Source organism: Talpa europaea (genome assembly GCF_964194135.1).
Source record: "Talpa europaea genome assembly, chromosome: 7".
In the NCBI taxonomy this organism is placed as follows: Eukaryota; Metazoa; Chordata; class Mammalia; order Eulipotyphla; family Talpidae; genus Talpa; species Talpa europaea.
The window spans coordinates 89,458,360-89,530,448 of record NC_140074.1 but is presented as its reverse complement, the minus strand read 5'-3'; positions in this window follow the sequence as shown (position 1 = coordinate 89,530,448).

The window sequence follows — 72,089 nt, the reverse complement described above, 5'->3', positions numbered from 1 at the left end:
GGCTGGGAATTGAACTGGTGCTGCAGAGGCTGTGGACAACTTTGCAGGGCCACGCTCAACCCACTGCACCACTGGGGATTCCCCACAAAGTCGTTCTTTCCACCCATGTTTCTGTCCCAAGCACAAAAGATTCAGAGAAAAGTAAAAGTCTCACAGTCTAAGGGGAAGGCAGACAGCACCCCAAGTTCATCATTTACGAGATGAAGAAATAGGGAGCAGGCCAAGGCCCCACTGCATCAAGCCTGAGGTAAAGAGGAGCCAGTAGGGAAGAGTGGGGCCTCAGAAACTTTGACTTCCTGTGCACCTTCTCTGAGAAAGTTATTTCAAGATACAAACCAGTAAAATGAGGAAAGAATAAAAACAAACATAAAGGGGGGAAATAAGGAGAAAAATGGTGCAACACAACAAAAGGTCAAAGGGGAAAAGAAATCCTAGAGTTTCAGAGCTTTTCTGCACAACAGCCAGTTCAGTATGGAGCAGAAATCCATGCGTTCAAAGAAAACAAAATCCCAAGAAGATGGAAGATATTGTAAATGATGTTTGTAATATACACAACAGATAAAGAAGATTAAAAACTAGAATCAATGAAAAAGCCCTAAGACTCAAAGAGGAAAAGAGAACTAAGCAGAGGTTATGAAAGGCAAACCCCACACAGTGTGGGGGCCCAGGTCAAAAGTCTCAATGATGCTGTTAGTCCAGGAAACACAACCTAAAGCAAAAGTAAGATGCCACCATTCCCTTGCTAGGTGTGGCATGTTGTGACAGTGCTGGTCAGGGAAGGGGTGGGGAGAAATGGACTTCTTTGCACTTGACCAGGCAGTATAAATGTGTGCAAGCTTCTTGGAGGACAGTAATACCTAAGGGCATCTTCAATGACTCAGCTCTGTCTTCTCACTTTCCTGACTGTGGCCCACTCAATGCTAGATGCAAGGGACTCTGGGAAACCAGCCTGCAGGGGGTCAGCTTCCCACCCTGCACTGCAGAACTGAGGAAAGAGGGGGAATGGGTATGGTAGCAGATAAGCAAATGAGCAACTGGCTTGTTTTCACTGTGTTTTAGTTTTGCAGATAACATTTATTTTAACTGCAGTGCAGGTCTAGTGTGTGGCTACACCTCAATGCTTATCCATTTTCCTGCTGATGAACGTTTAGGCTGATTTCCAGCTTTATGCTCTTTCAAACAGAAAAAAAAATGTTGAACATTTTTTCATATGCCTGTTGGCCATTTGCATTTCCTCTTCAGAGAAGTTTCTTTTAAGCTCTTCTGCCCATTTTTTGACTGGATTATTTTCTTTGTTGTTGTTGAGTCTCATCAGCTCTTTGCAGATTTTTGTGATCAGTCCTTTATCATTAGTGTTGGGTGCAAAAATGTTCTCCCAGTTGGTGGGGTTTCTCTTTGTTTTTGTTATTGTCTCTTTTGCTGTGCAAAAGCTCTTTAGTTTGATGTAGTCCCAGCTGTTTATCTTTGCCTTCACTATCACTGCTTTGGGTGATGTGTCTGTAAAGATGTCTTTGATGTGCAAATCACGTAGTGTTTCGCCTATATTTCCTTCTATATATTTTATGGTTTCAGGTCTTATGTCTAGTTCTTTAATCCATTTTGAGTTGATTTTTGTGTATGGTGTGAGGTGGTGGTCAAGCTTCATTCTTTTGCATGTAGCGACCCAGTTTTCCCAGCACCATTTATTGAACAAACTTTCTTTGCTCCAATGCATATTCTTTGCTCCTTTGTCAAAGATTAGTTGACCATAAATCTGTGGGTTTATTTCTGGATTTTCTATTCGATTCCATTGGTCTGTATGTCTGTTCTTGTTCCAATACCATGCAGTTTTGATGATTATGGCTTTGTAGTATAGTTTGAAGTCTGGGAGTCTGATGCCTCCAGTCCCTTCTTTTTTTTTCAGGAGAGCTTTGGCTATTCGGGGTTTTTTGTGATTCCATATGAATTTCATCAATAATTGTTCTATTTCTTTGAAGAATGACATTGAAATTTTGATTGGAATAGCATTGAATCTGTATATTGCTTGGAATGATCACTTGTCATCAGGGAAATGCAAATCAAAACTACCATGAGATACCATCTTACACCAGTGAGAATGGCACATATTAAAAAAACTAGCAACAACAAATGTTGGCGAGGGTGTGGAGAAAAAGGAACTCTTCTGCACTGTTGGTGGGAGTGCAAACTGGTCCAACCACTGTGGAAAGCTGTGTGGAGATTTCTGGACCTACTAAACATAGAGCTTCCATATGATCCAGCAATTCCACTCCTAGGTATTTACCCAAAGGACACAGAAACATCAATTCCAAAGAACACCTGCACCCCTATGTTTATAGCAGCACTGTTTACAATAGCTAAGCTTTGGAAACAACCCAAATGCCCAAAAATAGATGACTGGATCAAGAAGATGTGGTACATATATACCATGGAATATTACTCAGCATTCAAAAAAGATAAACACATGCAATTTGCTGCAACATGGATGGCGCTGGAAGGGATCATGCTCAGCGAAATAAGCCAAAAAGAAAAAGAAAAATACCGGATGGTCTCACTCATAGCAGGAATCTAGAAAACTTAAATAAGGGACCAGGAAAATGAATAACTATAAGAAAGTGAAAATCAAAATCAACAAAAAACTATGAACCAGAGACACTTTTAGGGGGGCGGGGGCGGGAGGGGAGGGATTGGGGTCAGAATGGGGGGCTGCAATTGTATGGGGAATATAACAATAAAATTTATAAAAAAAAAAAAAAGAAAAAGAAACAAACTTTTGGAATCCAAAAGAAAAAAAAAATGCTTGTGAATGACTCCCTGTGTATACATGAACACTTTTTTCTAGAATAGATGCCTAGAAATGGAATTGCTAGGTCCAGAAGATGAAAAGGCAAGAAAAAGGAAAAATTGAAGGTGTTTCTCCCTCATGCTCTGCTGTGGGTGAAATCCTCTCTGCCCCGAGGCTCCAGCTTCTACCAGGCAGCCCTGTCCATGACCTCTGCTCCCACTAGGTGGCTGACTCCTGGACCCCAGGTCACCACCTTCTCCTTCTGTCCCTGCTGACTGAGGGCTGGCGGCGGCTCCTGCCAGTGCCTGATGTGTTTTGCCTTGCTCCTTTGTAGCCGCTCATTCCCAGCATTCAATGTCCACAAATATCCACCTGGCCTGGATTTTGTTTGCCTGGCTAGAGTTTGGATTTTAGTATAAATGCCAAGACTTTTATGCAGAGGCGTGTCATGGCTTATTTTCTGACCTAAATCTGTTAAGTTGGCCACTGCGTGGAGGTTGACTTGGAGGAGAGCAAGAGCAGGAACACAAAGCTTCCCTTAGGAAGCTATGGGGCAGGGCTTGCAGAAGGGCGCTGGCAGGGGAACAGAGAGAAACAGGAGCTCGTGGTGTATTTTGGTGATCAGTGTGCAGGTGAGAGAAGGAGAATGAAGCCCAGATTTCTGGCTTTGCTAACTGGATGCTGGAGCTGCCATTTACCTCGGTGGGAAGGACAAGGTGTCCACAGCCATGGGGCCCTAAGACATGAGAGTTTTCCTTTCATAAGCACCTACTCTGTGCCAGGTGCCCATTTGGAAGGAGCTATAAATTCTGCATTGGAAGTCACTTTTGTAAACTTTGCAGGGCTTTTCTTAAAAATAAACGTGACAGGGCCTCCCCTGGTGGTGCAGCGGTTGAGTGCTGGGCTGCGAAGCTGCCTGCAGCCTCTGCAGTGCCTGTTCGATCCCCAGCTGCCGGCGAGGGTCCCACATGGCGCGACAGACCTCTCCTGTCTCACCCGCTCCTCCCCTCAGCAGTGTATTTCATCAGTCTGCCTGTTCTGTTCTCCGCTCTGTCTCTGGTGAATTCTCTCACCCTCCCGCACTTCTGACCATACCCAGTGCTTGTATAAATAAATAAATCTTTTAAAAAATAAAAAAATTAAAAATAATAATAATAAACGTGACAGCCTCAGTAAGGGCATTTCTGAGGTCTAGCCTTTCCCTTCTATGTTGCTCTAAGGCAAGATTCCCAGCACCAGCTGGCTCAGCTACATCACAGCAAAAAACAGTACCAGTCACCCCATCAGATAACTACTGTGTAGCAGGCCCTAGGCCAGTTTCATGTACCTTCTATCTGATTCTTTGAAGTGGGACTCAGCAATCCTAGTTTGATTTCCAGAACCCATGGGGATCCATTCTGGCCTCCCACACTGTTGGACTTGTATTTCTGAAGGCCCACGCCGGGTGGGACTATTACATCATGTTGACAATATAAATTAGACTGATTAGGGGCTGACAACATCATTAGGAATGATATACTACTTAGTAGCTGGCATTATTGCCTGTTAAATTTATATGTGACAGACTGCTTTCTATCTCTGCCCGGTGACACTTTGGCACCAACCCAGATCATAGGAAATGCCATGGTGTGAACCGCAGGCCAGTCATTAACCACCCCTAGGAGGTCTCTCAGCCCTTCCAGCCCTGCTGACAGATTGGCCTTTGGTGAAATTGTCAGTGGGAAAAGCTTATCTTTCTCCCCTTGGGAGCCCAGGGACCTTCCCCAACTCTCAGCTCCCCCAGAGACTTCATGTAGTACGTGAAAAAGAACACTCAACCTTTGCACGAAAAGGCTTCCCTTTGAGTTTGACCAGCTTCATTTCTTCTCCCTGAGTCTTAAACTTTCTTATATGAAAAAAAAAGGCAATTAAAATTGCTTGACCTAACTGTAGCTTGAAGTTTTTTCCTATAAATTGAATGAACCAGTGAATGTGAACACATTTTGTATTAGTCGGTCCTTAACAACCGACCACAAAAGTCTCAGTATCATAGAATAGGCATTTATTTCCCTCACCTACACATAGGTTGTCTGAGTCAGGCTGGGCTGTGCTGGGCTTAGCAGTCCCACTTAAGGCTACGGGTTTGGCTACAATTGGTTCCTTGCCACCAAGCTGGCCTCTGGTCTATTCCTTGTATGTTTGTTCTTGAGTCCAAGATGAAGAGGAAGCATGTAGGTGGGAGAAGCACTATTCATGTGGATGTTATGCAGAGATACAGAGGGCAAAGCCAGTTGCACAGGCTCATTTCAAGTGCTAGCTTGGATCAGGTCTTTTAATATTCCAAAGTGAGTCGCATGGCTGAGTCCACAGCTACAGAGTAAGGAGGTAAGTTTATATGAAAGAGAAGAGGGAGGGTGGATATTTTTATTTCATTTTAAACTATACCTTCTTATCTGTAGTAATGCTTCTTGCTTTAAAATTACTATGTTGGGGGCCCCCCTGGTAGCACAGGGGGTTAGGCATCAGCACTGTGAAGCAGTCCGAACCATCCAAACAGCACAAGTTCGATCCCCAGCCCGGGTGAGGCAGACCACATGGTGAGGCAGACCTCTCCTGACTCAACTGCTGCTCCCCTCAGCAGTGTGTTTCAGTCAGTCCACCTGTTCTGCTCCCCACTCTGTCTCTGGTGAATCCTCTCACCTCCCTGCATCTCTGGCCTGTGCCTCAGCTCTTGTGTGCATAAATAAATCTTTTAAAAAAATAAAATTACTATGTTGGATATTAGTGTGTGCCAAACGTCCTTTATTTATGTTCACATTGTATAAATTTTCCTAACTTTTGTTTGCAAACTTTCTGTATTTAAGGCATATCTGTTTTAAGAAGCATGTAGTTGATTTATCTTCCATTTATACTGTTAATATTTTTTCTTTTAATTGAAATATTTAGTCCATTTACATTTAAAGTAACCAGTAATATACTTTTATTTGTATGCACCATGTCTCTGTTTCTTTCTCCTTAATTTACTTTTTCCATTTTTAAGAAGAAAAACAAAAAGCAAAAAAAAAAAAGTCTGCCACTATCCAAATAAGACCTCCTTCGCCCTCTTCTTCCAACCCTCACCCACTTCACCTCTAGTAACTTCAGTCAGTTATCAGTGTCTACTATTTTTATTTTGTTTTCTCAGATCATCCACTTTATTTCCTTATATTACCCAAAAATGTGAATCATCAAGTATTTGTCTTTATCTTTCTGGCTAACTTTGCTTCACACAGCCCCCTCACCTTCTTTCCATTTTGCTTCAAGTAATAAAATTTCACCTTTCCTTAAAGCTGAATAGTATTCTGTTGTGTGTATACCACATCTCCTCTATTCAGTTATCTCTCAGTGGGCATTTAGATTGCTTCCATATCTTAGATACTGTAAATAATGCTGCAATGAACACTGTGGTGCATAACAACTCTTCAAGTTGATGGATTCATATTCTTTGGATAGATACCAGAAATGAGATTGCTGCATTGCAGGTACTTTGAATTTTTTTTTTTTTTAAGAAAGGTCCAGCTTGCTTTCCAAAATTGCACACATCAATTTATATTCAGGGGTGAGTAATTTTTAAATCTGATCTATCACAGGCATATACCATATACATGTGAGAAAATACTGTTTCTTATCATTATTTCCTCAACTTCACGTTGGACCAAGAAGCCAAACATCCTGTTTTTTATTACTTTGACATCACAGTGAACACATTGGTTTGGCTACAGTTAAACAATCCAGCTGACTATGAATCCACTGGATTGGTTGGCTGTTTGGTTGTGACCAGTGGAATCTGTTTCCAGAGGTTCATCTATTTCAGGTCATCTGAAACTTGTTTATGCTATATAATGAGCTAGGAAATAGCCAACTCCAGTCCTTATAAAAGGTAAGATACCAGTGAAAAGCTTTACTTCTTATTCCTAATTTATTCCTGCTCAACTTCCTCACACTGAAAACTACATAAAAACTGCAAAATACATTTACATAGACCTTAGCAGATAACCAAATGCTTTCATAGATATAATCTTTTTTTTAATCTTAACAATACTTTTAATCATGTTCATCTTATAGATAAGGAATTGAGGGCCCACAAGCCTTAGGTGACATTGTGAGAAACCCTAGATTTCAATCTTAACCCTCCTGATTTCAGAGACCCCCCACTCTGTGGGCAGTTCCTGATGGACCTGTCCTGACTCTGCCTGACTCCTCAGGGCTCCCCCAATGTAATGTCAGCCCATGTGACAGCCTAGCTACCACATCCACAATGGTTTACTTTCAACCATTTATGTGAACAGAAATTACTCACTAAAATTTAGTTTGGTAAATTTCAGTCTTTGTAAGCAGTTAATTCAATGAAGACATGGCCTAGCCAGTCAGCAGTTAGTCCAGCTATTTCTGTGCGGCCAGCCCCCTAGATAACAAAGAATGCTCCAGCATGCAGAGCTGTTTTAAATTCACATTTCTTCATTATTATGTCAAGGAAAGTCATTATGTGACTGAAGAAAATGCTTCCTGTCTAGAAAAATAAAACGCAATCTTGTGTAGTAGATTAGCATTTTCTGTCGGATATTAAATGGGGAGCTTTTAAGGAGCATGATTTCTGAATTATGTGGTTTGATGATTATTTAACCACATTGGCTGGTGATAACTATTTATCTAGTCCAGAGTAGCACAGTTCAATGGGCCCTTCTTTATGTACCATGGATCCCCTCAGAGCTTTCTGCCAGAAACTGCACCCCCAGAATCCTCTGGGGCAGGAAAAGGGTAAGGGGAGATGGAAGTGAGCTTCTCTTGTCAGCACTGATGCTCACAGTACACACAGATTCACTTGCATATCTACAAGTTGGTGGTGGGTCAGAAGTTGATGTGGCTTCCTGTATTGGGGATGTGCATGTGTGTAGGGTGGAATGTACATGTGTGCCTGTTAGAGAGATAGAGAAACAGACTGTAACTGTAAAACTAAAGGATGCCTAAGGTCCCCAAACTGTTAAGGGGTGCATGTTCTAAAAAGGGTCTGGCACAAAGGCAAAGAAAGTAGACTCTTACTGTGAAAGATACTTAATTCATAAGCAGAGTGAGAAAGAAGACAAGAAAGGATATTCCTGATAAAACTCTGAAAATTACCCACCCCCTGTGCAAAAATGCCCAGTCATTTGTTCAAAGCAATGAATGAAGCCTAAAAGCTGTCCCAAGTTTTGTTTTTGTTTGTTTTGTTTTGTTTTGTTTTGTTTTGTTTTTAAAGATCCAACTATTCATGCACACAAGAACTGGGGCACAGGCCAGATGTTCGGGAGGGTAAGAGGATTCACCAGAGAGAGAGCGGGGAACAGAACAGGCTGACTGAAATACACTGCTGAGGGGAGCAGCGGGCGTGACAGGAGAGGTCTGCCACGCCTTGTGGGTATCTCCCTGGAGGGCCAGGATTGAACCCACACTGCAGAGGCTGCGGACAGCCTCACAGCACTGCGCTCAACTGCCTGCAAAACCAGGGAGGCCCAGTTGTCACAAGTATAAGGCACCTTTTGGTGGGGAACTGCAAAAAAGGGGTTAGGCAGATCCCAGAGAGCTGGGACAGAGAGACCTGAAATTCAAAATGTACCATATAATCCACCATGAGATCAAAATAAAGCCTGTCATTATTTCTGCTAAGGACCAGGAGCAATCTCCCCATGTGTCTTTCCCCTACATGTCTCTTTTCCAAGTGTCTCTCCTGCAAGTGTCTCTACCTCAAGCATCTCCCCTTCTCCTTTATTTCATTGCCAATATTAATCCCATTCATTGTGGCATGCTGGGAATTATAGCCCAAGGCTGTTGCATTAAGTGAGAGTGAGGAAAATGGTGCCTTTCACTGTGTTGTGATGCTCCTCCCCTTTTCACAGGAGATATATTTTATAACAAGACAGATAGACAGAGACGAAGACAGAAAGATACACAGGCATACAGACAGACAGGAGTAACCATCTAAATATTCAAATATTAGGTCCAGGTTGTTTAAGCCAATGGGCCATGAGCTTTCAGGCCACCTTATCTCTCAACATCTTACCCAACTCTCTATCTCCAGTGCCTAGAACTCACATATTACTGTAGCATTGAGTCTGACTGTCACACCCCAGTGAGCGGGCTGTCTTACTGTGGTAGATGTGGTAGATGACTAGATGTAGTCTCCATCTGGATTATTGTTGGCTGTATTATCAGACCAATGCTTGGCACAGAGATGGCATGCAATACATACATACTTACCAAATCTTGTCTGAATCTGCACTGAGGCATCTCTAGGGCAAAGAAATTAGGGCTTGTCCTAGAAGCCAGGACAGAGGGGGAGACTGTGTGGAAAGAGTGATGTTTCACCTGAAAAAGAAAAGACCCAAAGACCCAAGGTCAAGGTCACAATCCTTAAAACACCTCAATGGTTACCCTGGATTGACCTTTTTTCTGGCATTGAGAGCAGAAAGGTTATTGATAGTAGGCAAATTTTGAGGTGAAAAGGGAAAGAAATGCTTAAAGTATCTGTCCAAAGAAAGCATGACTTGCCCTGATAGTTGACAAGTGCCCTCCCCCCAACCCCACATGTGTGAGGAGAGACCTGACCTTGGAGGAGAACAGTAGAAAGGGAAGTGTCACACCAGACAAAAAGGTGAAGTAGGTGACCTCAATATTTCTGATGGTCTATGACTCATAGTCTATATTTGATTGATTTGATTCTGCTGGTTCAAAGAAAGCTGAATCAGTTCCCTTGGGTTAAAAAAAAAGATATTGGATTTGACCTTGAAGACCCTGAGAAGGTGGTAACTATCATTAGAGCAGTTAAGATGGAGCACCACGTGTGAATGATCACGTTACATTGCTTGATAGAGAGTAACATGTCAGGGGCACAAGGGAGATTCAGTGGCAGAGGTCAAGACTACTACAGTCTGGAGATCCCTGGAGAAGGGCAAGGAGGCCAGATCAATCAAGAAGACCTCCCGGAAGAGGCAGGGTTGAGAGGCCAGAGCACCCAGAAAGCATGATTAACTGAGCTGATGGTATGGAACTGGCAGACTGGCCTCTGACCAGCAGAAAAGGGGGGTTAAGGACAGTCTGAGAGGAGAAAAGACGTGACTAAACCAGGAGTCAAGAGAGAGTGCAGTCACTCCAGGGTAAGAGCTGAGATGGGGAAGGGAGAACATGACGTCAATCCCACGAGAAAGCAGCACCTCATTGGCTTCTTGATGAAGAACTGCCAGTGGCAGAGTTCTCACATTTTAGCAGTGATGGAGACAGCCATGGATTCTGATAGAGGTAGAAGATGGGCGGAGGTTTTAGAAGCAGACTGGCCTGCTTGACGTCCTGACTGCCACCCCGAGAGTATATTGTCCTGGTGGCACCTCAGAGCTTTAGTTTCCTTGGCTATAAAATGGGGCTTAAGAAAAAATCTCTCCTGCCCTTTAAGGACTGGCATGAAAATCAGTTGGAGTCATAGATGTCAGCATGATTTGCAAATTCTGAAGTGCTCTGCACTTTGGGGGAAGCCACTGATGGCAGACTCTCTGAAATAGAGAGTGATGGGGGCTGCCTTCAGAGGCCTGGTCTCAGTCTTAACACCAGGCTTGGATACCTCCTTCTCCAAACCTGCTCCTCCTTAGTCATTCCCCACAACTGCCATCCACCCAGCTCCTCAGGCCAACCTCCTAGACTCTTCTCTCCCTCCTTGACCATCCGACCCATCTGAATACCCCACAGACCTGCTTCCAAACATATCCCCAAATGGCCCCCTTCACCAAGTCCCCTATTGCCATTGTCCACGCCAGTGGCTAGTAATGGAACCCCCACCACACTGGTCACCTACTTCCTCTCCTTGTTTTTTTTTTTTTCAAATCCACTCCCTACAAAGTTGCCAGGGACCTTTTCAAAACATAAGTCAAGTTATGTTCATCTTCTTAAAACCCTCCAGTGGCTTCTCAGTGCTCTAGAATATAAACAAAAGTCCCAAAGAGTAGCCAGGTTGCACTGGGTCAAGGTGTGAAGAGCATTTTCAGACATGAAGTCCAAGAGCATAGAGACACTTGTACAAAGCATGGCTGGAAACGGAAAGAGGGGAGAGACAGAGCTGCAGATGGGAAGACTGTCAGGAAAGCACTTTTGTTACTTTAGAAGGATGGGCTGAAGCATGTTAAAAGCTAAAAGGAAGTGCCAGTGCCAGGGAGGGGCTGGGTGATTTATTTAGGTAACTGATGACTCCTGTTCTCAGAGGAGAAGACTAGGAGATCATTTATATTGTTCATGATGGCATTTCTGCCCCAGATAAACCTATTTTTATCGAGTCTTTTAAAAAAATAAAATAGAACCTCCTCACTTAAGCCTGTAAGACCCTCTAAGAGCTGGTGCGGCCCCCTTCCCACACATATGTGCCCAGCCCCCTGCTCACCCACCCCGAGCCCAGGAGCACAGGCTTTTGCACACATGCAGATCACCGGGGGTCTTGTTGAAACACAGGCTATGGGCCTCCTCCTCCACTGCCTCTCAGACGCTCTTAGCTCTCCAGCCATCAGGGTAGCGGAGCAAGGCAGTCTTCAGTGAGGCGAGGGTTAGCTGTGGAGGGTTCAGGAAGATGATGACAGGTGGGGGGTGCCCCACACAGAAGGGCATCAACATTGGGGAGCAATGTGGGACATCAACAGCAAAACAGGATGAGGAAGACACCACCCTGGGCAGGCCTTGGCATGAGGTGACAGAACCAGACTGACTGAGGATGTCATGAGAGGAGGAAATGGCCTGGCAAGGGGTAAACTGATGATGTCATCCATTCAGGGAGCAACCTGGCATGGGAGCACCCCCATAGATGGGACACTAGCAGAAAATGTCAGAGCCCAAGAGTACCAGGGCATCAACACAGGGTTAGAGGCTATAGCCTGAAATGAGAATTTGGACAATTGTTAGGGGGAAAATTTGTCCTGAGCTAATTCCATACAGGCTTTGTGGATGCCACCCCAACTCCATCAAGACACTGGGAACTACAAATCCCATGATCCCAAAAGGGAAGTTGCGAGGACCTAAAGGCAGAGTTAAGGAGCCATTTTCTCTGTTTGTAAATAAAACCAGCCATGTTAGTGGTGTCTGGCCTCACTCGGCTCATGTCCTTGGCCAGGCAGTTTTGGTCTCAGTGGGTCATCTGGGATTCCAGGTCCGCGGAACGGGTAGGACACATTTAAGAATTTATCTCCCTCTTTTCTCCCTGAGTTGTACATTTCCTCATTTCCCTTTCCCTTGTAAATAAATCTTTTGTTAACCCTTTGTGTGTGCCTGCAGTGTAAGTCCCTTTTAAGTGCATGGGTGAGGACCCACAGTCAGGCAACCCATGTTAGAGCAAGGCTGTCCTGTAACACCCTGAGCAGGATAGAGGTTTCCAGGTAGGGAAGAAGTTGGCAGCCAAGAGGAAGTTGGTGACATTCATTGATCACATTAACATTAAAGATAATGGAAGCCAGGGCCTCCCCTGGTGGTGCAGGCGATTGAGCACTGTGCTGTGAAGCTGTCCGCAGCCTCTGCAGCGCCGGTTGGATCCTGGCTGGCCAGCGAGGGTCCCACATGGCACAGCAGACCTCTCCTGTCACGCCCACTGCTCTCCTCAGCAGTGTATTTCTTCAGTCTGCCTGTTCTGTTCCCCGCTCTGTCTCTGGTGAATCCTCTCATCCTCCCGCACATCTGGCCTTTACCCTGGTTCTTATATAAATAAATAAATCTTTTTTTAAAAAAAAGCTTTTAAAAAAAAAAAAAAGATAATGGAAGCCAGATGTTATTGGTTGTGTTCTGTCCTCTCCCCACCTGCACCAAAGTCACATGTGCAAGTCCTACCCCCTGAGATATTGACCTCAGAGTATGACTTTTCTGGGAAATTGGGCCATTGCACTGTAATTAAGATGAGGTTATACCCCTCCCCTAAGCTGGGATGACTGATGTCCTTACAGGAGGTAACACTTGAACACAGACATACACAGGAAAATTGTGAAGACAGAGGTCAGGGTCTGTAAGCCGTATGTAGGGTAAATGATTTTCAGGCTTTTCTGCCCTCCATTGTTAGGATTGCCCTGCCTGATGATGGAGGCACCTGCATTTTGTTTTATTGTTATACTTGGTTGTATCGTTTACTTCTGTGGGCTATGGCTGCAGTATTGATATATTCTCCAAGAGAAGCAGAGGCAGGAGAGAGAACAGAGACAGAGACCAGAGTGAAAACTTGCTGGGGGCTTAGAGGCCTGCCAGCCTCCTGGCCCCCAAGGACACTGCCTGCCTTGTACCTGGTTGCTGCACTACATGTAAAAGCTCAATAAAAGCCTAGAAATCCACTGAGGGCTCCAGCACTCTCCTTTACTCGTCTGCTCAGATCTTAGAGAATCATCTCTGTGCCTTCCTGGCACTACACTGTTGGACCACCCAGAAGTCGCCAGAGGCTGGGGAGAGGCATGGACCCTCCCTGTCAACAGGCAGAACTGAGCCTTCTGATACCTGGATCTTGGACTTCCACTCTCCAGAACTGTGAGGCAATAAATGTCTCTCAATGTCTATACCACTGAGTTTGTGGTATTTTGTTACAGCAGTCACAGGACACTAATACCCCAGCTTGGCCATTACCAGGGAAGGGAGTTGTAGACACTGAAAAAATGGAAACAAAAATGAATACCACGATGTTGAGTTTGAATTGAGTGTATCAAGGTGAACTCAAGGCTTCCAATATTGAACAACAGATATAGAAATAAATGTAAATATAAGGGGTATGTGTGTATAAAATGTGTGTATATATTTATTTATCAATCACACTAAATAGGGTATAACATTACAATATGATATAATGCCATACAATATAATAATCTTACATGTATTTCATAGCTCTTAGTTCTCTGAGAATGCCTAAAATAAGTGACATTCCAATAGCAATGAACACATCTAGCACCTAGATCTTGGCTTTGAAATACCATTTTCCACTAAGAGAAATAAGGGATCCTTGGAGAAATCATTGATTCCAGGCATGGGGCAGGGAAGATACCTAGATTTCAGGCATGGGGCAGATGAACCTAGAATATCTTTTCAAAGAATGTTGGGGACAAGCTAGAGGACATGAAGAGCAGCTTGGTGGCTCCCACTGGCTAGAGAGAAGGTCACTTGGGTACCAAATGAGACCATGGCAGTCACGGATTGTGCCCACTGAACAACATGGGAAACCATGAGCCCCATAGATATATAAGTGAATACAGTGGAAATGTAAGGAATGAAATAATTATATCATTTCACAGTACCTCCCTGCAAAACACATCTTCTTTGCAAAGGGGAAAAGCAACTTCTGAGTGGACAGGCTGGCAGACACTGTCTTAAATAAGCCATCAAAGTGTTCATCTCCAGTAAGTGGACAAATTGAAATCACGTGCCACCAGAGAGGACTGCAGTGTCACTTCTGGGCTATTCCTGCCAACACCACCTAATGAGAAAGCATCAGACAGACCCAAAATAACTGTCCTGTAATCTTCAGAAGTGTCAAGGCCCTGAGAGTCAAGGGAAATCTGAGGAAGCTTTTCCAGATGAAGGGAGACTGGAGATCTTTTGCTGTAAAACACATTATTGAGACAACTGGAGAAATTTGAATAGACTCTGAGGATTAGATGCATCATTGTTCATCTCCTGATTTTGATGGCTGCACTGTGACTGTGGAGGAGAATGTCCTTATTTATAGAAAATTCACATTTAAGGGTTGGAGGGTGATGGGGCATCAAGTCAGCACTTTGCACTCAAATGGTTCAAGAAAACGTAAATTTTCTGTGTGTACTTGAAACTTTTCTGTAAGGGTGACTACTGCAAGAAAAAAAAAAAAGTTTACCAATAGAAGATTTCTGAACTCCACCCCTCAGGGTTCTGATTTAAGGGACCAGGGAAATTGTGTCCTAACCATGTCCCCAGTGCTGTGGATGCTACTGGTCCATGGCCCACCTTGGTGTAGCAAGTCAGTATACACTGACTTCTCTTTGTTCTGGAACCACCAATTCATCACTACTGTAAGTCCTTTGCTCCATACCTTCCATCTATGAAGCTTTCTCTCAGACCTTTCAAAATTAGCTATTCTACATTACTAGTATCTCAACCCCATGTGTTCAGGGAGGCCTTCCTTGACCACTCATGGCCTATTTTTCGTTGCATTTTCTTAGCCACATGTGTGAGCTTTCTGTGGCTATTGTGACAAATCACCATGAACCTAGAGGCTCAAAGCAGTCTACACATAACCTCTTATATCTCTGACACACTAGACATCAGGCAGGGGTTCCACTCACCTGGGCAGGCCATGTTCCTTCTGGAGCTTCTAAGGGACCATCTCTTCACATGCCCTTTGCAGATTCCAGGGGCTGTGAAACCTGCCCTGTCCACATTCCTTGGCTCCTGCATGGCTCCTTCCTCCATCATCCCAGGAGCAACCACGCATCTCTGTGCTTTTCACAGTCCTGACGTCTTCCTCTTATGGACGTGTCTCTCTCCTCCTTTTCCCTGGAGGATCCTTGGGATTACACAGGCCCACCCGGAAAGCCAGTGTAATCATCTTATCTTCACATCAGCGGATGATGAACTTTAATTACATCTGCTACCTTAACTCCTCTTTGCTGGTAACCTAATCGATCTCAGTTTCCAGGGATTCCAACATGCACCTCTTCAGGGGGGTCATTATTCTGCCTTCCACCCACCATCTGAAGATTTATCATTGCCTGAAAGTATTAATTTCTGGAATTCTCATATAATTATGCTTATTTTTATAATTTGTTTGTTGAACAAGCCTCTGGATGAATCAAGCAGATCTTAAAGTTCTGGCAGGTGCATTTCCTGGGTTTAAATCCTAGAGCCAGCGCTTCATACAAATTACAGTGCAATGTCAGATTACTTCCACCAAGCCTCAGTTTTCTCATTTATAGTGTGAGAAAAATACCTACCTTACAGGGCTCCCTTGCTGATTAAAGGAAAAAAGAGTTTTTAGCGAGTATCTGATACTTACCATATAATAAATATATGTAAATTAATATATTACTGATCTCACCGAAATGGCTCTTACAGTAAAAGAGAGAGGGTAGTGTCATATTCGGTGACTGGGGTCTTTCCTGTCACCACTGCCTTCCCTGTTAACTAAAAGAGGTTATCTTCTAAGACAAAGCTTCCATCCCTGACCTCTTCTGTACTACTTTCCCGGTGCTGATGAAACAAATTGCCACAAATTTAGTGGCTCACAACAATAAAACTTTATTCACTCAAAGTTCTGGAGGTCAGAAGTCTAAAATGAGTTGTCAGGGGCTAAAAGCAAGGTATCAGCAAGGATGGTTCTTTCTGGAAGCTCTGGAGGAACACCTGTTCTTGACCTCTCCCTGCTCCTCCAGCTGCCAGTCTTCCTTGACTTCTGGCCATTTCACTCTAATCTACATCCATGATTGCATCACCTCCTCCCTGCACACACCTAGGTCTCTGTCTTCCTCTTATGAGAACTCTTGTGATCACATTGGACCCATTCATATAAATCTAGGATGATGTCCCCTACTCAAGATCTTTAATCTAATCACAACTGCAAAGTCTCTTTGGTCATATAAACTAACATGCTCATAGATTCCAGGTGCCAGTATGTGGGCTTTGTGGATGAAGGGAATGTTATTCGGCATCTTCCTGGCACCAACCTTTCAAGATGGCAAGTGGTCTGGCTCAACACTGTTCCCTGGATCTTCTTCCAGGTCCAGAATGAGCTGTTGATGGCAGAGTATAGCCCTTCACTCCTTCTAGACAGAATTTCCTCATCTCTATAGTGGGTACCTATAGCAGCCACCCTGCAGCACCTTAGGATGAGTGAGTGAAGCAGTATATGCAAAGCCTATCTCACAAGTGCTAGAGCCACATTACCTGCCCATACCTGCCCCTCCTCCTTCATACTCCTGGGAGTCAGAGGCCCCATACAAGGTTGAGCGTGGTCTTTTCCACAGAGAGACCCCTCACCTTTTGTTGCTCCTCATCTTCCTCCTTCCTCATGGTCTCCATGACAGTGAAGTCCTATCCTCAGCCTTTCTGAGATCCCTTGTCCTAAACAAAAGATGATAGAGTCAATCGATAGTAGTACTCAGCTCTCACCCACCTCCAACTTTCCCACGTTGTCACTAAACACACACATACACGGACATTCATGTCCTTCCAGGTTATCCCACTCAGGTGACCTGCTCCAGTGGACATTGATTTTCCTATATACAGAGCAGGAAAGAGGCATATGGAGGACATTACTTCTTTCTGGAGCTCTAGGGGAGAGCTGATGAATTTGAGAAGACCTATGAATGGAGAAATATTCCTCACACCACAAAAATATCTTTTTTCTTCCCTTCTGGGTCTTATCCTAAGGACCTCACCTATCTCTCAGGACTTAAGGCAAAATCAAACTAATTATTTGATGTGAGAGTGCCTTGTACTATTAGGGTCCTGGGATATCAGCCTTGCTACCACCATTACTATCTGGTCAAACCCAAGCCTGTGCTTTCTGTATAGGAGAAGTGCTGGTCTGCAGATTTGGGGTTACATAAGATCAGTTCTGAGCTCCAAAGCCTGGGGGAAGTTGGGTTTTCCTGCTCTTTTCCTGCACTGAACCTCCATAAAACTTACCAAACCCTATCCTCCCAGCCTACTAACCAAGTCATCCATTTATCCAAAGATATTCTACAAGCCACATGCAATTCTAGATTCCAGCTATATAATAGTAGGCAATGCAGACAGTCTTTTCCCTCATATGCTCACAGTCTACCCCACCTCACCTCACCCCACCTCAAAAGCCCCACCTCAGGCTTTTAGGGTGGGTAGTCAGGTGAGAATGTGAGCAGCAACTTTTGCAAGGAATAATTGAGTATGCCAGGTCTATTCTCTCTGTAGTTCTAAAGTCATGTGGTGATGTCATGGGCCTCTCTGCACAACCAAAGAAAGCTACATGCCTGTTCTCTTGAAACATGAACATGTACACCCATATCTGCATGCATGCACATGCACACACACATTCTGCAAATAATTTCTGAACATCAAGGATTCACTAAAGTCCTCTTGTAGATCCCAGATCAGAAATCACCTCTCTCCACCAGTTCTACCCAATCCAAGTAAACCTCTATCTCCTTCCAAACAGTCTTCCTTTGCCAGAGGCCATAGAATCAGTGACTAAAGAAGTTTGGAGATTGCTGAATAATGGCTCAATTTCATACCCAGTCCTGTGGATGGCCACAGGTGAATGAGAAAATGACAGATGCTAACTCAGGCAGCAAAAAAGGAAAGAACGCCTCTTTAGACTTGTCAGAGACAGAAGGCACTTGAAGCAAAGGGTGTTGGAAATAGCTATTATTTCTACCTCATGCAAAAAAACTAATGTTCAAATGAATTATAATCTCAATGAATTGAGAATTTCCCATGGTACTTTATGACTTTTAGGTGATTATGAGTAGCTTTCTTTTGAGAAGTCCTAGCTTCCAGCTGAGCCTCAGGACTCCAATCTTAAACTGAAACACATACCCAAAATGATAATTAAAGCACACCCATGGAAGAGAACATTTTCATTATATGGCATAATGGGGACTCATGGTTTGACTTTTGTGTGTTTCAGAAATAATGAGTCTTTATATTCAGGAAATAATGCCTGCTAATTCTACCCAACTTTGAATCAGAGAGTCAAGTTCTTTAGAGCATCCTTATGCATTAATCCAGGAATAATTGAACATGCACACACTCTCCATTATAACCAGAGTCAATTCTCCATCTGCTTCCCACTTTCTACCCCTTAGTGCCTTGGGACCTTAGAACTGCTAAAACCAAAGAATCAGCCTGGAAGTGGGATGGCTACTGGCCATGGTGCTGAAACAGATCTGTCCTTCAGGGCTCCAGGTTAGCCCTTTTGCTCTCATTTCTGAATATCATCTCCATCACATGATTGCATCAGGTTACACAAGTTGTCTTTTTTCCTGGAAGTCATTGTTTCCCAGAATTTTCCCTTGGACTCCTAAATTACCCATTGCTCTTCTAACTCTCCAACCTCCTTTTTAACCACACTCCAGCAAGAATCTTATGTTCTAGCCACACTGCATGACTTGTAATTTCTCCCACACATCAAGCTGCTCCATAGTTCTAGATGTCTACCTATGCTATTTCTTGAAATATCACACACCTATATACTCACTCTCTCTCATACACACACACACACACACACACACACACACAATCTTTTACTTTGCATACCTTTTCCTGGTAGTTGAATCTTGGAGACTCAGCCTAAGTGTCATCTCCCTTAGGAATATTTCCCTGATTACCCATGTATTGATCTTCTTTTACATGAAAATTTCTTAACTTCTACTACTCCAAATGAAATTAATCAGCCCCAATTCTACATTCCCACAGTCTTATGATTCCTGCTAAAACATAGCATGCCACACTCAATTGTAATTTTTCTTTTTCCATATTTGCTTTCTCCACTAGACTCTTGAAATCATGGATTCTATTAATATAGCTTCTTATCCCCAGGAAAAGTGGAGTGTCTGCCACATAACTAGTACTTAACTACTTGAGAAAGTTGCAGGATAACTCTGTTTCCCCCTCGAAGTATAGGAACTAAAGCCTCTGGCTTAAAGCAATTCTGCCAAAGTTATACATTATTTGTAATAAGAGTAGAGAGAAGGAAAGAACAATGAAGGAATTTCATTAAATGTAAAGAGGACAAATTATTTGAGGGAAATGACAATAAATGAACACATATTTATTTTTTAACGAAAAGTTGATCTAAAAATGGGGAGTGGGTTCTGAGTTAAGACAGAAGATAAAAGGTACTTAGAGATATTCAGAGTTATAGGGAAAGCCTTTTCTTATCTCCTGATTTCCAGGTAGAGGAACTTTCTCTAAATGCAGTTGGCTTCTTGACAAGTCCTGACTCACCTCCATGGGGGTGAGAGCATTCATGCGCCACTCTTCCTCAACTACAAAACTCATCAAATATCTTGGATGGGAGGAACTGACTTACTGTCTTCCTTCCTCCTGCACTCAGACCAGTGAGGCCCACTTTTAGATTTAAACTTTTTTTCTGTTGCATTGTCCTAAGGTCTAGACTAGAGGTCGAGATTACCAAGTCCTCCTGATTCTAATAAGTTGTGATTCTCCAATCTGGCTGTTTCAGTGATATTTTGATGCTCCTTGTTCTTACTCTGTCCCTTCTCTCTTAGTTCTGAACTCAGCTGAGGGAGATAGCTACTATTCACCAAATGTCCCTTCAAAAGCTAATGAGTGACAATTAGTTCATTTGTTGATGAACCAATGGTGCCAGGAATGGTGTTACATTCAGGACTGGGAATATAAGAATAAGATGTGATATGTGCTCAGTCCTCAAGGAATTAACAGACTAGTGAGAAAGACTCACTGAAAGGTAAACCTCAAAAATACAGTGTGCACGTTGTTGTAATTCAGGATAAGCAAAATGCTATTAGAACAGAGGTGGGATGAATTGATTGTACCTAGAGGAGTAAGGGATGGCTTTGACTGAGAAGAAGATATTTGTACCAGGTCTTAAAGAATAACCAGGGGTTTTCCATACAAATTAAAGACTGGAGGTCATCCCAAGCAGTGCAGAAGTTCAGCAGTTTTAAAGTGCATAGCATATTGAAGCCACAACCAATATTATGTTCGACTCCCTGGAATTCAGGGGAAGGGAGAAATGATTAGAGATAAACACAGAGAAGAAATTGGTACTAGATGAAAGAAGTCTCCATCAGAGATTATCCGAGTAAGGACTCTAAATTTTTTCCTGGCACCTGCATGTAAAATGGACAAAACACAAGGGCCAGGAAGGCTCTGCAATTTATAAAGATGCCACCTTCTCAGGATCTGACCCATTGCCCCAGCAATCAACTACTTGCAATCTCTCTGAGCTCCTCCTGTCATGTGAAAGAAAGAAAATAGAAAGGTCTGAGAAGGCTGGAGACCTTGTACAATTATCCTTTTGACAGTGATTTGCTCAGAAGTATTCTCTTGGCTGCAGCATGATTAATCTTTCTGCAACCATAATCTACTATTTCATCAAAGTGCCGATGGAATGATAAGGGCCATGAACACCTCTTGGACCACAGAAACATGCTTAGGATGCTGAATACATCCCCATTAGACTTCAGGAAGACAATATAAAAATTAGGAAAAGATAGCCTAATTGCTAGAGAATATTGCCTCTAATCAGTTATCACCTTGTGCAACTGAAATTGAAGTCCTTCCAATTTAAATAACCTGAAAGATGTATTGCCTGTGTGGGAGGTAAAGGGGCAGGGGAGGATACCCAGTCTTGCCCCAGCTTTTGATGTTGGCCTCAAGCTGAAAGGGAAATAAAGAGAAGGAACTGAGTGCTGTCCCAGATGTCTGGCCCAGCCACCTTATTCAGGTCCTCAGTGTCCGCTCCCAGAGCTAGATCCCAGCATGGAATGTCAGCTCCAGATAAAGGCTGCTCACCTCCCTTGCTGGAGGCAAGAGCACTTGGCAAACCGGAAGTTCATTTGGGCAGACACCTGCCATGAGGGCCATAGCCAGGTCCAGTAGGAGGACCTCTTTATCCCAGAAGTCTGAGCCATGACCTACAGCTCTGGTTGGAGAAATTGCCAAGTGAAGGATTTTCATTACTTACAGATCCCAAGAACACTTCCTTCAGTTAGCACAGAAATTTTTCTATCCCAGAGAGAAAAACCATAGCAGATTTGCCAGTGACAATGAATCAGTGGGAGTTGTTAATGCCAAGGAAAGCAGTTGTTTGTTTAATTTTGTTATCTACTTTTCATTCCAAGAAACTGAAACTAGATACTCACAGTAGGAAGATATTTTTAAATATTCAGATTGAACAGTGGCATTTGAATGAAAACTTCCCCTTGGAGATTTTACCGATTACATTTTGTGCCAAAAGATACGCTTGATTTTTTTTTTTAACTATTTTTGTCCTTTAACTTACTGAGTGATTTGGATATCCAAAAAAAGTGTGTGAGCCAGTCCTTTGAGTCCTGTGTGCACTTGCAGACTGAAAGTCCCAGGGTTGTTGTTATCACCATCAAGACTCACCACATACTTAGGGCTCCTCCAGGTCAGGCATCGTGATGGGTGACCTCTAACCTAGTTAGAGACCTCTGATTCCTACAGTATCCCTGCAAGGTAGTGATTGGTTTCTTCATTTTACAGATAACCATGTGGGACTTGGCCAGTTGATTGAATTGCCCAGGATTACACAGCCTGTACGTGGTAATGCTTGCATTCGAACCACTGCCTCTCCCTATGATGTGCAGCCATGCTTGTTAGGGGTGTCCGACCATTGCACCTACACCTTGCCTCACCCCCTGACTTCTGATCACAGCCTTAAATTTTCCTCTGGAACCCTCTGTGCCCTCAGTTTCAGTCCTGTAGTTGCCTTGGCACCAGAAGTGAAATGAGAACAGAGGATTGTGAGAGCCCATGGACTTCAGCTGAGGGTTCTGGGAGGGGGAGAAAAGTTCTTTTTCTCAAAGATTTCAAGATGAGAAGAAATAAAGTCTGGAGCTGTTGCCCTGGTCTTGCTATCACCGAAGCCTAAGACAACAGCTCAGCAGAGGGCAGATTTGAGTGCTGGATAGAAACTGAGGCCCAAATACTCTTGTGTCTAAAGACATCCACACCTGAAATGTGTAGCTATGAGACAATGAATTCCCTCCCCGTCCCTTTTCTTGAGGGGTGAGGCCTGTGGGCTGGCTTCCTTCCACAAACAGGAAAGGTCCTGCCGCTCCATTCTCCCTCTGGAACCTAAAGCCCCTGTTTTGTATCCCATAGTACTTTCCCGGTAGCAAACAACAACAAACTCAGTGGCTTCAGACCAGCAAAGTTATTGTCTCCTAGTCCTGGAAGCCAGAAGTCCTAAAATCAAGGTGGGAGCAGGAGGTCTTAGGAGAAAAATCTTTCTTGCCTTTTTAATATCTGGAGGCCACCCGCATTCCTTGACTCATAACACTTCTTCACCCTCAAAGCCAGTAGCATAGTACATCCAAGTCCCCTCTCTCCCTTGTCCCCCGCTCCTCGCCCACCTCCACACACCTTTGTTTCTTCCATCATCACGTCTCCTTCTCTGATTCACACTCTCCTGCCTCTTTCCAGAAGAACCCTTGAGATTTTCTGGAGCCCATGTGGATAACCCAGGGGAATCTCCTCATATTAAGATCCTTGATTTAATCACACCTGTGAAGTCCTTTGTCAAATGAGTATCACAGTCACAGGTGGGTGCACCAGGATGTGGACCTCTCTGGGAGGGCCATGAGTCTGCCCTCCACACACTCACAGTTTCTCATGGGGGTGTTGCCTTCCAAGTCTCTAGGCCTAGGCTCCTCCCCAAGCCTCAGCTTTCAGTTCTGTCCCCCATAGTATACAAGCAGCGGTTCTTATTCCCCTTTGGAGAGAGGCCCCCAGGAGAGGCCAGTGGCCAGTGAGCTGCAACTGAGGTTGGAATGACCTGCTGCATGTGTGTGGCTCTCCCTGAGCAGCTTGCTGCTCCTCTCTGGCCCTCAGTTTCCCTTCTGTACAAGGAGGGTCTTTTGGTTCTGACACATACCTCCAACAAGCTCTCCAGATGCCAACAATTGAACTCAACTCTGACAGTATCTACCCTGAAAAAGCATCAGATCCCATAGTTTAGGGCTCAGTCCTGCAAGCCTGCTCCCCCACCCCACTTTAGATGCCAGTAACAAAAACTGTTATCTGTGCTTCTGCACAACTGGCTATAAATACAATCAGAGTTTCCTACGACCCCCTCCTTGGGTTCATTTAATTTGCTAGAATGGCTCACAGAACTCAGGAAATTGTACTTACTCCATCACGAGTTTCTACAAAGGATGTAACTCAGGAGCAGCCAGATGGAAGAGATGGTGGGTCTGGGCACAGGGGAAGGGCATGGAGCATCCCCGCTCTCAGCTCCAGTCTCCCCTAACTGCCTTTTGTTCCCTGCCCTGGGAGCAATCTGAACCTCATTCTTTTGAGTTTTTATTGACGCTTCATTACAGAAGCATAACTGATTAACTCAGCGGCCTTCGGCAATTGATTCCACCTCCAGCCAGTTCTCCCCTCCCCAGAGGTGGGCTGGAGGTGGGGGGTGACTTCCAGCTACACAGCTGAAAGTTCCAACCCTCTAATCACTTGGTAGGTTCTCCTGGCAAGCAACCCCAATCTTTGGGTGAGGTCCAAAATTCACTTATTAACATAACAAAAGACACCTCTGTCCCTCTCAGCACTTAGGAAATGCCAAGAGTTTTAGGAGCACTTGGCCAGAAACAGGATGAAGAACAATATGCATTTCTTATCATAAATCACAATATCCTAGAGGACCAAGGACTTCTTAAGCTCTCCCCTCCATCCCATCCTCCACTCGTCTGCCAGATGACTCTGCAGCCCGTCTGCATTCCCCTAAACCCCCAGCACGGAGTCCACACTGTGGGCACTCACAGCGGTTTAACCATGGCCCAAGCACACATCTCCAGCTTCATCTCCTTCCTTCCTGTTCCACTCTCTAGCAGCCCTGAGCTTTCTCCTCCCTAAGCACCTGCTCACCAGACCAACAGGCCTTCATCTTTGCTGTGCTGACAACTCGGAAGATCTCTCCCATCACCTCCCTGGAAAACTCCAATGGATCCTCCAAACTTGATTCCCCCATGTGACCTCTCATTCTTTCTGCGAGCAGTCCAGCCTCATTTCCTCATTTCCACCCCGCCCTGTCGTGCACCCCATCCAGCTGCACCCACTGCTTCCAGGCCTCCATGACTTCCTGGGCTGATGAGCGAGAGCTACTATGAGTGGAATTTCCTAGGGAGGGAACCCCACAAGCCACAAATCTCCTGCCCACCATTAACCCTAGAGGCCAGACAAGTTGAAACCAGAAGACTGAATCACCTGCTTCCTACCTATGAGAGCTTTCCAACTTATTCATTCATAGGTTTCCTTTTTTGCTTTTTGCAAGATTTTAAAGACACAAGAAAAACATACAACCAGAGGCCGTCTGTACCTATTTATCCACCACCTAGAGCTGACAATTTGTTAATGTATTTGCTTTGTTTCTGTTATCAAATATGTATGTATACATATGTGACATGATAGTTAGATGCAAAGTCCCTTTTCTCAGCTCATTCCCAGCTCCATTTCCTCTCTCCCTTCCAAGGCCAGCACTACCATGAATTGGATGTGCATCTCTTAGTCAGTTTTTTAACTTTCCTATAGACATAGCAAGCCATGATAACATGATGTATTGCTCTGTGTGTGTGTGTTGACTTGCAAAAAGATTAGCATATTACACACACCTTTCTTCCTTGCTTTCTGTAGCTCACTTTTCTCATTCAATATGATGATCTTGAGATTTTCCCACATGCTACATGAATCTCACCCCTTTTCATCACTTTTCATCTCACTATCTGTCCATACTACAATACTCTCACTCACCCCTCTCGTGGTCTGGAGTGTAGGTTGTTACCAGTTGTTTGTCATTACATAAGCATCCTTGGACACACGTGAGGCTTTCCCTCAGGCAGGAGCCAGGACACAGAACTGCTGGGTCTTGGGTTAAGCTGCATCTTCAGTTCTTTTGGATCACTGCCAAATTGCTGCCCAAAGTGGCAGTGGCAGGGGGTGTCTCTCAGAGGCAGCACACCTGACCACAAAGTGGCCATGGCAGTTCTCACTGTCACCATCAGTGTTTGATCCTCCCCATTTCCAGGAAGCCCTACTTTTACGGGAAACGGAGGCCCAGACCAGGGGGTGAGATTGCACAAGGGCCTGAAGCCAGTGAGTGGTGGGGCTCTGATTAGGATTTGGGCTCTGGACACACAGCCCAGCTCTCTGTTGACCACGTTAAGCAACGTGACTCAGAGACTGACCCCTTGACCTCTGTCTCACTCGTCTTTGTCAGCCTTGGAAAATGCTCACATTGGTTTCAACTGTGCTGGGGGGGAGAACCCTCATAATAAACGTTCCTGCTAATAACAAGCATGGAAATTTTGCATACATTTTTCAACAGTAAAAATGAAAACATGTTTTCCTTTACTAAGAGGATTTCCGTTCTACCGCACTTATCACCCCTGGGAAAGAAATCCGATGTACCTTGACTCTATTTTATGGCCGTCCTGGAAAACTGAGATGTTGTCAACAGAAGCATGAAGAACTATGGGAAGAAAAATGAGACAGAGATGGAGACAGCGATATTCAAATAAATGTTATTATTTGAAATTGGATTTTGTGGCAATAGCTACAGCCACCATCACGGGGAGTGTGAAGGTCACACCTTCAAATATTGATACACACCAGGCTCTGTGCTGGAAAATTTAGCTTCCAAAGGTCTGGTTCTTCCCAGACTCTTGTCTAGGCTGCCTTTGTGGAGTCATATCTCTCTCCACACATGAGGGGCCAGTGTCCTCACAGGGGCGAGATGGACATGCTTGATGCGCAGGCATGTGCCAGCCATGGGGTGCAAGTTCAGAGCACGGCCACCGGTGAGCCTGTGAGTGGTACAAGGAAAGGGTCAGCAGGCCCTGGCAGGAAAAGTTGGATGCAGAGTCTACCTGGTGGGACAGAGAGTGGGAAGGAGACAGCAGCAACCCCAACAAAAGTCACTAGTTTACAGTCGCTGTTTGTCTGCTAAACTTTAAACTTCTTCGTGGCTACACCTTCACTTGGCTTGTCCTTATCTTTCCAAAGCTTAGGGAAGTGCCTAGCACATGGCAGGTAACCAGTCAATTCTAGCTGATTGAATAAGTGAATGAATGAATGAATGAATGATTGTTCAATGACTGGATCTCATGCATCTCATCCTGATCCAGGTCACAAGTCCCTGGGATTGATTCCTTTGAGAAGAAATGAGCTTTCTAGTACTAGATCACCCAACCTATCCCCCCCCCCCACTTCCAAACTGAAGCCCCTATCATACTAGACTCTTCTGGTTGCTCTAGGTTGCATTTTTATTCTTCTGGCTGCATTTTTTATTCTCCTGTTTTTTTGATGACCCACCACCTTCTGGGTGAGCACCACACAGTCAGGTGACTTTTGCTAGAATTCTCTTCACAGCCCCCCTTAGCCCAAGCCCTCTCCATTCCACTTTCCAATTCCCTTTCTTCTGCCTTGGATAAAACCACCACCATCAGCTGACTCCCTGTCCCCAGGTCCACCCCTTTGCAGCAGGCAGTCATCGCTTGCTTATGCTCTGGTAACAACAAGCTTTCAATTTTAGAATCTTGCAGCTGAGAGGCTGAGAGGTGAAGTGAGGTGTCCAAGGTCTTCAGCTAAGAAGTAAGGAAGAGTAATGTCAGCTCCCAGCCCCATCACCTTGGCTGGTCCTCACAACAGCCTGCTGCACTGGCAGGGCAGAAACATTGCTTCCCAATTAACAGATGAAAAAACTGAGATTCTAGGAAGAGAAGTCACCTTCCCAAGGCCATACAGGAGACAGGGACTGAGCTGGAGCTCCACCCAAACTCAGACCCAAGGGTTCTCTGCTCTGTGCCTACCCTGGGCCTGGCCACTGTTCCCAGGATATCCGCAGCATCTCCCTTGAAGTGCTTGTCCCCTGAATGTCCCTAATGACCCAGAAAGAGAACTCATTTGGCTACCTCCCAATCAAGCAAAGGAACAGCTGCAGAACCTGGCTTAGGAAAGAGAGCAACTGTATTCAGGATGTAAGCATTCAGCTCTGCTTGGTAATATTTCACAGTATTGTTGCTGCAGAGCACTTGAGCATCATCCTTGCCACCATCTGCGCTGGAGAGCCTCAATTACAGCCATTAGGTACAGGGCCTGGGAAGTAGGCCCCATGTGATTTGAGCAACTATCTCCTGGACACCTGGGTCCAGGAAGAGCCTTGGCTGAACCCTTCTTCTGAGATGGATCCAGAAATATGAGCAGGCAGGAAGCCAGGCCTCCCAGTGGGGCTGGGCCACCAGGCTCATCCACTACAAAGCTGTGGTTGGGGATGTGTTCTCTGGACTTTCACTGAATGTGCACCAGTGCTCCCAGCACAGGAGAGCTGCCTTGACCCATGTCAGTCTCCTCTCTCACAACACTCCCTTCTCCTGCTTCATCGCGAGAGGACACATTTGTAAGCCTGCCAGGTCACTCAGGGGAAACTAAACAGTGGCAAGTGGTTGGATGACTGCACTCTCTCTAAAACTTGCTGTCGCTCCCCATTGTTGAGATGGTAAACAACCAACAAAATGGCTTTGGATTGAGTCCTACTACATTTTAGGTGCTGAACATACGTTTTCTCTAATCCCAGGTAACAGTGAAAGATGTTCCCAATTTACAGATGGGGAAAAAATCAGGCTCAAAATAGACAAGGAGCCACGAGAACCCACTAACTGACAAAGTCAGAAGTGGAAGCCAGGTGTTTCCAACATCACATATTCACTGTGACACCAGTATTAACATGAACTACTCACACAGTGTGCTTCACTATGTTCCTTGCCCTCACACCCTGCTTATTGGGTGAAATGCTAATGGAAAATATTTCCTGGGGTCTCAGTTTCATTTATCTGTTTCAGCATAACAAAGACTCCAGACCTTAGTGGCTTAAAACCACAGTGATTCACCACAGTGATTTCCCATGATTAGCTGGGGTGACTTCGCCAACTCCCTGCTCCCGGGGCTTTCTGGGGACAACCTGGTTGCTGCTTTCTGCCAGCTGACAGTGACAGTGTTACAGAGCAGGGAGAGGGGCACCCCAGATACTACAAACCTGCCTGCTCTAAATAGGTTCTACCATCTACCGCATCAACACAAAACATGTAAGACCTTAATGGGAAGGAACTTTAATATAATTAGTAAACAATACAGAAAAGATAAAGAATATAGTTTTCAAATCAAACACCCGCAGTTACCTGTCCCCTCATGGGTACAAGTCCACCCAAATGGGATTGGCCCAGAGCAAGGCCCCAAAGCCTGCCACAAGTCTAAAGCATCTTCCAGTGGAGACCCAGAGAAAAGGATCAGAAACAACCAAAGAAGTCTGGGAGGAAAAGAGCAAAATCAAGATCAAGATAAAAGCTGACATTGTTAACCTCTCCACGGGTCTCTCACCCACATCTGTTTCAACCAGTCCATGATCAAAAGAAAAGCGCAGCTTCTTCACATGTCTCTCAGTACCATATGCTTCCTCCAGGTCCCCTTCTGGCTCTCCAGCCTGCTTCCTTCCTTCTTCTATCTCTTCTCCAGATTCTTCTCTTTTCTTTAGCTCCACCATCCTTTGGGTGGGGCAGGGAACATGGAACTTCACATTTTCCTGGGGACCACCCTGTTACAACAGGTCTGAGAAGGCCTCTCTTATGTGTGGCTGCTGGAAGCGGCCTCCTTGGTGGTCCCTCCATCACGTGACAGCTCATCCTCCGGGGCCTGCAGGCAGCTTCTTCTCCTGCAGCTGAGCCCTGACCTCCTCAGAGCTTAGATCCAAGGTCCAGGAGGGAGAAACAGATGCTTCAGGGGCAGGCACAGAACTGGCCCAGAATGTGTCACTTCCACCACATTCTATGCACCAAAGCATGTTGTTGATCTGCCCAAACCCATGGGGAGAAATATGCACTCTATGTTTTGGGGGGAGAGCAATATCTGTGTTATAAGGAGCAGCATTATCAGGGCCATATTAGTGTCACGGGGCAACCCCAATATGAAATGGGTTAGCCTGAATGTGGGTTCTCAGCCATGTGCCTAAAAGGGACTTATAATGAAATTCAACTGCAGGCACACACACAAAAAATAAAGGGTTTATTTACAGAAAGGGGAAGTGAAGAAAGGAATAACCCAGAGAGAAAGAGGAATAAATCGGTGAATGCGTCCTACCAGTTCCACTGAGCTGGGACCCCAGTAGCATGCTGAAAGCTAGAGAAAAACCAAGAGACCCCCAAGGCACACATGTTTGGTTGTATACCAATCTTGGCTGTTCAACTCCACCCACAGTTCCCAGCAATCCTCCCTTTGGTGGTGATGACATCGAGGGATTTGTAGTCCTTGTCTTGGATCTCTTTGGTCTGGGGTGGGGGTGGAGTCCATAAAACTTATTTGAGGAGTTCATTCAGGACATCCTTTCCCCCCAACAATAGGACTCTTCACAGTCAGACAGCTGAGAAGAGAGGGTCTTCACTATCCACTATTGTCTTTTAGGGACATTGGTCATCTACGGGTGACCCAAAATATCCCACCTGGAGAATCTCAGTCCATCACTCACCTTGAAGGTCTGGTAAAGAAGGCCTGAGAATTTATGAGAAGGTGAAGAGAGAAGACTTTGAGAGTCTTTCTGGAGTCCTGTGGCATTTTCTTCCTTCTCCTTGTGGAAAAGGGGGTATTTCTCCCTCACCTTAAGCTGAAGGAAGGATCTCAAGACAAGCATGGACTGAGTCATCTAAAATCTATGGGCTATTCAACTGATACTTCCCTGAATTCAGAAAAAGCTCAGAAAAAGCAAGATGATGGAGTCTTAGGCAGAATGAGGGGCACCCCAGGACTCCCTGCTCTAAATGGGTTTTGCCATCTGCTGCATAAAGACAAAATATACTCTTAGTGTGTAAGATCGTCAGTAGAAAAAAACTTTAATATAATTAGTGTGCATTAAATAATTAGTGTGCAATAGAGAAAGAGAGGAGAAAGAATAGTTCCCAAATGAAACACCCAAAGTTACCCACCCCCTCGTGGATAAATGTCCAGCCAAACAAGTCGGCCCAAAGGGCCACTAAGGCCCAAAGACTTGTCACAAGTCTAAGGCACCTTCTGGTGGGGAATCATAGGAAAGGGGCAGAGGGACCAGACAAGTCTGGAAGGAAAAGAGCAAAAATCAAAGTACAAGTCAAGATAAAAGCTGCTGCTGTCAGCCTCCCCATGGGTCTCTCACCACAGGTCTGACCCTCCAGGTCTTCTCCCAAGTCTTTCTTCCTCTCCCTTCGGGCTAAAATCCTTTTCCCAGTCCTTTTGTTAGGGGGAAAGGATGTCCTGAGCTAATTCCATACAGGCTTTGTGGACTCCACCCCCACTCCAGACCAAAGCCGTCAGGACATTGGGAAAGACAAACCCCATCACCACCAAAGGGAAGGTGGCTGGAACCTGAGGGTGGAGCTGGGCAGCCAGGTTTGGTATAAAACTAGACACGTGGGCCTTGGGGCTCTCTTGCCTCTTGGCTTCACAGCCCATGGCTCGCGGCCAGCTCTGAGAGTGCCATTGGGTTTCCAGGTCGGCAGAACGGGTAAGATGCACTGAAGACTTTATCTCCCTTTTTTCTCCCTGAGTTGTACATTTCCTCATTTCCCCCTCCCTTGTAAATAAGCCTTTTATTAACCTTTTGTGTGTGCCTGCAGAGGAGTATTAATAAGTCCCTTTAAAGCATGCGGGTGAGGACCCACAGCCAGGCAACCCGTTTTATATCGGGGCTGCTCTGTAACACTTTTGCATAATAGTTTCTGCACCTCAGCCACACCCTTCCTTGGGTGGGGCAGAGAAATTGGAACCTCCCTTTTCTTTCTTTTTTTTTAAAGATTTATTTATTTATGCATATAAGTACTGGGGTACAGATCAGGGGTGTGGGGGGAGGTGGTGAGAGGATTCACCAGAGACAGAGTGGGGAGCAGAACAGGCAGACTGACTGAAATACACTGCTGAGGGGAGCAGTGGGCGAGGCAGGAGAGGTCTGCTGCTCCCTTTTCTATGAAGATGACATTGTTACTCAACCAACCAGTCTCACTGCCAGGAGAGCGGACAAAGGTAGGAGCTTCTTCCAGAGGACCCTACATCCTCCTCCCCATGAAGAAGTTATCTCGAAATCACCTCCCCCCAGAAACTCACCTTAGGGTGAGATGATTCCATCTGAGAGACTGTTGGGGGAAAGACAGAAGAAAGCCAGAGGCTGAGGGGGCTGATAAGCAAAATGCCACCATAAAAGCCCCCAGGGAACCCTTTAAAGGATGGGCATTTGGAATGCAGAACAGCCAGAGGGCACCAGGCCAGGATACCGCCTTTACCTCATGCCCCTTCTCCCTAGGGAGCTCCCCATGAAAGCCAGCCAATGACAGGGAAGCACAAAGGTGGAAAGTCAGAGAAGCTCAGCCACCACTGCTTTCTCTAGCGCAGGTATCTGGGCCTGAGGGAGGCCCAAGGGAAGAGGTGGCCAGGAAGATGAAATTGTTTTGAGTTGGTTGTGAGACTCACACCTCCATAAGACAGAGCAACAAACATTTTTAATAACTGAGGGTGGGAGTGGGAGCAAGACTGTCTCTTAATCCCTAAGAGTAAGTAGAAAAGCTAAGGACCTGAAGGAAATTTCATCTGAGAACAAGGAAGAATTATTCAAGAGAAGGAACTAATGGGGCAGAGTTCTGTTAAATTACCTTGTGCTTGCAGCCTACCAAAGTCTGCACATTTGAAAAACTGACTACATATGTTATCAGTTTAGTGTAATAGTTAAAAAAAAAAAGAGTATGGCCTCTGGAGCTGTTCTGCCCAGGGTAACTGTCTAGAATCTAATCCCAGTTCTGTTGCTCTTCATTCAAGTTAGACAACTTCTCTGTGCCTCATCCATAAAAGTGGGACTAGAAATAGAATTACAAGGTTATTGGAACAGATTAAAATTGTAGAGAATAAAATGCTCAAGGTGGACCCTGTCTCATAATAAGTGATAAATATTATTAGTATTTGGCCCCTGCAATCCTATATGAGATTCAACTGACTTTATTCAGGATCAGAGAAGTTAAGTAAGTTGCTCAGGATCACACAGCTATAAATGCTGGTGATAGAATTTGAACCCTGATCAATTCAACTGCAGATCCTCCTGTTCTTTACAATCAGGCTATGTTTCCACCCTGCTGATCTGGGGAAAGACCCAATCTCTCTTAGAATCAGTGCTCTCATCTGTAAATCAAGAGTAAGAAGAATCCCCATCCCACAGGTTTTATATGAGAAAAATGAGTTACTATACAAAAGGGCAGGGAGAGGGGCACCCTAGACCCCGCAAACCTGCCTGCTTTAAATGGATTCTGCCATGCGGTGCATCAACACAAAACAAATGAGACTTTAATGGGGAAGAACTTTAATACAGTTAGGAAACAACACAGGAAAAGCAAAGAATATAGTTTCTAAATCAAGCACCCAAAGTTGCCCGTCCCCTCGTGGGTAAAAGTCCACCCAAGCAGGATTGGCCCAGAACAAGACCCCAAAGCCTGCCACAAAGTCTAAAGCACCTTCCAGTGGGGACCCACAGAAAAGGATCAGAAACAACCAGACAAGTCTGGAAGGAAAAGAACAAAATCAAAATTAAGACAAAAACCGCCATGGGTTTTTGTCTCCCCTCGGGTCTCTCACCCACATCTGTGTCCCCCAGGCCACGACCAAAAGGCAAGTACAGTTTCTTCACGTGTCTCTCAGCTCCATGTGCCTCCTCCAGGTCTCCTTCTGGCACTCCGCCCTGCTTCCTTCCTTCTTCAGTCTCCTCTGCAGCTTCTTCTCTCTCTGCTCAGCTCCACCCTCCCTTGGGTGGGGCGGGAAACCTGGACCCTCCCCCCCTTTCCTGGGGACCACCGTTACAATGGTACTTAGAACAACCCTAAATAGATTTTACAGTCAGTATGTTGGGTTTCAGATGTTATCTCTGCTACCTGTGTGATCTTGGGCAAGATGCTTCACCTCTTGTTTCTCGCTTGTTTCTTGCTTGTTTCTCATTTCTAAAATAGAGACCACAAAAGTGCCTGCCTCATATAATGGATAAGAATATCAAATGTGTTTATTTATATGGAGTGCTCAGACAGGTGCCAAGCACATGGTAAATGCTATAAAGCATTCAGAAGTGCTGGGGCTAGCTTTCAAAACCAAATCTGTCCAATTCTAGAATCTACGTACATGCTAGAGCACCCCAAGGAATACAATCATAAAAGCCACAAAATGTGACCCAGAAACAGCGCACTAGGCAGGCTCTGACAGAAGCCCAGAAACACAAGTCAAGAGCAGATTTCACCCCTGCCAGTCAGTAATGGACTTGGGAACAGCCTCCTTCATCCCCAATTGCAGCTGCCCACTGGTGGAGGGCTCCATGCTTGGCACCCTGGCATAGTCCCAGGGCGTGGAAACCAGGAATATTAGGTTCCATTTCCCTACAATTGACAGCGGGTAAGGGTGGGGACTCCTCTGTAATCTCAATAATACTAATAGTCAGAACTGCTCTGAGGGCCTTTGGTGTGCCAGACCCCTGCTCTAGGTTATTGGGATATTCCTCATTTCTAAGCCTTAGAGTCCACAGACGCAGTACCACTGTGCTCCCCAGTTCAGATGCCTAAATACCGACACTCGGCAAAGTCAGCTAGCGGGCTAAAGGTCATCGAGATAGGATGTGGCGGGGCAGAGGCTCATGTCCAGGTCTGCTAGGCTCCAGCATGTCCCTTCCACGCGGAAAGCTGAGAGGAGTCTGTGGTCAGGGTAGACCCTGGAGCCAGGCAGCTGGGCTTCAAGTGTGAATCTGCTGTTCACTGGGTATGACCTGGGATATCTCATCCTTAAAATGCGGTTAGAGGACTCTTCCCTCAGAGTGTTGCCGCAAGGATGAAATGAGTGCGTGCATATAAAGGCTGAACCCCGTGCTTGCTTGGCCTGTCATTGCCTGGCATTAGAGGGGGTTTGCATCCTGCTGAGCACATGGTTCCGATAGGCTGAGGCTTCCCAGAGTTTGCCCCGACCAGCAGCATCAGCATCACCAGAAAGAAATTCTCAGGCCCTGTCCCATAGGTACCAGGAGTTAAGGGTGGGCCCAGCCACCTGTGTCTTCCCAGCCCTCTAGAAGACTCAGGCACGATCCTGTTTGTGGAGCCAGGACCAGGCTAGTACAAGCAACAGGATTAACTCGGGTTTCTGAGTTGGTGTAATCTAAGTTCAAATCCTGCCCAAGTGCTTTTCCCGAGGGTCTTGCACAAAGTCTGAGCCCTTGTGCTCCTTAGTGGTCTCAGTGATAAAACAAGGTCCTATCTTACTCTGAAGGTCATGGTGAGGATCAAAGGGAATAGTACATTGAAAGTGCCTTTTAAATTGTAGAGTGCTGCCCAAAGATTATTGGGGTCACACCTTGCTCTCGCACCTCCTGCAGAGTCTGCCTCCCAGGGACCTCCCCTACCTGTTAGGATACCTAGACGTTTAGGGTTATGTGAACGAGAGTGACAGAAGCACGCACCTGCCCCTCAACAGCCAGCCTCGGAGGAGGGTCACCGAGGCCCCAGCATCTTGAAACCTAGAGTTAGAACAGAAAATCTTCAGACCCAATAGGGGGTGAGCAAGTGGCCTCAGTATCAGAATCAGACGGGCACCCCCTACATGGTGCTGTGCCCTGAGACCTGGGGAGTCTGGAGTAGCTGACAGAGTCAGCTGCCTTGATCCAACCTGGCTGGCTCATGACTCAGCATCCAGTGCTCCTGAAATGGGCTGATTTTGAAGGTAGTTGCTGGGTCCTGAGTCCCTTAGGAGGGTCTGGTGGGGGTGATGGAGGCAAGCCAGGTTCGAGACAGGCTGTTCAAACCAATACAGAGGCGCCAGCCAGGGCTGCAGGGCTGGGCAGGAGTTGTCTGCTGTCGGCTGGCCAGAAGCTGGGCCATCCCCCATCCAGTTTTTTGTCTCCTGCAAGATTCTGTTGCATCAGGAATCTGCCGCAGGCTTCCTGGGTGAGACTTTTTTGCTACTTTTTTGTTTCTCCCCACTGGGAGGATTTTGCAAGCCCTGCCTCCTGCCTGGGAGAGGCTTTGAGCTGCTGAGGCACTGAGAAAAGATGACGCCCCCAGGCCATGCCTCACTTCCCCTGCAGTGGGCAAGATGAAGCTGTCTCCGGCTTTGGCTGCCTCTTTGAAAGGCTGAAACTCAGGGGCTCCTCCAGGCTGGGCCTGGCAGCCCGAAGGCTGTGGGTCAGGAGATTCCCAGCTCCATCAACCTTCCAGAAAAGCAGTTTGGCTTGAGCAGTACAGGTGTCTGTGATGCTCTCGGCCCCTCCTCATAATCCCACAGCCAGGAGGGTGACTGCTTCAACAAGCCACTCTCCTTCTGTCATCAGCAGGTCTGACTGGGGTCAATTTCACAGCGTGAGCAGTGGCCCCGCACCTGCGTACCGAAGGCCAGTCCTTGGCTGAATGCTGTCTTGACATTCCTAATAACAGGAAAATCTGTGCCCACACAAGGCAGGGAAAAGAGGTGTAGTTAGGGAGAGGGAGGAGCAGAGACTCAACACAATCTTCAACCATGGCATGAGGCAAGTCTGCCAATGACCCAACCCAGCAGCCTTGGACACAGGGCATAGGGAGAAACTCACACAGGGCCTCGTGATTCTCTCTCAATGCAAGGAAAGTACATGGACTTTAAAACCACACTCCCAATTTCAAGTCTGGCTTCTGTTGCTTGTTAACTGTGTGACTTTGGGCAAGTTACTTGACCTCTCTGAACTTCTACTTCCTACCCTACAAAACAGAGATCAAAATACCTGATTAGAGAACTGTTAAGAGAGTTACATGAGATGAGCTTGGCACAGCATGGGTGCTCAGCCCACATTATTCTATTGTTATTATATCTCATAAAATCAGTTAACTGTTTGTAGCTAATGGGAAAATACACACAAAACACGCTCACTCGTTACTGTGTTTACTGAGCACTCACTGTATTTCAGCCCCATCCTAAGCTCTCCTGGAAAATGAAGCAGGAAGACAATACTGAATCTATCCTCAATGAACTTTCTATCTAGTCAAGGTGAAATAATATCCTGTGAAGTAATAGTAACAATAATAATATCTTCACATTTATGATTTAATTTAATATCACAGCAACTTTGTGTAGAAGGTATTTTTAACCTCTTTTACAGTTTTACAGATGGGAAAACAGACTCAGAAAAGGAAAAGCACTAGCCCAAGGTCACACAGCAGGTCAGTTTGATGCGAAAGTACCTCCAGCCTCAGACCTCCCATAGGGGTACATGGGATTCTGCAGCTCCTGTCAATTGCCACTAAAATTCCCTGCAGAGGAAAAATGTCATTGCTGCTGAGGAAGAAACTTGAATGAATTCAGCTGGGTAGGTTAATCAAAGGCAGCTGCCTGGAGGAGGACTATTCAGGCTGGGCATAGGGAAGGAAGGGCCGAAGAGTGATTTGTAGGAAGCTCTAGAAACTGGGAACTGTCAAAGAGATGGGTGACCTTGGGCGTGTAATTGCCCTTCTCCGAGTCTCCCTATTCTACAATGAGAGGGTAGGATCATGCACATCTGAGGCCCCTCTAGTTCTGGCTTCCTGGGGCGCTGAGGTTCTGAAATGAGAAGGCCATGATTGAACACCGCGTTGCAGCTTGACTTCTCCCTCTGCCCAGTCCCACTTCCTTCCCCTCTTTTCCTCTGGCATAGGCCCTCCTACCCCCACAAATACTTCCTAATTAACAGCTGCAAGCTCAGAGACTATTTCCCATGGAACCCAACATGAGACAGCCCCTCACGGAAACAATATGTATGGTAGGATCTGTCCCCCGAAGCAAAACAGATGTACCGCCTGCCCAGTGACACCTGCCTGAGCTCAACTCTTGGGCCCTTGATGCTAAGAAGTGAACACTGATTCAACCCAGCTGGTCCTGCCCGCTCAGCACACCAGCTGGAGACCCAGCCAGCCATGCCCTCTTGAGCCACGACAGACATGTCTTTACAGTACAACTCCATCCCTGCACCTCCCAGGGCTCTCACCAGGATCCCAAAGAAAAGGGATCTGAAAACACCTTGTAAACTGGAAAAGGCTGAGCCAATGGGAGAGACTGTTGGAATGAATTAACACTAGCTCCACTGCCAAGCTGCTTCTGAGCTCCCTCCTCTGCCATCAGTTTCTCTCCCCCATCACATTGCCAGAAGCCCCGCATGCCAATTTCCCCCTATGCACCAGCTGCCTGTCAAAGTCCAATTCTTGACCACAGGACAAGGGGCCATAATTCTCAAATAAAGCAGAAGGTTGATTCTAGTTTTCCACAAGATAAGGCTGGGGTTCAGCTGGGTTTGAGAGAGCCTGGTCCATGCCTGCCCTGCTGACCCCAGCTCAGCACCGCATCATTCATCAAAGACTCTAGATGATGGCAGGTTGGGTGGAGATATGGTCCCAATCTCTCTCTCTCTCTCTCTCTCTCTCTCTCTCTCTCTCTCACGCGCACATGCACACACACACACAATTATGTATTTAAGCACATGACTTCCTCACTAGACCGATGAAAAGCAGAGAAGAAAACACCTGTCTTATTCGTCACTCCATTCTAAATGAATGAATAAATAAAATATGATTATCTGACGCCAGCTTAATTCCTTCCAGGAATAAGGAACTCATTTCCTTCTGAAAAACTCCATCATCAGTATTTGGTTTTGAGTGTGGAGAAGATGACCCTAATTCCATTTTTCTAAGTTGCCCTAATTTGTGCCATAGTCTCATCTTTCCATCTGCAGCCATAAGGTAGCCACAGACATGTCTAGGAACCCCCACATGACCTAGAGAATGGCCTAGAGGCACAGGCAGTCTTTCCCAAGCTCTTTGACCTTTCTGAAAGGTCTTCATCTTCTGTTTTCACATGCAGCCCCAGCCCAAAAAATCTGCAAAGACAATGCATCAATGCAGAGATTATAGAGTACAATTTAAGACAAAAGCAAAACGGAAATGCAAATGAAAACAAAAGTGTGATTCTACTTCTTAGCCTCCACATTTTAAAAGATTGATAGCATCTAGTGCTGGCACGGGTGTGAGGAAAGTGGCACTCGCAAGCCGTGTTGGTGGAACTGTAAATTATTTCAACCATTTTAGAAAGTAATCTAGCAGGATTTATTAAAGTTAAAGATATAGAGTCTCTTTGACCCAAGAGCAATGCTGCTTCTGGGAATCTCTCCAACTGAAATAAAAGCACTAGTCCAAAAGATGTATGAGCAAGGGTGTTTATTGTAGAATTGTTTATAATAGAAAAATGAACCCGGAAATCTCATATTCTGTGGAGTACTACGCAGCTAATACAAATGAAGTTTATCTATATATATATGACTTAACAAAGAAATGTGCAAAATATTGAGCAGGAAAAAGATAATATAGGGGAAATGTATAGTATATTTCTGTTTCTTAAAAGGGATAATAATAATAATTGCAATGGAGTCACATAAATCTGACCACATCTGGAAGTAGGAGTGAGGCAGGGATGGGGCCTCAACACATCAACACCACAGTTGGCTTTGGGATATATGGTTGATTACTAGCCACAGAGATCCTACTGGCCACCAGCCACTGTAGGTGGGCAGGCTTCACCCCTCTCAGCCTCCAGTCAGGTCATATTCCATGAAGGTTCTAGGGAATAACTAACCCCAATTGACTGAATTCAAATTTCACCTCTTTGTAACTGCCCCCCAAAAAGACATGGAGGTCTCCTCACAGGGCGAACTGTTCTTGTCTTTTTAGGCCTCAGGTACCACAAAGTCTCTTCAAGACTCCATGGCATCTTGCATGAAAACCAGCTGCAGGGGCAGCACTATGAAGCTATGAGCAGCCACTACAACACGAGTTCTATCCCCGGCCAGGGAGCTACCCACATGGCGGAGTAGACCTCTCCTGACTTGCCCGCTGCTCCCCTCAGCAGTGTATTTCAGTAGATCTGCCTGTTCTGCTTCCCCCTCTGTCTCTGGTGAATCATCTCACCCCCTGTATCTCTGTTCTGTATCCCAGTTCTTATATGCATAAATAAATAAATCTTTTTTTAAAAAAGAAAGAAAGAAAGAAAGAAAGAAAGAAAGAAAGAAAGAAAGAAAGAAAGAAAGAAAGAAAGAAAGAAAGAAAGAAAGAAAGAAAGAAAGAAAGAAAGAAAGAAAGAAAGAAAGAAAGAAAGAAAGAAAGAAAGAAAGAAAGAAAGAAAGAAAGAAAGAAAGAAAGAAAGAAAGAAAGAAAGAAAGAAAGAAAGAAAGAAAGAAAGAAAACCAGCTGCAGCCCCGGAGAAACAGTTCTTCCCCCAATGCTAATCATTTGACTGTATGTACATGCTTATGCATGTGAGTACACACACGTACACACACACAAATGCAAAACACATCAACACTGAAAACCCGAGGGAGGCACACATTGGTCAAAGGCAGATAAAATGAGGTGCATTGACAGGATTTCTTTAGCAAACTGAGCAAGAGCCTGAGGCCAAGATGAAAAAGATTTGAAGCTTAAATAATAACATGCAAATACAATTTCCAACCTAATGGAGTGTAACTCACAATCAATGTCTCTGTGGAAAGGAAGGTGGCAGGCACTTTTAGGTCCCTCCCCCAGCAGGGAGTCTTGTCACCACTCAAACTAAAGATCCCCAGGCTTTTGTGCACTTTCGAGCCAAGCCAGAAGCCCCAGCACTGCCTGGCCAGCTGTGGTGAAAGCCAGTCGGCTGAGGACCCATCAGGCTTTGATGTCTGATTCAGTCAACCTAGTCTCCTAGTATTTAAATTTCAGAGTTCATTGGTAAAGCTCACAATTTTAGAAATCAAGATATTAGAATACAAGCTGTGGAAAGAACGTGGCCAAACTGTAAACAGCGGTTGCCTCTGCGGAACGTGCTAGGGGAGGGGACTTGGTGCTCTGTGTCTTTTTGTATCCATCGAGTATTTAGAGTAAGAATGTATTTTTGTTATTCAAAAATGATAAAAAGGTGATGTTTTCTAGATATAATGACTTGGGTAGCTTTTGTTTGACTGTATCTCAATGCCTGAAGTTTAGACCACAAAGAGTCAAACGAGGAAAGGAAAATAAATGCTCATCTCACCTCATCCCCTCTCAGTTCCAGAAGATTCTAGCAATAGAGAGCAGAGAGGAGGTGTTTTGACCCATCTCAGAGCAGGTCACTGTCAGCTAGGACTGACTGCTGTAGCCTCCTGTCACCCAAACACATCCTTTCCCTGCATGAGCTGCAGGCCGTAGCTGTGGGCCCAACCCACAGCCCCTCACACGGTGGAGAGCGGGAGGGGTCTATCCTGCCCTTATCATCTCTAAGGTCTGTGACGGTTTAGGACTTTATCTGCATCTCAGTGACCAGTGGTTTCCAACAAGGTATCTTTCTCTTACCCACACACGCTCTGTCTTCTTTAGGGCAGGAGTGATAATTATAGTGACTTGCTTGTTGTTATTCTCTCAGTTCTTCCCCAAGGTACAGACAAGATGTGGACTATGAGAGCAGACACTTCTTGGGAACCCATACATTGCAGCTAGGTCTGTAGAAACCAACCCCATGGTGACATGACTAGTGTATTCCATGCAGCCCTCAGCGACCCTTGCTTTGCACACGACATTTCAGACTAAGGTATAACTAACAGAACAAACACTCACCTTGCAGGGCCATCACAATGCTTCTCAAGTGGGATTTTAAAAGTAATATAGCTGTCTGGGCTCAGTCACCGGCATTTTGTAAAACTTCTTCAGGTGACTGATGTGCACTCCATGGAAACACCTTCTTCATTGTATCTGTACTGGGGTCCTCTATTTGTCTGAACTGTCTTTCCTCAGACTATGATCCTTGAGCCTTGCCTATGATCCATGGCCTTGCCTACAATTGGGAAGAGTGGATTGTATTCAGGGGAACATGTGCTGGGTTGAATTGCTGTAAGGTGACTGGCTTGGGGAGCTTTCAGACAACCTCACTACCTTTTAGCATTCTGCGTAGCCAGGAGTGAGAAAGTCCCTGGTGTGTGTTGGATGTGGAGAGGGGAGATTGCTCTTGGCAGGAAGAGCAAACCACACATTGATTCAACTAAGTCAGTCAAACCAACAGCCAATTGCAATTGGGAGCAGCAGACCCTGCAAAAGGATCAAAGGAAAGAGGTTCAGACTGCTTGACATTTTCCTGATAATGTCAAATTGGCCATTTTCCAAAATCCAGGCCACTCTAACAAGAAATTCCCCCTCTAGACTTTCAGAATGGCTCCTCCCAGAGTGGTGAATGGAAACTTGGTCAGCACTCAGGACAGCACCTGGCACCTCCAATCTCTCAAAGCTGTTTGTGGAGATATCCTAGGGCTATGCTGTGGATGACTTGAGCAAGAATGGAAGCCCAACCTTTGGCTTTCCTAACTGCATCCAGTGGGCCACCAAATCCACACAGATCCAGAAACCAGGGCCAGGAATTACGGGTGGAGAAACCTTCAAAACCACCTTTGGCCTTGGAATACATTTAGACCAGGGTGCTATGTAGGTAAGGCCATTATAGTCAGAACAGACTCAGAACACCACCAGATAGGATGGAACCTCAAAGTAAGTCAACATAAAGTGAACACACACAGACTTATGCTCTTTTCCCCACTGCCTGCAAACACACGTGGGAAGGAAGATTAAAAAATCAAAGCATTTCTCACATTATACTTATCTACTTTATGATCTTTTTAATAGCAAAATAATGCATACGAAAGTGAAATGATAACAAATTAGAGGAAGAAAAAGTGGATATCCCTCCCTACCCCAGTAACACCTCTACAGCCACCATCACCATCCCTTGGGGTATTGTCAACCATTTGGTGTGTATCCCTTCACATATTTCTCTATGTTCATAAACACAGAGACACACATGAACATGCAGACATACGTGCTACAGTTTTTCCTCTAAAAATGCAATCATGTACTTGATGAGCAAAATATTTTGCAATCAATATCTTTCTACATCAAGAAGCATAAGTCTGAGGTTTTTTTTTTAACAATTGCATATTATTCCATATAGATGAGCCATATATTATTAAGCCATCCTTCTACTCATAGGTGTTTTAATCAAGGTTCTCCTGAGAAGTAGAGCCAGCACCAACGGATGGTAGAGAGAGAGGTAGAGTGATAGATAGATAGAGAGAGAGAATAGATAGATAGATAGATAGATAGATAGATAGATAGATAGATAGATAGATAGATAGATAGATAGAAATAGGGAGATACTGATTTTAAGAAATGGGTTTATGCAACTGTGGAATCTGACAAGTCCAAAGTCTAGTTTAGGCCAAAGTTTAGCAACCCAAGGAAGAGTTGTTGTTTAGTTTCTGAAAGCGGTTTGCTGGTAGAATTCCTTCTTCTTCTGAGGGAGTTAGTTTTTTTTTCTGTTGGAGCCTTCAACTGATTGGATGAGGCCCACCCACATCATGCAAGGTAATCTGTTTTGCTCAAAGTCTACTGATTTAAATGTTAATCTCATATTTTAAAAAAAATGCCTTCACAGAAACACTTACAATAATACTTGCTGAAATACCTGGGTATCATGGCCTAGCTGAGTTGACATGTAAAATTAACCATCACTGTAGGCTTTCAAACATTTACTGAATCATTACTAAATGGTAAATTCTAAACTGGCAGATTTTGGTCCACATAATTTTATTTAACTTTCACAATAATTCCATGAGATATATAAAATTATTTTACTTTTACACAGGAGGAACCAAGGTTCAGAATTTAGGTTTGTCTAAGTTCTAACTCACTCTTACCAGCTATGTGAGCTTGCACTATTCACAAAAGCTCTCCTTCAATTTTCTCCTCTGCAAAATGGGCATAACAGCACCTACCTACTGGGTTGCTATGAGGATTAAGTGAGAACACAGGTCAAGTGCCTGATAGTGCACCATGTCTGGGAGTGTATAAATGTCCAGTAAAGATTATAGACATTGCTTCTACTATTTATTCTGGAAGTGCCCACAGGTACAGAGAGTAGGAGCACCCCAGCACGTGGCAGCAGCAGGTGCATGAACTATTTACAAACCACACCAGTCACCCATAAGCTGGGGAGGCTTCTTAAGAAGCAGCCTGTCTCACCACCTGGCAGTGTTTCATTTCCTGGCCTGAGCTACAGTGTTGCCACAGTTGGCATTTTGCAGAGGAGATCTGAGAAACATTAGCAGTCTCTGAAGCCCACGCTCCAGACCCTCTGGGGAGTGCACCTCTCCATCTGTCACGGGACCCAAACTGAGCATGCACCAAACAGTCCTCTGCAGGAGTGACTGAGCGATGTATTTAGAATGTGTTTTCAAGGACTGAGATGGAAGCAATTAAATCATATTCAGGTTCAGGTTCCCAGTGAACCCCTCTTCATGTGACCCCCAGGTCACTTCTGGGCGGCAGGACAGAGTTTTCATGGTAGGTTTATCTGGTCGCTAGTCTGACCCTGCTCTCCCCTCCCAGGGGCATGTGATGCCGAGAAGCCACTGACACCTGTTCAAACCCCTGCTTTCAAGCCACCTGAGGCTGGAGGGGAATTCATGTAGACTAAAAGCCTAGTACATCAAAGAGGACACACATCTTTGTTGTCTCCACCTCCTCTGTACACTCAGAGACCACCCCCATTTAGACATGACAATTGGGGTCATCATTTGTTTCAAAGTCTCAATTGTCAGCACCAATTTTTTTCTTGGTTGCTGCAGTTGAGAAAAAGGACATGAGATCTGAAAGCTGATGGATTCAGGCAGATCTGATTTATCACCCACCCATCTTTGCCCTATACTATGTAAAATGACCCCACACTGATGGAAAAGAGGCGAGTTAGAGGGAAAAGAGTCTTCTTCTGTCCCTCCTCCTAGAGCGGGAAGAAGAAATGAAAAGAAATAGGCGTGTTCCCTCTGAAATACAGGAGCGGTAGGGAAGTATTTGAGAAGAGAGGAGACTTCTGGGCTGTTTGCTGGCTCAAGTTGGGGGACTGCAAATCCACAAATGCCTCCTGTACCCTGGGACCAGGGACAATATGAGCAAAAGGCCTGAGAGGGAGCCAGCCTCTCAGGGACACAGAAGATGTACCCAAACATCCTAGCAACCCCAGGCCAGGGACGGACACAGCGAGTAGCCGCCAGTGGGAGACTGCTCGTTGGAGAGATATAACTTACCAAAGGAAAGGACAGGCACCTGTCCAGGGCATCAACTGCACGGAGGGTGCTGAGCAGAGCCAGAGACTCAGCCAGCACCCACAGCCCATGAAGCAGCCCCCTCCGCCACTGCCGATCATATAAGCAGGCCTTATCACATCTCCCCTTGGGGCCAAGGGAGGAGAAGGCAGGCCCGCAGCAGGGTATGGTTGCCCTAACGATCCCAAATATTCCCCTCCAACAACAAGAGAGGCTTAGAAAACCTGCACTGGGAGAAATGAAGCTGCCTGCACATCATTGACTGGGTGCTTGATATTAATTCTGGATATCAGGAGCATCATACTTCCTCACAACCAACTTTGTGGTCATTAAAATCCCACCCCAACTGTTGCCAGTACAGTCAGGCATGATTCAAGGACATTTTGGTCAACAACAGCAGACGGCATATCCAGCAGTGTGCCCTGCCTGTATAGACAGCCTAGGTGTGCAGTAAGCGACACCATGCAAGTTTTTGTTTCTGTGCGCCTAAGGAATGCCTCTAGAAACCCACAGCGACAAGCCCCCTCGAAAGGTATCGCCGTCATTAAACGAGGCATGCCCGCAGTGAGGGCTTGACTCTTTGTGATGGATTTTTCACAACGGACCATTGAAAGCCGCATCGTGCATATGGTTAGGAAAGGCAGCGGCCTGTTTCAGAATTGCCAGAATGAAGAAGGGACTATCAAGCGGGGAATGTCTGTGTTGGAAGCCGTCGTACTTGCTGTAGGGGAAACCTTAGCTCAGACCCTATGTTGTCATAGAAGAGTTTGTTTCCCCCATACTTTCTGTTGGATCATTGTCTGGGTTCCCCTAGAAGCAGATTCTGAAGCAAAGCATTAAGAAGTGGCTTCTTTGGAGGTGGTTGAGGGAAGATCTGCATGGCCTGGGAGAGTGAGTAGGGAAGGGTGACCTTGCAAGGGGCTTTGACAGGTGACCCTCATGGGCAGCTGGTCTGAACATCCCTCCAGCACCAGCACCAGGGTCCAGGAAACTGGGTTACTAATTCACCCATTTCTCTTTGTTATCAACGAGGACTGCTCCTGGGTACTGCAGCTTGCTGGCACCTGGCCTGAGCAGAGCATCATAGGCCCTGCAAGTGTATGCTGCTCGAGCAGGTGGTGAGTGCCAAGAGCACATGCAGACATGTGCTTGCTACATTGGGCATGCCTCATGTCACATGTGTCATGCTTTGTCTAAATTTCGTAAACCATGAACCAAACAGAATGAACTAGTCATTTAAAAGCAGTAGTCTTAAAATTGGCAAAGGCCATCGATGTGATTTGGCCTAACTGCTCACCAACACAAGGAATTATATCATTCCAAACAAACTTCTCATCCTTTTCTTGAATGATCACAAAAGAACAGGATGGTTCCCTCCTCAGCCTTCCTTTCTTGCTGTAGAAAGTCCAGACTATGAGACCAGGTTACCTCATCTTAGTTCCAAATGTCTCCTGCTGTAATTTACACCCACATTCTATCTTCTGGACCCACATTCTATCTTCTGGACCCACACAGAAGAAAACACAACATTTCATGGCTGATAATAATTCCCCCCAAGATGTTCACAACCTAATCCTCAGAACCTGTGAATGCAGGGGACTTGGCAGGCATGATTAAATTAAGGCGATGGAGAGATGATTTGGATTGCCCAGCAATGCCCAGCATCATCACCAGGGAAAGAAAGAGGCAGGTGAGTAAGAGATGTGTAGATGGAATCAGGGGCTTTGCAGATGGAAGAGGGCCAGGGCCTAAGGAATGCCTCTAGAAACTGGAAGGCACAGAACAGATTCTCCCGCAGAACCTCCAGGAGGAACGCAGCTCAGCTGAAACCTGATTCCAGTCCAGAAAGCCTTCTGACCTCCAGAACAAGATTAATTTTATGTTGTTAACAGCTACTAGGTTTGTGGTCACCTGTTCAGCAGCAATGGGAAACCACACCAGCTTCTTGACAGCCCTCGATGTAGGCGACGCCAATGACCGTGTGCTCCCCCACACTATTCTCCTTTCCAAACAAAAGGATGTTTTCAATCACCTCTCACAAGACGTAACTCCCAGGCTCTTGCTGTCCTGGTCACCCCGCTCTGTAACCTCTCTAGTGACCTATGTCTAACAAAACTCTTCACACAGTGGATGTACAACTCAAGTTCAAGCAAGGACTAGGCTCATGGTCTCCCCTAATCGGGATAACCTGCTTCTCCATTACATTCAGATGCTGTCTGTCAGCCTTGTCATCCTACCTAGTGAGCAAACCCCTGAGCCCTCCTGCTGGGAAGTGTTTCAAGCCTTACTCGCTTAAGTGTTCTCCCTTATCACTTATGTCTTCAGCTGTGTTTTAAGACCCAAGTGTAGGAGTTCATATCTTCTGCTCATCCCTTAGACTTTTGCTTTTCTTTTTAAATTTCAGCCCATTGTTCAAATCCACCTAAGGTGTCTTGGAACCTGACTTCTATCAATAATAATAAGGAACCAAACACTGTCCCATACTGTATCCTTCGGGTTCTCTTTCAGCTTTATCATGGCCTGGGATCTGGCTCAACAGCTACCCCTTTTCATGCTATCCCGCAAAGACAAACATGGGTCCTTTGAATTTAAGAGATTTTTTAATGATCACTGAGAGGAAATGGAGGGAAAAATAACAGCAATGAATATGGGGAAATAAAAGTGATCCCAGCATTCTATAAAGTCCGTAGAGCGTAGTGTCTTGTCCACAGCTGAAGCCTTCTAGATGCCGCACGGAATGTCCCCCTGGCTTCCTGAGGAGGAGCATGCTACCACCCCCGCTTCTGATCTTCCTACAGAATCCCTTATAATAGTGAGTCCCCTTTTCTAAATGAAGACACCATCCTACATTGGGTGCCTCTCATCTCTGTGCACATTGTACATTTGAGGGTCGCAGGTTGCAAAGACTTTAAGTCTCTAAGGTTATGTTTCACACAAAACCAATTCTGGAAATTTCTACATAGGCACTCATCAATGTTCCCAGCCCATAAGCAGAAACTTGGTATTACCTGAATGATAAACCCTTGAATCATTAATAAAAATGTGAACTAGAAGAACCAAGGACAGAAAGCTGGACGGTGCCTTTTAAGAGATTTTTCTGGCTTTACCCTCATTCAGGTTTCACCGTTCAGCTCCAAATCAGTCCAGGGAAAGATCACCTTTCCCATATACAGCTAGACAGAGACATCAAAAAATGCAAAATTCAGAGTCAAATGTAGTATTCAGAATATATAAAGAATGCTCACAACTCAGCATCATAAAGATAACTTTTAAAATGGACTAGGGAGACATGGAGAAATTGGAGCCCTCAAACATTGCTAGTGGGAATACAAAATGGCTCAGCCTCTGTGGAAAATAGCCTTATGGTTCCTTAAAAGTTAAACATGGAATTACCATATGACCTAGCAATTTCACCCCTAGGTCTATACCCAAAAGAACTGGAAAATGGTGCTAACACAAACACTGCACTCACGTGTTCAGAGCAGTGCTACTCACAGTAACCAAGGTGGAAACAGCACAAATGTCCACCCATGGGCAGATAGATAATAGTGTGGCATGTACAGAAATGGAATAGCACTAAGCCATAAAAAGCAACATATGATGCAATGTGGGTGAATGTCAGAAACGTTATGCTAAGTGAAAGGAGCCAGTCACAAAAGGTCATGTATTATATAATTCCATTTATATGAAAAATTAGTAGTTATTGGGACCTGGAGGAGAAAGGAATGGGGAGCAACTTGTCAATGGTTACAACATTTTTTTTTAGGGTAGTGAAAATATTTAGGAACTAGATAGAGTGGTTTTGAGCAACCGTGTCAATTCGCTAAATGCCACTAAACAGTTCATTTTAAAATGGTTACTTTTAGAATAGATGACTTTTATCTCAAACTTTTTAAAAATGTCATTTCTACTTTCAACCTAAGATTTTTACCCAAAACTGCATTAAAATGACTTAAAAAAAAAAAGAAAGAAAGAAAAATAGCCCATTTAAGTCAACCTAGGCTGCTTAAACAAAAGTACCATAAACTATATGACTTATAAACAACAGAACTTTATTTCTCACAGTTCTAGAGGTCGGGGAGTTCAAGATCAAGGCCCTGACAGACTTAGGGTTCAATGAGAGAAGTGACTTTCTTCTCATTGTGTCCTCAGATGACCCAATGGTGAGGAAGCTCCCCAGGGTCTCTCCTAGAAGGGCACTAACTCCATTCATGAGGACTCTGCCCTATGACCGAGTCACCTCCCAAAGGCACCCTTCCCAGTGCCACCACATTGGTGATCAGGTTTCAACCTATGAACTTTGCGGGGAAATGCATATTCAGTCTATGGCAGAACCTTACAACACAGAACAATGATGGCATTAGACACGAATATAAATGACTACCTGTGAATGACAACTATCCTCCTCTGGGGATGGAAGAAGGGGGAACGTGATCAGTAATAAAAAGAAGGATAAATGCCTCATGATTCACACAAGAAAACATTGGGCCCATCTGAGAACTAGATTGGAAGTTTTCTCAGAAGTCCAGGAGAATCTCTAAGTTCAAAACAAGAGGGATCTGGAGCAAAGGGTATGAGCAGGCGGTGGCATCCCACCAGAGGCCGGGGAAGTGCCTGCATGGGCTGGAGCTGTGACAGCTGACGGTGGTCACCCCAACAAGTCTCCTGACATGGTCAGCTCTGGGTAAGGAGAAAGAGGGGATTGGCTGAAACAGGCTACTTGTATGGCCGTAAGACTAGAGAGAGGGAAGTATGGCATCTCAAGAAACATGACTGAAGTAATCAGAGCCCCCAAACTGTTAGCCTAATGCTAGTAACCTCGATTAGCTGGATTTCATTTATTTCTATGGCACCTAAAGTAAGAAATATATCAACTGTTCAACCCCGTATATGCATAAAGACATGTTTCATCAAAAATACTTAGCATTTGTGATGCATCCTGATATTTTCTATTCTTATCTAGTCTCTTTTATATTTTTTTTAAAATGCTGGTCACAACTCACTATCATGATTTAATGTAGCTTAGGTCTCCATGGTAACTCCACTACTATCCATACACAGACACCCCTCGGTGCTGAGAGCTGGGTTGGATGTAGGGAAGAGTCAGAAAGGGAAAGAACTATAAATCTCACTCTTTCAGAGCCCCCAGCATTGCTGACATCCCTCAATGGAAGATGCACCCCAAGGATAAGGAACTGTCATCCATCTGCTACAAGGAAATCTCATACATGTTCTACTCCAAGCAGATTTGTAAGGTCCTTTGGGTAAATCCAGAAAAAAAAAAATACAAAGGTCACAGTAGGAATAAACCAAAGATATGAACTGACACTGCATGAAAAAATGAGCTAAGTGTGGCCAAGACATGGCTCATTAACTGGAGATGTTACCTGCTTCCAGGTCTCTAGAATCACTTCTGTCTGCAGGGATAAGAGAGTTAGGGAAGAAAGAAAATAACTTTCCAGAAGAGTCTTTTGAAGTTATTAATTAGAACCCCTTTTACATTCTTTGAGAGACATGGTACAGCTTGATTCCTTTTTAATTACTCTGGGCTACTTGTCTGTACTTCTCTGATTAAGCACCCCCATGCTAGGTCACGGGACCTTGGCTGTCACCAGGTTATACAGATGAAGAGATGTTTAACCCCTCTAAAGATCAAAGGCATGCACAATAGCAGGATGAAATGAAGTCATTGGTACTCACCAGATTGGAAAAGATGATAATGCTGTGTTGGTATGGTTGTAAATGGCACCCACTTTCCAAAGTACGGCATGTTGCTCTCTATCAGAATTGAAACACACGCCTTTTCTGACCCAACAGCTCCACGCATACAAACTGATTGAAGGAAATAATTGGAAAAGTAGGTACATATTATTTACCAGAAGGGGAAAAGCTGAAAACAAACTAAATGACTATCACTCTCATTTATATGCTGTCCCAGATATCAGCAGAGCATTTAAAGGCTTTATTTTAGTCCATCCTTGTGTAAACTCTATGGGATATATGTTATTATCTTCATCATAGAACTGAAAATGACAGGCCCAAAGTCTCAGCAGGAACACATGAGAATAAGCTTAACCCTATAATGACCTACAGTGGATGTGTGTGAATGCATTCATTTAGGTAACAAGTACTTATTGAGTTCTAGATTCTGAGGACACATGGGTGATTAAGATAAACAAAAGTTGTTGTCTTCAAGGTGTTTGTGGCTGTTTGCACTGACATGAGGCCTGAACTATCATATTACGATAAGTGGGAGGAGCAGGGGAACAAGTAGTCCCTTTATGTATAAGATGGTCCAGTCATCCATTCGTTCCACCAGTAGTTATGGACAACCACTCTGGACCAGGCATTTATTGGGCCCTTCTCTGGACTCCAAGACTCTCAAGGCCAGAAACTGTTTTTTTCAGTCTCCCCATTGATAGTCCAGCCCAGGGCAGATATCAAACAGGTGCATTAGAAATGTTTGTTACCCGAGTGAATAAGCAAATAAAAGTAAGATAAGGAAGACAACAGGTTTGGGTACAAGATATTCTCTCTTCTCCTCCAAAATGGAAATATCTTTTAAAATTGTCATTATAAAGGCAATATTCTTAAAAGAAAAAACTGAAATCATTTAGAAAGATAGAAAGTGATGTTCCTCCCCCTACCCGATAACTCCATCCCTTAGAACACATTCTTGATCCTTTCATGTACAATTTCCAGACCCCCAACCATACTCCCCAAAAAAGACCTCCTTCATTATTCTCTGTCACAGTACCCTATCCATTTACTTTATATACTTATCAAATTATAGAATTTTTTTATTATTTGCTCACTGTCCATATCACCCCACAAGAACAAAACCTTTACACCTAAAAATAAAAATGAATATTTTTCCATATAGTCAGCAACTCCATTTGGAAACTGAAATAAAGGGTTCTGTTTTTAACTAAGGAATACAAAGATATTTCTAATTCCCCTTCACTGCGTTCATCACCCATGCCCTGCCCACAAGTATGCCCCTTCAAAACTCTGGGTCTTTGTGTGTGTCCTTGGTATTCTGAAACTCTGTCCAGGGGACCCCACTTTTATAACTATTTCAAGAGTCCATGGATCAGATTTCCTGTACCTAGAATTCTAGAGGTAGCCTGAGGATTAGCAAATGACTAACCAAAAAGCCTCAGGCCTTTGTCCTGCAGTGTCCCTGACTAAGACTGGGGCCTCCAGTTCCCCAGAACACAAGTGTTGCAGGTACAGATAACTGTGATTCCATGAGATGTGTGGATATGTGTTTGCTAAAGATGTGAGAGCAAAAGCAATTAAAAAGGCATTAGTTGTGCTTTTGAGTCGACTTATGTTCTTAAAACTAATTATTTGTTCATTAAGGATCCTAGCCTTCATCAAATTTTTGCCACATGGAAGTAGCTGATGAACTTGACTTGTGGGAATGAAATAAAAAGCAAAATATGCTCCACAATTACATATCGACTTGATTTCTGAGGTAATCAGGGCCAGCTCTTTTATTGAGACCTATAAACTCTGAGGTTAGAGATGAAAAATACATAATTCGTGGTTTGCTTGTCAGCTCTTTGTGATGTGAAAATTAACCAAAAGCCTTATCATCTTGACTTCTGCATGTTTCTTCTTGAAATGTTTCCAGTTTTAGACCTTTGACTATTCTTGAAACGTAAGATCAAATACTATAGATTCATCATAGGGGTTCATTTCCCCTCTCAACTGAGATGGCATTTAAATCAAAGTAAAAGACCTATAAATGGTATAAATCCACACTGATAATGAAAACAAAAGGAGTGCCATCAAAAAGACAAGAGATAGAAATAAATTTCTAGAAGCCGCAAAGTGGATAGATGTGGCCTAACAGGACACCACTCTGACAGCATCCAGAGAAATGGCCACAGCACAGGAAGCGTCTGCTCTCCAGAGCTCTGTAGGCGAGGCTCAGAAATTCCACATGTAAATGGAAATGAGATATGGAGCTCAAACCAGGAAGACTGAGTGGATTATCGATGTACTGAAACTGACACCCTCCCACCACCCCGCATTGAGCTAAAACTTCGCAGCCAGGTACATACGCCTATGTAAAATACTGGAGGCCTGTTTAATAGTTATCTATTGTGACATGACATTTCCCCAAAATTGACCCATCCAGAGCAATAAATATTTAAAGGTATATATTACCTTTCATTTCTGTACATTAAAAATTCAAGATAGTTTGGCTGAGTGGTTCTGGCTCGGGGACTCCCACAAGATTACAGCAAAGATGTCACCCAGGGCTGCATCATCTGAAGCCTTGATGGGGCTGGAGGATCTGCTTCCAAGATGACTTCCTCACATGGTTGCAAGCTAGAGGTCTCAGTTCCTCACCATCCAGACTTCACCGCAGGCTGCTTGAGAGTCCTCATGACACTTGGCTTACCCCAAGAGAGAAAGTAAAAAGGAAAGTGAAATGCCATTGATGACCTAATAGTCTCCACATATTTGAGGTTTTCCTTATTTTCTTTTTGTGGCTGATTGCTACTTTGATGTCATTGTGATCAGAGATGATATATGATATGATTTCAATCTTCTTGAATTTCTTTTTTTTTTAAGATTTATTTATTTTTATACAAGAGCTGGGGTACAGGCCAGAAGTGCAGGAAGGTGAAAGGATTCACCAGAGACAGAGTGGGGAGCAGAACAGGCAGACTGACTGAAATATACTGCTGAGGGGAGCAGCGGGTGTGACAGGAGAGGTCTGCCACACCATGTGGGAATCTCCCTGGCCGGCCAGGATTCGAACCACCACTGCAAAGCTTGCAGACTGCTTCACAGTGCTGTGCTCAACCTGTTGTGCCACCAGGGAGGCCCTTATTGAATATCTTGACACTGAGTTTGTGACAATATGTAGTCTATCCTCAATAATGCTCGACGTGTACTTGCTTGGAGTGTCCTATAAATGTCTACTAAGTCCATCTGGTCTAATTTCTCATTTAAAGTTGTTGTTTCCTGGTCAATTTTCTTTCCGTCCCTTGATATAAGTGGGGTGTTGATTTCCCTGCTATAATTGTGTTGCTGTCAATATCTGTTTTAGTTTTCTTAATAGTTATTTTATATATTTTGATGCTCCTTCATTTGATGCATATGTATTAATAGTGTCTCCTAATATATTATTCCTTTAATCATTTTATATATATATATATATAGCTTGTTTTGAAGATAAATACAAGTTCTCTAAAGATAAATTGTCAACCCCAACACCAGTTACTCAAGAAAAAATGCTTTAGTGTAAAAGATCAATCGATTAACAATATTAAAGAGGAAAACTGACCCTTAAGGGATTAGAAATAATTCAGAAAATAAAATATATTTTTTAAAACTCTAATTAGTAGCTTTGAGGAAAATCAGAAAATATTACATCTACTGTAAAATAAAATCATTCTATAAAACAATCAAAGAACAAAAAGAAACTCTTGGAAATTAAAAATATAGGGCCAACGTATTTTAAAAATATGTAAGAGCTATTTCAAAAAAATGTCAAATCCATCAACTCAGAAAATATAACAAAAAGAAAAGGACAGAAAAGAGGAGAGAAAAAACAAGAGGCATGATAAAGAAACATAGGAAGTCTAACAGATATTGCATAACTAGCGAGACTCACAGAAAATGGAGAGAGAAAAATAAATTTTTAAGACAGCTAAGGCATTTATCAGACCTAAAGAATATAAATATGGAAAGGCTCACAAGGTGTTCAAGCAAAATCAGTGAATAAAAGAACAATCTATAGACAGCTGGGAAATTCCAAAATGTCAAAGATAAAAAGAATGCCTTTAATCTTAAAAGGCAGAAGTTAGCAAACTACAGTTCATATTCCATATCTGATCACCATTTGTTTTTGTAAATAAAGTTTTATTGGCACATAGCCATGCCCATTTGTTTAGGTATTACCTGTGTTTGCTTTCATGCTAAACATAATTAAGCAGTTACAACAGAAAACATATGATCCACAATGTCTAAAATATTTACTATCTAACTTGCTGCAGACCTTTGTTCTGTGGAGGAAGCTTCCAGAAAGAGAGAAACAAAAGTTCGCCCACAGAAGAATAACATCAACCTGGTATCAGGAACTTTGCACCAGCATCACTAAATGCCAGAGGACAATGAAAAAAATGCCATCAAAGGCTGACGGGAAATAATTTTTATCCTAAAATTCACACTCAGCAAATGTATCTATCAAATACCTGCAGTGTATAAAGGCATCTTCAAATATTCAGGGACCCAGAAGATTTACCTCCCAAGTACCATTTCTCAGAAAATTAGTTGAGGGTGTGCCCTGGATTACAGGGAGTAAGTCACGAAACAGGGAATGATCCAGGAGGCAGACCTTGGGTGGCAGTTATGCCATATGCCCAGAACACATTCTCAGGATTGGAGCAAGAAGATGGACATCTGGGAAAGGGAAAGAATTTGAAAGATTTCTTTCTAGCTTTGTGAGTTTGGGGAAAAATTAAGGAAGTTATCTGGCAGAGGATTAGGGAGCAGGGGATAAAGGCAGCTGCTGTGGGGTAGAACTTAGGGATCCCTTAGGGGTCTTGACCCTGAATGCATCTGCTGCTGTGGAAACTTGAGAATCCTTGAGTTACAGACTGTAGAATAAGTCCTGTTCCCTGGAAGGAAGGACTCCCAATGGAGTCTGGAATGTTCTTTTACCAGGAATGTTTGGAGGTCCAACCACACAGGAAACTCACCTTAGGTCTAAACTTCAGTTCTTTATGATAAAGGGGCTAAACGTGGCCTGCTGCCAAGAACTGTGATGTTCAAGAACTGTGATGCTCAAGCAAAGGCCCAAAGCAGAATCCCTGGCGGTGCTCTTGCGAGAAAAGGATGGACAAATCAAAAGTGAAGCTGCTTGCCAGTTCCTGCTGGCTTCTGGCTTCTGGGTCCTGTAAGAGCAGCATTAAAGAAGGAAACTTGAAAAACGATCTCCAGAATCCCCAGATTGCCCCATCTGGCTCTCTCTTCCCTCTTTCTCTCCAGGACCCTCCTCCTTCCCTAAACCTACCCATTCTAGACATTACAATCCTTCCCCTGTTACACAGAACAAAGTAATTCTCTTTCTCTTGGGCTATGAATGTCCCATCATTGCCTCACACCTATGTTTTTAAAACCAAGGCCTTCATCAATATTTTTTAGCCAAAATCTATTCACCCTGGAGAAAAATTCACAACCAGCAGGAGTAACATTATGACAGTTGTTTCAAGTAACATTTTTTTCTTTACTGAATTTCTATGTTCCAAGTGAGAAAACCAAAGTTAGAGAGCTTAAATTGCATGCTCAAGATCACAAGGGTGGAAATGTACCCAGAAATCAGAGCCAAGATTCAAACCAAAAAATATCTAGCTTCAAATATCTAGCTCAATGCTTCACACCTCCTTATTTTACCGATAGGGGGCCCATCACGGGAACTATCAGTACCATGTATCATTCAAAGACAAGGTTGCCCAGTGCCATGGTTCACAAGTACTGATTTCTGAGGGAGAGAAACTGACCAACCCAGCTCAAGTCAAATGTGCTCTTCTGGACCAATCCACTCTGGCCAGGGCAGCAAGACCGCTGGAAACCACTGAGTCATATGCTTCAGGGGATGGCAGAAACTGAGCTGGAAGGCCAGCCCAAGAGAGGCTGCTACTGATGAGTACAATTTTATTAGACAGAATTGGTTGAGTCCATGTCATTATACACACTAACATCTCTAGCCGTGGTGAATGATCATCATATTTCACCAGATGAACTCTGGTTCCCCGCCCTGAGCAAGCCCCACTCTGGCTGGAGCAGAAAATGAAAATGCACGTCCTCCATCCCCAGGCTCAGGCGTGGGGTGATTACTTGGCAAATAGCCCTGTCACATTTGGTCATCTTGGACATTTTTCCTACCCACCAGCTCCTCTTCCCAAATCGACCCAGAGATATTTCTCAAAATGTTGTGCTCAAACAAGCATGTGACAAAACAGCTTGTCAGTTTGTCTCTTTCTTGCTGAAATGAGACCATGATGTCAAAATCCAGACCTTTTTTCATTTAGAAACTATCTGATAATGGAGTGCTGGTTTAATTTTCCGGGGAAAATAAGATGCTTCTTGACTAGCGAAGCTCCCTAAAACCCCAGGAAGAGGCGTAATTATCATCTTCAGAGTCAATCCCTTGTGGATCCCCCTAATTAATTGTAAAATATAGATGAGGGCTGTTCAAAAGTAAGTCTACAAGGTTAATTACTGGTGTATTATGCACAGCACAATCATTGTGTTGGTGGAACAATTTTGTTGGGCACATCTGATAGAGGAACTGATGGTGATTTCCAAGTCTCGCTTCTCTGTCAAGTACATGAGTTCAGAGAAATGACTGAAAAATTCCTTCTACCTTTGGCAGGCTAGTTTTTGAAGTCTACAGGCATTATCAAGGGAAATAAGTTCAGTCTGTGTGGCTCTTGGCTTAAAAGCACTAACTTCTTACACATGCAAGTCCACATACTTGCACATGTGTGCACAGATAGGCACAATCATGCTTGTCTGTATGCATAGTCTGTGTATATGTGTGTGCATGTGCACACACACACACACACACACACAAGGGGATGTTATGCAAGGAGCATCAGCATCAAAGTCCAGAGAATCCATTTTGATTCTCAGAGTTCATACAGTGGGCATTTTCTAACTTGAAGATAAAGCCACCTTGGGGACATTCTGCACACTTAGAGCCTCCTCTGGGGATCGGGATCTTTAATGTGGTTAGAGTTTAGATACTCAAAATACTTTGTGGCAAAGTGTGGGTGGAGGACGCATGTGCAGACACATGAAGATCAGTTGACAGCTAATCATCACATGTTGCATCTTCAGAAATGCCAGGAGCCTGCTAGAACATTAGCACACCAGAGAGGATTCCAAATGAAACTCTTTTCCTTCCTTTCCAGATAGAGACCCTCGGTGAGGAATGGGGGTTGCTATGGGGATGAGCTGTAACCTAAATCAGGGTTTCAAAGGTATTGCAACATACAGGAAAAGGGGGAAATTTGCTTCTTGGTTTGGGCTGGAGATATCAGACTACTGCCAAAGCGGAGGGGCATGTTCACCTTTCCTGGAATCCAGGCCTCTTGCACCTGCTCCCAGCCCTCCCTAAGCTTGGAGACGGTGGTCAGAGTCCAAGCTTCCCTAGCGGGCGGGGCTGCTGCACTTCAGGAGGGGACCACCAGGGGGCGCTGTGTTCCTTCTGCCCCCTTCCTGCCTCAAAGTAAGGGCAGACAACTGGGGTCTGTGCCTGGGAGTGCGAGTCCCGAGTCACACAGGTGTGGGTGGGAGTCTGGGATGCAGAAGACAGAGAGACTTTGCCTCTGGCCCTGATGGTCCAGAAGGGCTCATGCGCAGGAGACCCTGCACTGGACCTCAGAGGACATGCTGTTGCCCCAAAAGAGAAAGGTGATTGCAGACAGACCCCAGCAAGAGCGCATGTGGGAGCATAGAGATGGCACATTTGGGGAATGCTGAGTCATTTCACCACGCTGGGCAGCTTGGGCTGTTGTGGTACAAAGGACTGGAACTGTCGAAGTGAAGAAGTCAGCAGCAGTGGGAGTTTTTGGAGTAGAAGCGAGGCATAAGTGGCCCTTGGGGAAGTTCAGAATGGTAGCAAGTCTGGGGGCTCTGTATGCCTACTGAGGAAGCCCCCAGGAACCCTGGGGCCCCCAGCCAAGGCAGTGCTGGTGAGGGTGCAGGAAAAGAGATGGCACAGGGACAACCGGGAATCAAGGATGCAGACATTCCAGGGCTCCGGGCTGACTCTCCAAGACAGGAGAGGGGTTGAGATGGACCAGGAATTGGCTAAGGACTCCTGGGTGGGTGGCATTTATGGGAAAGAGGCATGAATTGGGGTGTGCAGGTGACTCCACTCCCCAGCCAAGGGTTATGCAATTCCTGTTCTCTGGCAGCCTTTTCCTTTACACCCTCATCGTGACTTGCACAGTAACAGTAGTGACAGCACTATGCGTGCTCAACCTCATTAGTGAGCAACACTCAACTTTTGATAAGAAATTTGCATCCCTAAACATCTAGGATGTCAGCCAGGGAAGCTGAGCGAGGGCGAGCCAGGTGCCGAATGCACACAGCCTAGCAAGAGTGTGTATGGTCCTGACCTCTGACACCAGCCCGATGCGACCTGGGCTGTGCCCCAGGAAGGCTGGCAGGAAACCTGGACATCATCACTGCGGCCCCCTCAGTCCCCTTCCTGATGACACTTTGCGTTATCGTAAGGAGGCTCTCTTAATTGTTCTTTTTGCTGTCGCCATCGTATTTCTTTCCTCCAGAAAGGAGCACAGTCAGAGAGATTATTTTGACATATTTCCTGAAGACGCTGTTTCTAGAGCACTTGCCTGATAAAAATGATATATTTATTTGGGACCGCCAAGAGCTTGCTGAAATGAGGAATTTATCTGCATAGCTTTTGTTATTAAAGTGATTCTTCTTGTTTATTTCCTTCTAAGCTACTGATTCCATCTATAATACATGAGTTTCAGGTAATAGAAATTTTTCATGCAAGTAAATATTTTAATAACAACATTATGGTCTTGATTCAGAGTGTTCCAGGCAATAGCCTGGCGCACTCAGCGAGCGCTGCGCGGGCAGGCAAAGTGCCTTGGATCGTGGCTCCATTCTGTATCTGTGACCTTGGTAAAACCTCGTCCTCTCTGGGCCTCTGTGTGGTGACTGCCATGTGCCCACTCTGACTCACAGGAGTCGCTGTTACCATCAGACTAGGAGACAGCTCCAAAGGTTCCCTGGGGGTGTTGTCTGCCTTATTCTGCAGGGCAGGGTGACATGGGTGCTAACTGGAGTTAGCACTAACTCAGTGCTATCATAGCAAAGAGACTCAAAAATGCAGTGGTTTGGATGAGATAGTTTCTTGCCTTCACGAAAGTGAGTGGTATCTGGAAAGGGTAAACAACCCCACCCTCCAACACCCCCCAAAGCCCCAGGCTGGCCAGGTGGTGCTGCCATGCTCAATGTGGACATCCAAGGTGTCTCCTCCATGGTTCCCATTTTCCAACAAGTGAGAAGGTGACAAAGGGGAATGCAGGTCTTCAAAGCGATGACCCAGAAGTTGCACAGGGCACTTCCACTCACACCTCATTGGCCCAAATTTCGTCGCATGGGCTACTTGACCTCCCTAGCCTCAAGGAAGATTGGGAAATGTAGTTTCTGGGGTTTGGGCTTTATGCCCAATTAGTGCTTGGCAGGAGAGAATGGACATTAGGGGAGACTTAGCTTTATGGAGCTTATGACCACTCAGGATAATGGTCACAGGAAGGGAAGAGTCCAGAAAATCTTCAGGAAAAGCAAACAACCAATCAGGCCTGTGCTCACACACCTGCCTTGTATACTTGCTCTGCACATTTGTATTTAGATGTGCGCCCCTGCAGACAGGAATTGGCTCAGCTAAGCAAAGGCACAAGAGTGAAATTCAGCACAGCTCCTGCCCTTCGAGGTATGCACCCCCCAAAAGAGGATGATGGTGGGATCTGTGTGGAGGGCTCCAGTTGGAGAGAAGTAGGTAGATTGAACATAAACTTTGCTTTCCAACCTTCAAAGAAAATGGTCATAATGAGGACAACCTGAGGTAGCAAAGTGGAAACAGTCTCAACCCTGGGAGGGGTCACAGACTTGGGGACACAGCTCACACCAGACTTGTGCAGGTTATCAGTGCTCCATCAAGCTGGCAGCCCTTCACTGCTTTTTCCCCAAATGGGACAGCCTTACCCACCGTGATGGCCACTAAATGGGTGCTAACTCACATTTGGGCTGATGGCCACACCCTCCAGCCACATGCTTCCTCCATGGTCTAACGCCTGATGTCCCAAAGAAGCTGACTTTTGGTCCAGTACAGGGTGGTCCCAGTACTGGACTCACCCAGAAGTCTCCTAATACTCTCCAGTGCTTCTGTTGTGGAGAAGCACATCTGGTTGGTGTAGTGCATGTAACATCATACTCCAGTCCCAGCCCTCAAGGTTTAGGGTCAGAAGCCTCCCCAGGATAGCAAGAAGCATCAAGTCCAGTGTGATCCTCAAGGAGAAAGCTTATCAGCATGAGTGTACCACCCGTCAAGGCCAAGTTCCTCCAACAGGCTGTGTCTTCAACTGACAGAAGATCTTCAGATGAGCCTCCAGAGTGCACTAGTCACCATTCACATACCCTCAACAAATATTAACAGCTCTTGGGTATGCAGATCAGTTCATTCATAATTATTTGTCAAAATCACTGTTCCCCTTATTGTTTCCTGTTGAGGGTATGAGATTATACAAATTTATGTTGTAGCTGTCATAGAATCCAACATCATTCACAGAGGAAGAGAAATTAACCCCTACTTATTAGGGAACATTTAGTTCAACTCTCCAGGAGGAGGTAATTTGTTATATGAATTATTTTAAGTTGTAAGAAAACATCACCCTTGTGACATGCCAAGCCAGAGTGATAGAGCTGCTCTTTCGCTATAGGGATCTGGTACAAACAGCCATCTTATTAGCTATTAGTTAAAGTGTATTTACCAAGAAAGTGTCAGACTGACTGATTCTGGCCAGAACCAGAAACTGGGACTGGCATTTCTATCATCTGGGAGACTGGAGTTCTTGCTGTATAATCATAACATTTACTGGGCACATTTAGCTCTAGCTGAAAGGTGTTGTGCTCAGCAAATTACACACAAGCAAGCATCACTCCTCACTTGGATCATGGCCATTTCTTTCTTAATTGCTCTCCCACATTGATGGTGGCCCCATCCCACCCCACCCATCTCTCGTGGTACTCCTAGAGTGAGCCTTCAAAACCCCAGATCAGATCTTGTTCTCTCCTGCCGTAGGATTTTGCCCAGCTCTCTCCTCTGCCTGGAATCTTCTTTCTACACCTCTTCACCTCTCTTTCAGTTAAAGTCCTATTTTACTCAGAGCAAAAGCTAAAATGCTACAATAGCCTCTGTGTAGAGTGGCCTTATGCTATATCTTCCTATAGGCACACTCTTGAGAGTGGCGTGGGGGGCTGTTAATAATCATGGCAGGCCGATAGATAGAAATGCTTCTGTCATGAGCAGACCAGAACTTACCTCCTCTACAAGGCCATTGTGACCTGGCCCTCCCCCACTCCCCTGACCTCATCACCTGGCACGCACTCCCTCTATTCCTTGGCTCAAGTCCTTGCCACTGAAGGCTTTCCACTGGCACTTGCAGAATGTCAGCCCCCACGCCCAGAAAATCAGAAACCTTTTGCCACCTTCAAGTACTGATCGGATGTCACCTTCTCAAAGAAGCTCATCATTACTATCTTGATGATGACATCATCTACTTCTTCACCAAACCTATGCATGACAGTGTTGGGTCAGACTGGCATTTTAAGTGTTATCACACTCACTTCCCAGACTTCTGAAGCACTAATATCCTCAATGATGTCTGCTCCCTGCTGAACAGGACACATAACCTTTGAGGGCAGCACTGGAGGCTCCAGAAGAGACTCCAAAATCAAATGACTCAGCACACTATTCCTGATCTGTCCTTGAATTGCACCCAACTCTGCTGTCTGTCCCCACAATGCAGCCTGGTGAGCAAGGTCCCAAGTCACTTCCAATATCTGTCTCAAGCAGGTAGCAAGGGAAGCCTGGTGACCCCATGGGGATGGAGCTTCCTCCAGCTTGGGAGAAACTCAGTGCCCCCAGTACATTGATTCCATTGTAGGAGTCGGGATTACAGACACCAAAAACCCATCCAAACCAGCATCACAGAAAAGGCGAGGCTGGCCAATGACTCATGTAACTGGAAGGTCCAGGAGTTCAACTATCAATAGCTGTAGGCATGTAGGCATCCTTCATGTCACAAGATACTCTTTCACCATGTGCTGCCTGTATGCTCAGTGCCCGATCTAGGCTTATACCTTCTCAAAGTTAGACATTCCAGAGAAAAGAAAGAACCTCTTTTTCAAGAGTTCCAACAAAACCCCCATTGAGTCCTCACTTGTCCAGTCTGGGTCACATGTCCATGTCTGAGCCAGTCCCTGAGGTCCAGGCCTGGAATACTCAGGTTGGACAGCCTGAGTCACCAGCTCAGATCCTGAACTCAGGTATTGAAGTCACCAAAATATGTGTCACACAAGGCAAATCTCAACAGTCAAAAAAATGATATGTTGAGGGCACCAATCCAATAAGAGGGTGCTGTGTTGGACTATGGGGGACATCAACTCTACAAAGCTCTAAAGTTGGTCTCAGACCTGACTTTTCCACTCTTTCTATGTGACTATAAACAAGAGATTTTCCTTTGCAGTGTCTTACATTTCTCAAATCTGATGGGATAGAGTCCTGCCAGACCACAGAGGGAGCTGTGAGGTTGAAACAAGGCCATAGAGGACTGTTCTCCAGGAGAGAGGGGCAAGAAGGAAGCAGTGCTCCAGTTAGATCTGTTCTGAAATACAGGTTTCTTTCCCACTTACCACTCAAATTAAAAAAAAACAAACTTCACTTCCCGTTTATTTGGTGTCTTCATGCTGCCTCCCTCCCCCCATAGCTTCAAGGCACCTTCTCAGAGCCTAGAAGAGGCAAGATTCATCATCTCTTACAGAGTTCACACCATGCAGCCGTGACCTGAACAACACATCCACAATTAGCTAACGTGGATCATTTTCAGCAGAAAATGAAGCATGAAATATGCAAAAATAATGAGCCCTTCACTGAAATTCCAGTAGCTGCTACAGGATAACTAATCTGAATAGCAGTTGCAATTCCAAGGGAAGAAACCCATTAATAAGGACAATGTTGAAATCATTATGTATGGACCCCAGAACTCACTCAATAATTAATTCGGTCGATAAACATGGTATTAATCCTCCCACAGTGTGTAACTTAAATGAGGGTTTCATTGAAATGTTGGGTCTAGTTTCAGGCTTTGCAGCTAAAGCTAGTGGGGACATTGGCAATGGCAGTGAAGCCAACACAAGAGCCAAGATGAATGACAGGTCACAAAGAAAGAGCCCTTCTCCTGGGCCCAGAAGAGAGGCCCATATCTCCAGGGCTAGCACCACACCGTGGGCCCTGGGACCGGATGTTGACCTGGATGCCGTGTGCCAAGCATCCACCAAGCTCCCAGAGGGCACTCCCCAGAGCTCACAGTGCTGAGTTTTGATCTTCCCAAACTCATCTTAAGGCAAATGGTGGCAATGCCACATATGCGTCCAGAACCTGCTCTTTTTTCCTGCTTGCCTGTCTGGAACCTTTTCTAGAGGGTAGAGAGAGATTGAAAATATCATGCTTTGGTGCCCACCTCTAGTCTTAGCTACCTACCAGCTCTTTGACCTTAGGTTTATAGAAGTTCCTTTCCAAGTCTGCAGATAACAAAAGTACCACTACTTTTAGGGTTTTTATGAAAAATAAATAACATAATGGCTATTGGTATGAAGGCATTTGCCTGGTTCCAAAGAAGAGCTCGCTAAATGGGACTTACTGTTATTTGTTGCTTATGGCAAGACAGGACCCCTGGTGCTCCGAGACAAGCCTTCTATGTGGGTTACCAGTTGCTCTGCACACAAGTCAATTTCCCATACACACTTCAGCACTGAGGCTGGGGTTTGCTCCAATACCAGTGGGGCCTGGATACTAGGAATGATTAAGGCTCGTGGGATACCACACCCGTTGCATTCAGGTTGCCCTTGATGATCCATCTTATGAATTATTACCCATGTGCTGACTGCCACTAAAGATGGGTGGCGGGGATGTAGGGAGTCCTTGTGCTAGTCTCTCTGGTTTTGTGTGTTTTCATTGTTTATTTTTTAAGATTTATCTGAAAGGGGTTCAATTAGGTTTATAAATTCCATAGTTCAGAGTAATACTGTCAAGCTCACAAACTGGCATTCCTCCTGCCCTTCTGCTGGGGAGGCCACCTTCCTTCTGATTCGATGCCATGGATATTCCCAGGGGAGTCTAGATCCCTATCCAAACCAACACTAAAAATAAGCATGCTTTAGGAGAATCAAACACCTCCTTTTTTATTGAAATATAGTTGATACACATATTAGCCTCAGGTATGCAGCAGAATGATTCAGTGTTTGTATACACTGGAAAATGATCACAATGAGTCCTTCTAGAAAGCATCCTACACCACACACAGTTACAGCTTTGTTCTTGCTAGGAGACCCAAACAACTTCCTTTTTTCTTTTTAAAGATTTATTTTTTATTTATGCATACAAGAACTGGAGGGTAGGTCAGAGGTGTGGAGAGGTGGTGAGAAGATTCACCAGAGACAGAGTGGGGAGCAGAACAGGCAGATCTACTGAAATACACTGCTGAGGGGAGCAGTGGGCAAGGCAGGAGAGGTCTGCTGTGCCACATAGGTTAGCTTCCTGGGGGAGAGATCAAACTCATGCTGCTGTGGCTGCCAATAGCTTGATTGCTCTGACTTGCGCCACCACGGAGGCCCCTAAACACCTTCATTTTTTAAGAGCACTGAGGAGCATGAGTAATCCAAGCAGAATATCTCAGTGGAAAGAAACAAATGATTAACAGCAACATTGAAATGTAATGTGAGTCTAATTGACACATTGCCCCACATCTATTCTGAGGAAGAGGTATATTTAGCAATAGGACTTAGGTTTTTTTTGCTTCTAGACCTGGTACTTTGTCTGTTGTAACCAAGCAGCCATCAGACCAATCGCAACAAAAACAATAGCAATTAACATTTATTAGGATTTCCTCTCTGCTCTGACCTTCTCTGGACTTTCTAATATACCATCTCATCAATTCTATAAATAAGTAACTATAAATTAAAAACAAATAAGTAGACAATCACTTTTGAAGAAAGCAATATTGTCATCATCATTCTACAATGACGGAATTTAAAAGTCATTAAGTGACTGAGGACACTCACCCTGGAGTGTCTGGGCTGTGATTCTGTCCAGATCTGTCATCTGGATTTCTATGAGGAGCGACTCTGCACAGGTTTCTGTAGTTTAACCATCTCTATCATCTGGCATTTGGGTTCGGTCCAACTTTTTCACTCTCACAAATAATACCACACTGTGGACTCTTGTTGAGGACTTTGCTCTCTCCCTGTCTTACCTTGTTCAAAGAGGCATGGGTTTCTGTATCTCCAGTGCCTGTAACAAAGACTGCTGGAAAATAGAGTTGATAAATAGTTGCTGATTGGGTGAATGGATGGACAGTTGGATGGCTGGGTGAGGGAGCAATTTTCTAGAGAAGATAAGTCAGAAATCTCCATCTCTCATCCTCCAAAACCACACAGGCTTAGGACAGTGGGCCTGGTGCCTGGATCCAACTTGCTGATATTCAGGGTGTGATTAATTGGCCTGGGGTGTGGTCTGGGCATTGAAATCTGTAAACGTTCCCTGCTCATTCAAATCTGCAGAGCCACTAGCTCAGACAAAATCTGAGGACCACCCTGTTCAGAATTGCAGAGGAAACCAGTTTAAAATGCCAACTATTGGGCCTCCTTAGTGGCACAGGGGTTAAGTCTCAGCACGATCAAGCTATCATCAGCCACTGCAGCACAAATTCAATCCCCCTCCAAACAGCTAACCCACATGGCGCAGCAGACCTCTCCATCTCGCCCGCTGCTCCCCTCAGCAGTGTATTTCAGTCAGTCTGCCTGTTCTGTTCCCCACTTTGTCTCTGGTGAATCCTCTCACCTCCCCACACCACTGGCCTACACCCCAGTTCTTGTATGCATAAATAAATCTTTTTTAAAAAAGCCAACTATTAAGGTTCCACTTTATAAACTTGTGGAATTAAGATCTCTGGAGGACAGAAGCCAGGAATCTTCAGTTTTAGTAACCACTCCAGTAATTTTGACATGGCGGTAAAGTTAGGGAGTGTGCTAATCTGTGTAAATAAAGGAATAGAAATTAATTCGGAGAAGGAGTGAATCAATCTGAACTTAAGTGCCAGAAAAACATCACATTCCTTTATGTTCCTTTATTTTCCTTGAGTCTAACTAAATCCCACCTCAGGACCCACTACATCACTACAGCAGAAATGCAACTAATTAGTATTGGGGCTTCCCTCCCAGAGTCTAAAGGTCCCTTTGTTCACTGTGGGACTGCCTATCTCCACCCCTGCCATGTTGGGGCGTTCCCTGTCCTCTTCTCCCTCAGGGACACCACCCTGACACCACACAGACATGGAGAAGAGTGTTTAGGCAGCTTCTGTTTTAAATCCTACAAAAACTCTGAATCCAAGAAACAAAATGTCCTGGCTGCCATCTTGGAAAGAAGGGAAATCTTAGTCATCCTACCTACTAGCTCAGCATTTTTCAGAGCAGGCAGGTAGTTGAATTTCAAGCTTCTAACCCAAGAAGGGCCAGCCTGTGTTGACTAATGCCTGGGGAATTTGTTTCCTCCTCCACTTAGTACCAATTTAAAAACAACAATTTCTTGGGTTCCATTTTAATAAGACTGAGCGTTTCCTGGGAGATTCCTCACCTGGCCCTGGTCCTTGCCTCCTATTTCAAATCAAACCTTAAATTCAGTCAGTTCAGCAAAGACCTTCAGGGCAAAAAAAGTCAAAGCATACCTGTTAATTTTGCATAAATCAGAGATATTCTGTGAGGGAGGAGGAGGAAGAGGGATCAAAACAGGGGAGAGAATCGCACAAGGGACTGTGGTGATGGTTCATGGGTGAATTGATGGTGGGAATTTTACCGGGATTACACAATGATATATAAGATAGAAATTTAAAAATAAATTATATTAAAAAAATCAAAGGATAGTATGGCACTTTACTAAGTTTTTGACTACACTGTTCCTTTCTTTCCAGTTTATTCATGCACTTAAAAAGAGAAAGTATCCGGAGCTCTTTACAGAGGGGTGAGACGAGGGGGTGACAGTACTTGATTTTCATAGTGGAGAAGCTGAAGTCTGACCTGGGTACTTTCTACCTGTTGGAATTAAGTAGACCTGTTGTGACATAATACATGTGATATTTTGTGCATGTTTGTTTCATGTGTGCCTGAAAATAACGTACCATTTGTTGACTAAAACTATCTGCCTATAGATACACACATATATGTGCAAATACATATAATCAACTAACAATTACATGATTAAGATCTTTCATATGCTTACTTCTTTTGTGAGTTCCTTGATCTGTTGATTTCGGAGATAAAGACCACGTTGATTCCAGATATATCACTTTTCCTTGTATTTTCACCCATCTGTTTTTTGTTTACTAGACTTTGAAGGTATAGTTTTAGATAAAGGTTCATGATTACTTGATCTTTTCCAGTTGATTGGTCCTTCTATCAATACCAGCCACCCCCCTTTATGTTTTTCACACTTTTTTAAAGATTTATTTATTTATGCGTACAAGAGCTGGGGTACAGACCAGTGATGTGGGGGGTGAGAGGATTCACCAGAGACAGAGAGGGGAACAGAACAGGCAGACTGACTGAAATACACTGCTGAGGGGAGCAGCAGGCCAGGCAGGAGAGGTCTGCTGCGCCATGTGGGTTGCTCCCTGGCCGGCTGGGCATCGAACTCATGCTGCAGAGCCTGTGGATTGCTTCATAGTGCGTTGCTTAACCCCTTGTGCCTCCAGGGAGGCCCCTGTTTTTCACACTTTTTATCTTGATTACATGTTATCTAATGTCAACATAGAAACATCAAGAGGTTGCTATTCTTGTTAGAATTTGCCCTGCATTTCTCTTAATATCTCTATTTTCCACATTTCTGTGTCATTTTGTCTGAGACGTGCTTCTTGGCAATAGAGCTACAACTGAGATTTATCTTAGTAGGTGCCTTTAAGTCACTCATGGTAACTTTGGACTGATTCTTGCCATTTTACTTTGTATATTCTATTTATCTTGTTTTTTTCTTCCTTCACCAAACTCCACTTCCTGCCTGTTATTAAATGGACCAAGTGCCTTTATCACATTTTCCCTTTCTAATATTTAATATCTCCCCATCTGATATTTTTTTCAATTCTTTCAGATTACCCTTAAACACGTCATGTCTAGATTTAAACTAATTTCACCTATTAATGTCTAGAAGGAATTTGTCATTATATCTTCCCTGACAAAATTCTGTATCCTTTGCTTCCTTTCACCCCCTACCCTCCCTCCCTGTCTCTTCCCACATTTGTATTTTCTGGGATTTTAATTCTAGATTGCTATTATATTTAACAACCAAAAATTATTTTCTTTAAATTTTTCTAGTTTTTTGCATCTTGTATCCCAACATGTTCTTTGATTCATCTGCCATTGTCACATTGATTGTTTTCAGATGAATTATGAGTGATGAGCTTGCTAGGTCCTCACCTATATGAAAGTGCCTTTACTTTCCCCTCCAGGGCATTTCAGGCTAGCTTTCAACTATTTCCCCTTAGAACTTGGCATGTATGGCTCTTCATGTTCTTGTAGCCAGTGTTGGTCATACTTGCTATTTTATAGAAATCAGTTTCTTTTTTAATCTGTGCTTTTTCTGAAAGGTTTTATGATATTTCTCTCTATCTCTGGTGTGAAATTTTTCTATAATTGTCTGGAGTTCATGCATTTTATTCAATATGCTTGGTCCTTTGGCATCATTCAATAGTAATAATAATAATAACAATGATATTGTGCACTGAATTTTATCACATGGCTCACCACGTAATATATTCCACTACCCCATGCAAATATTATCATTATACCCATTTTACAGAAGAGGAAGTTGAAGCATAAGAATTCTGTCTTTAGAATTGTTTTACTAATATTTCTTTCTAGAACTTTCTCCATTTCTTTATCTCTGTTAACTCCTGTTATCAGGTATTGGGATTTGGAGGTCAACCTCCAGGTCTACGCCTTGTCCTTGGGCACGATGTTTTGGGAGATTTCCTAATCTTGATCATTGTGTTCACCAATCCCCACTTTGGTTGTATATTATCAGACTTTTAAAAATACACATAAACAAAAGAGCTCCGTGGCTTGTAATGGCACTCCTTCCCTGGCAATAACCAAGTATTTGGATGTAGGGGCTTCTTTTTTTTTTTAAGATTTATTTATTTATGATTATAAGATCTGGGGTATAGGCCAGAGGTATGGGAAGTGAGAGGACTCACCAGAGACAGAACAGGCAGAGACTGAAGTACACTGCTGAGGGGAGCAGCGGGCAAGACAGGAGCGGTCTGCTGCACCATGTGGGTTGCTCCCCTGGCCGGGGATCAAGCTCACACTGCAGAGGCTGCAGACAGCTTCAATTCACTGCACTCAACCCCTTGCACTACTAGGGAGGCCGGATGTAGGGTCTTCTTGGCCTTGAGAGCCCCCAACATTCTACTTGACCATAGATGATTGACTAATAGAGGGATGGACACCCAACCCAAACAGGGCTACTCAATTTCTCTCTCCCTTCCTGGGAATTTGAAACTTTAAAGAATTCTCTTAACAGATATAGACTTTACTCCACAGAGAAAGCACAAGGCTCAGCCTCTGTTGTAAGAGACACCTGTGAGGGAGTTTCTGTGTATTTGCATTTCTGATGCACTTGAACACCCTGCTACATGCCCCTTCTCTGCCAAGCCACGGCCCTGCACACACACTGGCCCCAGGTTAGGCCCTCTTCTTGGGCAGAGATTGGACTCTGACCCTGACTCTAAGCCCTGGCCTGATTACAGACTGCTCTATGCCCTGATCAGGACACCAAGCCCCCACCTCTGTCATCTCAGTCATGTCCACTATTGTTGTACTGGCCCTGATGTGAGAAGAAATGATTTTCTACCACAGACCTGGAAGCATATCATGTTTCCCACAACTGCAGGCCCCCCTCCACAGGTACCAAGCATGACTAATCCTTAGAACTGCTCTTTCACACCTGAGCCTGGACCCTGACAGTGGAGCTGTACCTGGGGCGTATTTCTCACTGCAGGACCCAATGCCCAGAACAACAGCCACTAACCTGTTCTTTTACCTGAAGATCTCTGGCCTGAGCAGCACAGCTCTCTCTTATACAGTTTCTCTGCAGTAAAACCAAAGCCAATCCCCTGGGCCAGACCTGATGGCTATTAAGATAGCTGAAAGCCCTCAGAATCATTCTCCTCCACATACCAGCATGTTATCAAGATCTGCCAGCTCTACCTCCCAAGTGTGCCTCCTCTGAACCCCTTTTATCCATCTCCATTCCAACCTCCCTTCATGCAAGCCTGCACCCATGGCCAGCTTCTGGGCTGGGACTCCTACCTCTAGTCCCATCACCTCCACCCACTGCACCCTCAATCCATCACCACATGACAACCAGAGTACATGTTCAAGAGATCAAGTACAGCCACGTTCCCTCTTGTTTACAACCACCTATGGCTTCCCCTTGCCCCCCACATAAAGCCCAACCTCCTGAGCACAGCAGTCTAGATCCTGCATGATCTGACCTAAAAGCCCTGCACAACCCCCCCCCCCAACCAGGCTTCGCCTAAGGAGGAAGAGAGTTTATTTCTCATTCAGATCATTCCCCAAGTTTTCATGGGCCTCCATTCAAACTCTTCTGTGGGGAAGCCATTGCTGTGTTTCTTCAGAGCCTGTGATTTCATATGGTGGGGGGGGGGGGTGTTATAATTATATATTGCAAATTGAAGCTGTTATTAATCAAAGCATTGCTGAAAATATCAAAAAAGTAATGTGACATCTCAAAGCTCCTCTCCTGCTGGTTCCAACGCACATCCAAAAGGAAGTTGACCTTTTCCACAGCAGCATTATAAATGTCAGAATTGCATGGCGCCATCCTTCAATTACTGTCACCTTGAAAGGGGAGAACGCTGGAGGCCTCACACTTAAGTATTTTCAATCACAGATATAGTTCAAACACTCCGTCTCCTCGAGAGGGGAGAGCTGAGCTCTGCAAGCTGGTGCGGGCCCCACTGTGGCTTGTGTGCCACATGCAATGACCCAGAAAGTCAGCAACTTTAAAGATGATTTGGGGATTGATCAGAACTACCCATTTGATCTCCTCCTGTTTCAACAAACTAAAGATTTAATTTCTTTGCCATGGTTATTTCCAGAAGCCCCATAGAACAAAGACTAAATACAGATAATTGTAGATTGCTTTTCCCTTTACTAAATCATGTTTTTATTCTGCAGCTTTAAATGAGGAAAAAAAAAAAAAAAAACCTTTCTTTTGGTCATATTTCTATTCTTCATTTAAAGTCCCCAAGTCCCCATTCAACAAGGGAGCAGAAAGGATTGAGTCCAATAAGCGGGAAAAAGCAATTCCACGTTCTGGGCTGATATGCAGGCATGGTATTTATAGTACAAACGAATCGAATTAGCATCTTCACATGTTACGATATAATTTCTTCCTCTGTCTCCTGTAACCTATATTTACGGTGGGGATTTTTTTTCCTTCTGCACTAAATTAACAAGGTATATTATTGGATTTTAGTTATTACAAAACAA